Genomic DNA, 72,089 nt, shown 5'->3' with positions numbered 1-72,089 from the left:
GATACCTAAGTCGGCCGCTTGTTCTCCGGCACTCGTTACGGTCAATCCATGTGCTGCCGCAGCTGCTATGATATCGGGGGCATCCGGACCGGCGGCTTGCACTATGAGCGGGGCGATCGATTGTTTACTTTGTTCCCCGAGCTGGGCAACTTCTTTCCCCCTTTCTAATTTTTTCTCGGCCTCCTCCAAGGCTTTCTTCTCCTGCTTCTCCGCCAAATCTTGGTTCCTCTTGAACGCGAGTGCTTGCCTACGAAGTTCACGTGCATAGTCGTCGAGCAGATTCTTTGCGGCTTGGGACGGTGTGTTCAAAAATGACTTAGCCCACTTCTTTTGCTCATCGGAAAATACCGGCTTGGGCTCGCCCTCTATTTTCTTCTTGCAGCTCGCCTTCCATTTCTCTAAATCAGCAGCCGCGCCCGCCTCGACTTCCTCGGCACTACTTTCCCAAGGCCTCGTGGGGAGAGGCTTCGGTGATACCTCCGGTACCTTTGTTTTCTTAGGTACGTAAGGGTCCGGGTTAATAATCCAGGACTGCTGCTTCGCTTCTTCGCCGGAGGTGGATTGGGGGCGGCGTGCGCTTACCCGCCCGGGGCGGACTAGGGGCGGCGGCTGCTTACCCACCGGAGGTGAATTGGGGGCGGCGTCGGCCCTCGTGAAGGAGGTGTAGGTGAAGCACCACCACCACCACCGCCACCGCCGCCACCACCACCACCGTAGGGGGTGGACTTGTTGGCGCCTCGCCCGGAAACTTGATAAACTTCTTCCGCCATAGAATGAGCTGGCGCTTGACATCTCCAAGTCTTGTCGCCCCTTCAGGTGTAGCAGTGTCAATGTCCGGGTCCTCAAACCCTTGGACTATGTCCTCCACCGTGACACGAGCATAGCCATCTTGAATGGGGTTGTTGTGGTGGAGTGCTCCGGTGGTAAAGCACCGCCGATGGCTACCTTCATGGACATGTTCCCGATAGGATAATACGGATGACATGCTTTCATCTCCTTTATATCGTCCACGGGGTAGCGAGGAGGCTCCGGTGCAGTAATTTCGACCACCGAGAGCTCCGGTGTAGTAATTTCGATCGTCGGTGCACCAGCCGATGGGGCCTCCGTGGAAGCCACGCTGCTTCTCCGCGGCTGGCTTCCGAGATCAAATGGATGATCTTCATGCTGCGCCCGAGCTGCATCTCTTTCGGCTACTAGTACACTCACGGTTTTCTTCATGACATCCATTTCCGATGCCAACCGCGCCACAACATCTGCTTCCCGATCCATCTTTCTCTTACGGCTTCGTAACCGTACGGGTCATCGTTCGGGGGAACCCTATTTTCCACGGAATGTGCCCCATGCCTCGTACACGTCCTCCGTGTTCGGGATTCCCGAGGGCTTTTGTCGGGCGTCGTTCTCTCCGTTGAACTTGATCCTCCCCTCTTGAGCATCCCTCATTGCCTCAATAAGCTTTTGGGTGGGTGTAATTATTTTGCCCTGGTAAACACACTCCCCTGTCTCCGGGTTCGGCGATCCCCCATGCCCGTACCACCAGCTTTTGGCCCTTGGGTCCCATCCCTCCGTACTCGGACGGATTCCTCGCGTCCTCAGCTCGTTCTCCATCTTCTCCCACCTAGGCTGCCAAAAGCGATACCCTCCCGGCCCCATTTTATGATTGTACTCCTTCTTGGCCGCATTATCCTTATTTTTTCGATATTTCAAGGAACTGCTCCGATTTCTTTTGCTTCACAAATTCTGGCCAATCATGTTGCAGTTTCTCATATTGTCCTTTGAAATCCGGAGTCTTGCCCGGCTTGACAAAGTCATGGGCTAGATTTTGCTTGTATTTCCGGAATGCGTTGGCCATCCTAGAAAGAGCGAACTGTTTGACTAGCTTGCACCTCTCCTTGTTTTCCGCAATCTTGTTACCCTCCTCATCGTATTTGCGGTATTCCGGAGGTAGAACGAAATGTTCCATAAGCTTTTTGAAGCAATCTTTTTTTGTTCTCTTATCGACAAAAGTGAAACCAACACGTGCCTTCTTTGGCTCATTCCACTCCTGGACGGTGATCGAGACGTTGTCTCTAACAACGGCTCCGCATTGGCTGACAAACTTGGTGGCGTTCTTGCTGGGCTCCGGCGGCCTGCCGGTTGCTTCCTCGACAACATCGATGGTGCATGTTTCTCCCGCTTTCATCGTCTTGGTTGCGCCACGCTTTGACGACGACGTACTCGATTGTTTCGACGATCCGGCCGAGGGCTAAAATAAGAAAGAGAGGCGCGCGCGTTAGTACACACATATTTATTCAAATCAGTGAGTTTGTATCAGCAGAGGCTCAATGTATATATATATACCTCGGCGCCGGAGGTGGTTGCTACTTCCAACTGAAGATCGTCGTTTATCGACGTTTCTTCGGCACCATCTTGCTGACCATGCCCTTCATCTTCACCGTCAAGGTTCGGATAAGAATCGATATCATCTTCTTCTTGTCCGGTCGGCACATATAGAACATCGCCTTTTATGATGCCGAAGATTTGTTCTTCAGCGTCCGGATCATAGTTGTCCATAATTGGGTCAGCTCTATCGTCCGCCATATGTCAGTCCTGAAAACATGTAGTCAAAACAAATTAATTAAGTGAAGAAGGGGGCGGTGGCGGTGGCGAAAGGGCGGTGCCAAAAGGAGGGGGCCGGCGAGCTGGAAGGGGTGGGAGAGGGTGTCGCGGAAGAGCGCGTGTGTGCGCCGGGAGAGATTGGAGGGGCCGGGGCGCCGGCGGGCGCCGCCCTAGCTATTGCATGTGTGCGTGTGTGGCGCGAGCCCCCGGCCGGCCCCCTCCGTATACGCGCCCCCGGCCGGCCCCCTCCGTATACGCGCCCCCGGCCGGCTTAATTTTAGTTAAGTTAATTTTATTAAGTCATAATAATATGTTAAGTTTTAATTTTATTAAGTCAAAATTTTAAGTCATATTAAGTCAAAATTTAAGTCATATTAAGTCAAAATTTTATTAAGTCATAATAATATGTTAAGTTTTAATTTTATTAAGTCAAAATTTTAAGTAATTAAGTTATTTTCGTTTACAATTTAATTAAGTTACAAATTTAATTAAGTTTTTAGTTTTGTTTTTTGAATTTGTAACTAAGTTTGTTTAGTTTCTTCACATATACACGTTTACAATTTAATTAAGTTACAAATTAGTTCTTCACATATATACACGTTTACAATTTATTTAAGTTACAATTTTAATTTAAAAAACTTAGTTACGATTTAAAAAACAAAAAAAACCGGCCAGGGTGCCCCTGGCACTTCTCTCCTCTCCCTCTGCTCATCTCTCTCTCTCTGCGCCGATGGCGCCCACGGCGGCGCGCGCTGGCCGAGCGATCGAGGGCGGCGGGCAAGGCGAGGCGGGTGGCGACGTCACGTCGGGCGGCGAGGGCGGCGGCGGCGGCCAGCCGGCGGCCGGTGAGGGAGGCGGCGCGCGCGCGACAGCACCGGAGAGGCGCGGCGCGTCGACTTACGGCGGTGGAGGACGACAACGCTGGGGGCCGGCGTTGGCGGCGGGCGACGGCGGGCGTTGGCGGCGGGCGACGGTGGCGCGCAGCCTGACGGCGTCTGAGAGCGAGGAGATCGATCGCCGGAGCGCGCCTGTGTGTTCGAGGAAGAAGAGAGAAGTGAACCGCCTCGCGCACGCGCGCGTTTAAATAGGGAACGCCCTTTAGTCGCGGATGGGGACCCCAACCGCGACTAAAGGGGTACCTTTAGTCGCGGTTGGCGACCCCATCCGCGACTAAAGGTCATTTTTCGCCGGGTTTTCGTTTCCCGCGGAAAAATACCCTTTAGTCGCGGTTGGCGAGCCCAACCGCGACTAAAGGGTATTTTTCAAATTACTTTTCTTTTTCAAAATGTTAAAAGTACATATAATATATCAAAAAATTCAGAAAAATAAAACTAATTAATTTCAAAATCTCAAAAATAAAAATAATATATCAAAAAATTCAGAAAAATAAAACTAATTAATTTCAAAATCTCAAAAATACAAATAATATATCAAAAAATTCAGAAAATAGAACTAATTCATTTCAAAATCTTAAAAATACAAATAATGTATCAAAAAATTCAGAAAAATAAAACTAATTAATTTCAAAATCTCAAAAATACAAATAATATATCAAAAAATTCAGAAAAATAAAGCTAATTCAATTCAAATTCTTAAAAATACAAATAATATATCCAAAAAATCAGAAAAATAAAACTAATTCAATTCAAATTCTTAAAAATACAAATAATATATCAAAAAAATCAGAAAAATTCTTCCCGCCACTTTCTTCCCGCCACTTTCTTCCCGCCACTTTCTTCCCCGCCTCTTTCTTCCCGCCACTTTCTTCCCGCCACTTTCTTCCCGCCTCTTTCTTCCCGCCACTTTCTTCCCGCCTCTTTCTTCCCGCCTCCTCGTCTTCCCGCTCCCATTTTTCCCGCCATTTGTCACTACATATAGGTAGCCCGGCTTGGCCAGCATTATCACATCTCTACAATCTCTCATCACTCTCTCATGGCTTCCACCGCACCCACTCTAACCTACCGGCGAGGTGGAGGAGCTTTGCGCCTCGAACTACCCTTGCCCACCGGGCTACCGCGTCCCCGCCGGCCGGAGCCTAAGCGCCGACGGCGTGCCGGTCCCTCCCGTCCCTCGGGTGCACGCGCGCCGGGCGGCCATCACGAACCACTACTACCTCGACCTCACGCCGGAGCAGCCGGATGAATCCCCGCCGGCATCCCGATAACCAGACATACTTGGGACGCCTTCTTCATCAATCGGCGTGAGAGGGCGCTCGCCGGGTATGAGGAGGACGGTCCGCCTCCCGGAAACTTCCACGAGGCCGGCCATCGGCTATGGTGGTACGGCCGGACTGCGCGAGCGTCATGGACTACATCACGGCCGGCGATATCCCCCGCCTGCGCTACCCTCAGTTCGAGCCACGAGCGCCGCCCGACGACAGCGACGACAGCAGCGACGACGACGCCGGCAACTTAGAAGCAGGCGGCGACTACCAGTACAACGGCGGCGACTATGAAGACTACGAGTATGCATATTATACGCCTAGGCAGGAGTATGACTAAATCACTCCAAATTTCATGTATGCAGGAGTATGACTTAGTCACTCCAAATTTCCTGTATGCAGGAGAGTATGACTTAGTCACTCCAAATTTCATGTATGCATGCAGGAGTATGACTTAGTCACTCCAAATTTCCTGTATGCAGGAGTATGACTTAGTCACTCCAAATTTCATGTATCATCAGTGCTATCTCGAGTCAATTGAATCATTCAAAAATGGACACCAACCACATCACGGGTAATATAATTCACATGATCCATTCAACAAAGTTTGGTACAATAAATTATTACACATCATTTCTTTCCTTGTGTCCCTGCTTGCTTACGATTGTGCCGTATCCATGGAGCATCCTCATCATTTAACTTAATGCTTGGGTCGGTGTTCACTTTGAAGGGCGGAATTTCAGCAAACATATTATAATCTTCTCGACATGTCTGTCTTGTCCTCCACTCCCACGATGTTTCTTTTCCCTGAAAGAACAATGTGGCGCTTTGGATCATCTCATGATTTACTGATCGTTTTCTTATCTTTCCGTTTCCTCGGTTTGCTACTCATGTCCTTCACATAGAAAACCTGAGCGACATCTTTCGCTAGGACGAATGGTTCGTCAAGGTAACCAAGATTGTTGAAATCCACCATTGTCATTCCGTATTGCTGGTCCACCTTTACCCCACCTCCTGTTAGCTTGAACCATTTGCACCGGAACAAAGGGACCCTAAAGGAGGGTCCATAGTCAAGTTCCCATATCTCCTCTATGTAACCATAATATGTGACCTTTTGCCCATTCTCGGTTGCTCGCATCAAAGCGGACACCACTGTTTTGGTTGGTGCTCTTTTTATCTTGGGCGATCGTGTAAAATGTATTCCAATTTATCTCGTACCCTTGGAAAGTCGTTATAGTCGAAGATGGTGTCTTGGCCAACATGTACAGCTGATCTACAACATGTTCGTCACTCATTAAATGTTTTCTCAACCAACTGCCGAAAGTCTCCATGTGGGCCTTCCTAATCCAGGATTCGAGGCTTCCCGGGGTTGTCCGAGCGTAAAATATTCTTGTGTTTCTCAAAGTACGGAGCCACCAAGCTGGAATTGGTCGAACCGTGTGGTGTGCTTCGGCCGGAGAATGGCCGTCCATACATATCGTTGATTTCCTTCCGATCGTGCCTTTTCCACTTAGTCTCCCCTCGTGCCGCGATCGAGGAAGACCAATCGGCTTAAGGTCGGGAACAAAGTCAACACAAAACTCAATTACCTCCTCATTTCCATAGCCCTTGGCGATGCTTCCTTCGGCCTAGCACGGTTACGAACATATTTCTTTAATATTCCCATGAACCTCTCGAAGGGGAACATATTGTGTAGAAATACAGGACCGAGAATGGAAATCTCATCGACTAGGTGAACCAGGAGGTGCGTCATAATATCGAAGAAGGATGGCGGGAACACCAACTCGAAACTGACAAGACATTGGATCACATCGTTCTGTAACCGTGGTAGAACTTCTGGATTGATTACCTTCTGAGAGATTGCATTGAGGAATGCACATAGCTTCACAATGGCTACTCGAACATTTTCCGGCAGGAGCCCCCTCAAAGCAATCGGAAGCAATTGCGTCATAATCACGTGGCGGTCGTGAGACTTCAGGTTTTGGAACTTTTTCTCCGCCATGTTTATTATTCCCTTTATATTGGACGAGAATCCAGACGGGACCTTCATACTGCTCGGGCATTCAAAAAAGATGACCTTCTCTTCTTTGGTGAGAGCGTAGGCCGGCACGACCTTGAAACCGTTCCGGATGCTCGGTCATCGTGGTCTTTCAAAATTTGCTTGGTCCTGCCGTGCATCCTTTGTATCATTTGACTTCCCATACACGCCCAAGAAGCTTAGGAGGTTCACGCAAATATTCTTCGTAACGTGCATCACGTCGATTGCGGAGCGGACTTCTAGGACTTTCCAATATTCTAGCTCCCGAATATAGATTTCTTCTTCCACATGGCTGCGTGCCCGTCGGCCTCCCTTCGGAACCGATTGTCCGCCAGGACCCTTTCCAAAGATGACTTTCAAATCCTTGACCATATCAAATACCTCAAGCACCGAGTAGTGTTCCGCGAGGCTTCGGCCGGTGATCTCGCCTTGCCATTGTAATGCTTGCCTTTCTTTCTTATCGGATGACCTTTCGGAAGAAATCGACGATGCCCAAGGTACACGTTCTTCTTACAATTTGGCAAATGTACACTTTCAGTCTCATGTAAGCAGTGCGTGCATGCATTGTATCCCTTATTTGACAAGTCCCGAAAGGTTACTAAGAGCAGGCCAATCGTTGATGGTTACGAAAAGCAACGCTCGTAGGTCAAATTCCTCTTCTTTGTGCTTATCCCACACACGGACACCAGGTCTGCCCCACAGCTGTAAAAGCTCATCAACTAATGTCCTTAGGTACACATCGATGTCGTTGCCGGGTTGCTTCGGACCTTGGATGAGCACTCGGCATCATAATGAACTTCGCTTCATGCACAACCAAGGAGGAAGGTTGTAGATGCATAGAGTCACGGGCCGAGTGCTATGGCTGGAGCTCGCTCGCCAAAAGGATTCATGCCATCCGTACTTAGACCAAATCTTATGTTCCTTGCGTCGACTGCAAAATCTTTGAACTCTCTGTCGATCTTTCTCCATTGCGTTCCATCTGCGGGGTGTCTCAACTCCCCGTCCGACTTACGGTCCTCTTTGTGCCATCGCAACAACTTGGCATGCTCTTTGTTCCCGAACGGACGTTTCAACCGTGGTATTATAGGAGCTTACCACATCACCTTGGCGGGAACCCTCTTCCCGGGTTTCGGCCCTCAACATCGTCACCGTGGTCATCGCCTCGATCTTATAACGCAATGCGAGTGCATACCGGGCATTCATTCAAATTCTCGTATTCACCGCGGTAGAGGATGCGGTCGTTGATGCATGCATGTATCTTCGTAACCTCTAAACCTAGAGGGCGGACAACCTTCTTTGCTTCGTACGTACTGGCGGGCAACTCGTTATTCTTTGGAAACATATTCTTCAACATTTTCAGCAAGTTTTCAAATGCCGAGTCGGCTACACCTGCCCGTGCCTTCCATTTCAAGCAAATCCAGCAGTGCAACCCAGCTTTTTCAGACCATCATCGCATCCGGGGTACAGCGCCTTCCTCGTGATCCTCTAACATGCGATCCAAATTCTCCCTCTCCTTTTCAGCTTCGCAGCGTCTCCGTGCATCAGCAATGGTCCGACCAAGATCATCAACGGGATCATCACGTGCCTCTTCTTCACCTTCCCCTTCACCTTCCCCTTCACCTTCAGCATCCTCCATGAAAGTATCACCGAAATGAGCAAGATAGCTTTCATCGATGAAATCATCCCCTTCTTCATCTTCTTCCATTATAACCCCTCTTTCTCCATGCTTGGTCCAACAATTATAGCTTGGCATGAAACCGTGCCGAGCAGGTGCATGTGAACATCTCTTGAGGAAGAGTAACCCTTCCGATTCTTACAGTTAACACATGGACAGATAACAAAACCCCCCGCTTGTTCGCATTAGCCACTACGAGGAAATCTTTCAAACCCGTACCGAACTCGCCGGAGAGTCGGTTACCGTACAACCATTGCCGATTCATCTGCATTATTATAATATAAAATATATAATTAACCATCATGCATTTGTTAAACTAACTAGCTACAAACAATATAAATTAAACAATGAACTACACACACATGCATATTGTATCAATGACGACACATCAAAGGTTCAAGTTGCTAACCGCGATCGAGGAGGAAAAAATAAATGAGAAAGCTCAAGTGTGGCTCCAACACTTCATATCATGTTTGTTTCATGCTCTTGGGGCATTTCATCAAACACCTTATGTGCATAAGAGGAACCAAAAGCAAACCTAACACTCACTTGTGAAGTTTGTGAAGAGAATGGCTCCAAATGGCTAAGTGTTGGCTCCAAATGGCTGGATGGGTATATATAGGGGAGGGGCTTTAGTCCCGGTTGGCTCGGCCAACCGCGACTAAAGGCCTTCGGGCACCTTTAGTCGCGGTTGGCCTGGCCAACCGCGACTAAAGCCCCCCACGTGCACCAGCTGGCCACCGTGCGCCCTGGGCCCAGGCCTTTGGTCGCGGTTCGCCACACGAACCGCGACTAAAGACCCCATTAGTCGTGGTTCCTTTACCTTCGCGATTTATGGGGCTTCCCGGAAGCCTGTTTTTCTACCAGTGTTTGCCAAAGGGCTCCATCAAATCATGGGAGGATCTAGTTGATGCTTTCGTCAAAAAAATTCAGGCAACGTACAAGAGGCCCGTTGGAATCGAGGAATTGCGTCATTGCCAGCAAAAATCAAAAGAGTCGATGCACACGTACATTGGTCGATTTACCAAACTCTTGAACGTTACCGAACATGTCTCTGTCGATATGGCAAATGACGCCTTCATTGATGGTATTCGACGAGAATCCTATATCGAGGAGCTTGGGTGAAAGAAACCAAAAACTATCACCAAGCTGATGGAAATTGCCAATAGCTGGGCTGATGGCGAAGATAACGTAAGAAAGCCTCGCCCGCGCAGCGATGATGAAGATGATGATCAGCCGAGGCATGACTCGGGTAATCGAAGAGATCTCCGAAAGAAAAGGAAAGAACGCGGATACGATGATACCAACATGGTAGCCGCCGGATATTCTGATGGACGCGACGATCAGTATGATGACAGACGCGATGATCAACATGAAAACAATCGTAGAAATTCAAGGAATTGCGGTAACTACAAAGGACGACCTTTAAGGGTCCTAGAACCGCCTTTTCCCGAGCAGATAAATTCTCCATGTTATTTACATGCCTACATTGACCCCAAGGATGATAAGAAGAATTCGAGTCATCTGCTCAAGGATTGTCGACAGTTCATTTACATGCAGAAGTTTATTCAACAGCAGCAGCAGCAGCCGAATCTTCCCCACCACCACCAGCACCTCAGCACCAAGTTCAGCAAGTGCAAACTCGCAACCCTAACGAGTCCTTCCCTCCACCAAGGGGACAGATGAGCATGATTCATAAAACTGATGTTTCAAGAAGAGAGGTGAAGAAGCTCACCCAAGAAATCAACCTCGCAGAAAGTACCATGGCAAATATCCCAGAATATATCGACTGGTCGTCACAAAGCATCATGTTTAGCAGAGCGGATCACCCGATGACCATCCCAAAGCCAGGTCATGCTGCCTTGGTAGTTGAGGCGCAAATAGGAGGATACAATATGAGAAAATTATTCATGGATGGTGGAAGTGGATTAAATCTGATATTTGCAAGCACAGTCAAAAATATGGGAATTACAATGAGGATTCTAGAAGAATCTGATACATGTTTTCACGGCATCCTCCCCACTCTACCAGCGTACTCTCTTAGCAAGGTTTAGTTGAATGTTGTCTTTGGGAAACCCGAAACTTCAGGAAGGAAAAAATAGAGTTCGAGGTAGTAAATTGAGAATCACAGTACCATGCTATACTCGGAAGACCAGGCTATTCCAAGTTCATGGTTGTGCTGCATTATGCATATCTCAAGCTCAAGATGCCAGGCAACAATGGAACTAACATCACAGTCTATGAAATTTTTTCACGCTCGGATAACTGTGATCGCGAGTTTCAGAGGATTGCTGCTAAGTTTGGAATAAAACAAGAAGTCGTTGACTTCCTTCTAAGAAATTGACACTTCAAGATAACGAAAACGAGAGCATCAAGAAATTGAAAAAGAAACCAGATGACCTTGCATTGGGAGTTTCAGCAGTGGGACCTTCGACAATCGATAATAAAGCCTCTGCCGAAGACAATAATGCTCTGGCACTTGCTGCAAGTACTTCCGAAAAAATAATCGACACCTCCAGACTCATCGGGTCCCTAGACAAGACCCAAGATAAGAAGGACCCTCCTCTCACTTAAAGAAGACGAGCAACGTTATACACCTCTATTTCTTTTTCTCTTAGAAGTTTTCTTTCAATAAGGCTTTTTTAGCCATATCGTTCTTAGTTTACTTTATTAATAAAGACTTAAGTTTCGTTTATCTGACTTATTGAAGTAATTCGGGACACCCGAACAAGTTCATCAAGACCTTTTCGCATACTACCGCGAGCATTGGGTTGTCAAAAATTATACCCGAAATTGCCATCTAAAAGCCTTTGAAAATACGAGTGCTGCAATGGAAGGTAATGTAAACGGGAATTATAACATTATCCTTTGCTAAAAGCCTCAAGACTACGCGAGTGTTGCAGATAACAAGGATAAAAATTATATACTTAAAAACAAGACCCATGCCGGTACTATAAACTGCAGAAGTACTAAAGATCGATGGAGTCATCGGCAGGCTTAGTTCCATCGATTCGCCCGGGGGCTGCCACCAAAACATACATCATCGGTTGAAGTGGAGTTGCAAATTACTACGGGTTCAGCGAACCTGCAACAAGAGCTGATCACTCAAAAATTCGCCTCCGATAACTTACAAACAATAGCATCAACGATGCACAGGGAGCATTAAGAATTTCCCATTGAACAAACAACAATGTGTCAATGGCACCTGGAGAAGAAATCGTGTTTTGCCAAGCATAAAAAAATACGATAAAATTTACATCATACACATACTGCACCCGAACAATCGGATACAGAAAAATATCGAGTGCATAAGTATCATTACTCTAACAAGATTTTGAATGTTCTCAGGATCGTCCTTCTGGGTTTTCTACTTCATCGCCCACCTTTGAACTATCTTCCAACTTTTCAATTGCAATGGTAGCAGGAATTTTCGCCTTGGCAAAGAGATGTCCCACGTTACCATCGGCATTTGCAATAGCCATTAAATTTGCGGAAGGATGTCTCGATAGAACAAGAGCAAAAGCAGTTTCGGCTCCAGCGATAAGTTGTGAACGAATTAGACTCTGGATCTTCTTGACATCGCCGAACTTTGACATCAAAGTCAATAAAGTAGAAGGAATCTCATTCAAGGGAAACATTGTCTTCCATATGACCTCAAACCAGTGTAGCACTTGTCAAAGAATCGGTGCACTTGTTGCACCCGATCTTGGAACTTTGCAACAATGGCAGCTTTTGATTGGTTCCTCCGGAAGATTTCATTAAAGGATGCCAGGTTCGTTAAGGCATTTACACGTTCATGGATGCGTTGGTTCTCTTCCGACGAATTCAAAGCTATGACTACAAGAAGCAATGACGGAGATGACATCAGCACGGTTTCCTTAGTAATGTTTAAAAGCCTTAGGAAAAGGAAAATACTTACAATTCAAACTCTCTGTTGTGTTTTGCAACTCAGTAAGAGTGTATCGTTCCGCGTCAGTGGCTAGCTCGCCTTTCTTCTTTATAACGGCAACAATGGCGTGAATACTGCGCATATCCTTTTCCATCGGGAGAATACGAGATTTCATATGTTGGAGCCGATCATTTTCAGAATAACCTTCCGAAGGACCTTCGGTAAAAGAAGGCACAGGAGCCACCTGCAAAAATCATTAAGTACGTTACGACATATTTGTACCTTCAGTTGGAATTACTCCCATCGGGAGCATGCAATCAAAGCACTAAAGTATTACATCAAAGGGGTATTGGCAACATTGCCAATACAAGATTAATTACAATAAAAAGGTCCTATGAAAAGGAATCGAGGAGCTTAAGTCTGGGTCGATAAGCTTGGACCAGCAGTTGACTTGTCTGCCGAAACTAATTCAAGAAGCTATAGCGCACACTTGCGCGCTAATGATTTGTAGAGACTCAAGTCGATAAGTTTCCCATCTTGCTCTTTCGACAGCTCTTTTGACATCCGTTCCATATCGGCTTTAAAGCCACGACCCATCATAAGTTGGAAAGCAAGAAAAGCACCGTAGGTACGTGAGGTGCGTTTGAATACCTCGATAATTTCCTTGGTATCAACGGCAAAAGCATATGTCGGCTGTTCCAGAGTTTTTTCTTGATCGGCCTTAGGGAAAATCATCGCGTGCATTCTCGACATGAATCCTTTGTTCTTCTGAAGAAGGGCTTGTATAAGCTTGCTGGACTCAAACGTCATTGACAAAGCATCGGCAGGGGAATCATCTGGGAGCTTGTCCAAAGCATCAGCAGGAATATCAGCAGCTTCTGCAGAGGACGAAAAGAAAAAAAAATAGTTACAATAAAACCGAGAAAGGGAAAATCAAAAGATAAGTCAATAAGCATTACTGAGCAGGGCCAACGTGGATTGACGAAGAAGGTTGTCTTTCTCATTCCTCTGAGCTTCGGCTGCGGTCCTGAGAGCTTCCTCATCCTTCAGTTTGTTCTTTAGCCGCTCAAGCTCATCCTTCAGAGAATCTGCGTTCCGGAAGGCTTCAGCAACCATTTTTACTGCATTGTCAAGCTTTGAAGAAGTAGATTCAACTTATTTTTGGAGTCGAATCTTATCAACTTCAAGAGAAGTAAATTGAGAGGAAAAACCCTCCAAAGTAGTGATGACCGTTTGAAAATCCTATAAAAGGAGAAGAAGAAAGAAGCATCTATTAACAACAATAGTATTCTTTTCAAAAGTCTACGTCCAGATGTGATCAGCCAAACATAGGCTCGGGGGCTGTTAGAGGAAGGACGTCGTCAGAAAGCGGAGAAAATTTACAGGTCTTCCAGAAGGAGGAGCAGAAGCTGTGTTGGCAGCTGTCGAAGGAAGCTCCTTCCCTTTAGAAAGGGAAGAAGCTATCGAAAGTTGAGCTGCTGGGGCTGTCGCTGGAGCCGAAGCTTCTGAAGCCGCCGGAATTGGCTTGCTGGAACTTGTTTTAGCCTTCTTCGAGGGAGGCTCTATGAAGCCCTCGTCACTATAAACACACACACCAATCAAGATGATTACTAGAATATGAAGACGCTCCTGGAGCGGCGGAAGAGACTTAGAGGTCAAATAAATCATCCTCGTCTGCGAAGCCGCCAGACGGTTTTTTCGAAGATTGCAAGTTGGCCTTCTCCGTAGCTGCATCAACAAAGGCAACACGATCAGCATCATCGTCATGATTTGACTCTGCCGTATCACTTATATCATCAGCAAAAGATCTAGGGTCTGTAGAAAGAGCTTCGGGAATTGCAGGATCATTGTCTTGGTCTTCGAGTTCTGCATTTTCTTCAGTACGGGACTCTATAGGAATGGAAGAATCTCTCTCTTCAAGGTTGTCATCCGATATATTTGGGAAGCACTCATGAGCTAATGGGACATGTCGAAGGAAATAAAGATCTTAAGAAAAAGAAAAGAGTGTGTCTCGAGTACAATAGTTATTATAAAAAGTTACCTCATTCGGCGGATGGTCGGAATCGAAGGGTGACTGGGGAGATAGAAGTGGGATTGAATCCTCCTGACTGAAGTGAGTCAGACGCCTAACTTCATCTAGTAATTCTTTCTCGGACAATTCAACAATGTATACTCTAGTTTTACGAAGAAGATCTTTTTCCATAAATCGAAGTGAGCCTCAATGCCCCGAAAGGCCTCACATAGAGTAATGAAAATAGCAAGGTGAAGGATCGAATTGGGAGTCAATTGCCATAACTGAATCTCGTACACGTGAAGAAGACGCCGGAGAAACTCGTGGGCAGGAAGAGAAAGCCCACGGTATAGAAAAGGACATGAACATCACACTTAAACTGGTAGGAGGATTGGGGCGTGAAGGCAAACCTGGAAGGATGACGTTCCCTTCGTCGGCCGAAATTATGCCAAGGCTAGGAGCTTTTTTCTCGTTGCGCTTGATCGTTGTGGAAGCAGGCCAGTCACTGGGCGTAGGCCCCGCAATGGAAGCTTTCGGAACGGGCGGCGCAGACGCTGGAGCAGAAACTTCTGATGTGCTCTTTTTGGCGCGCCGGATGCGGCTTTTGCAGTAGTGCCACTGGTCGCGGCGCCGGCGGCGGTCGTGAGGTTCCTCTTCTTCACCATCGTCAGAAGAATAGGAGGAAGTTCCAAGAACGGCGGTGGCGGCGCAACAGCTTTGAGGAAGAAGGGCGAGCGAGGAAGAAGGGATGTAGAAAGGGAGAATGGAAAGAATTAATTTCGCCCTTCACGGTTATGGAGTAAAAGTTATCAAAGGGGATCTGGAATAAGGTCACCACGTGTCGTAGCATCTATTTTACCGAGGGACATTTCCACTACGCGCGGAAATCAAGGAGGCGTCTTGGTCAATGCGCAAAGACTAGTCATTTCTTAACTGACCGCGCAGAAGTAGGGTGGGCCCGTCAGGTCATGTCCTGTCAATCGAACCACCGCAGCAGCGACGTCACTGATGATGTCATGGGAAGTATCAACGTTTGAACAAAGTATCAGAAGAGAGCATTCGAAGGAAATTGAAACAATAGAGTTTCTTGACTTGAGTCTATACACGGTTGCGAGCATCCATGCCTAGACTCGGGGGCTACTCCCATCAAGAGCGTTGAACGCGCACCCGATGAAAACTGTGTACTCGAAGACTTCGCACCCTCCAGGATCATGCCCATGGACTTGATTCTGAGTAGGGTAACATTGTTTTGCCATCGGCAGTTAACCAGTATCGATTTATCGAGTAAAGCTGGGCACGTTACTCAGCATCCTTTACATACTACCAACAAGCATAACCTTACTCGAAGGTACTGAAGACTCGATATAAAAAGATATCGTGTGACCACGACAATTTGCAGAAAACATCGGCAGAAGAAAAACATTCGAGTAGTACAACTTGAGTCTACACACGGTTGCAAGCATCCGTGCCTAGACTTGGGGGCTACTCCCATCGGGAGCGCTGAACGTGCACCCGGTACAAAAGGTGTTATTATCTCGAAGGAGTTGAGATCTTCCAGCAATTATGAACGTTCGATAGAAGGCAATTTTAGTCCCTGCCCGAAGCTTCTTCGGCCAGTCACTCGGGGGCTACTGATGTGGGCATTACCCTTCGGGTAACTAGAATTGCACTACCTCTTACGGCCCAACCGGGGGCCCATGAAAATGATCTACCGACCAAGGTGGGATGCTATGTCGGTTCCAACGAAGGATTCTTGAAGGACAAGGCAAGAAGACGAAGGAAACAAGGAAAGTTTAGATGTAAAACTCTTTGTAATCTAGTCGAACCGGGATAGAACTCTTGAGACTTGGCCCCCAATATAAGGGCCAGGAGAGGGTCTGCCGAGGGACACACAATCAATCTAGCCATAACCACCATAAGTCGAGAGTTATGTCATACACAACCCTAGCTTTCTGTCGAGTCCTTAGTCGAAGCCTTCGGCTACCCCATTGTAACCCGATATTCTCGATAATCAGAGATTAGACAAGCAGGAAGTAAGGGTTTTACCTCATCGAGGGCCCCGAACCTGGGTAAATCTCTCTCCCCGTTTGTTTGGTATCCGATGTCCCGTGTCAGGCTGCAGGATTCCATCAACCCTAAACCCCTCAAGGTGGGCATTGCCGAGGAGCACCCTCGATAGCCGCCGGCACAACACGTCCCACTCATCCACCGGCAGAGCCTCGAGTCCTCCCGCCTGGCCCATGGGGTTTCGCTCCCATCATCCCGGCCTCTGGCCATCGGGGCAACTAAACCTTCCTCCAAGACGTCGACGCCCTGGGCGTCTGGTCACGGTGCTCCTCGGCCTCGCCGCCAGCACCACGGGGCCCATCACCGCCGACGCCTCTACCTACCGTGTCGTGCTGGAGTACCTGAGAAGTCTATGGATCTGAGAAGCTGAGAGGGACAGAGTGGGGACTGGGGGAGAGGGGGAGGGAGCGAGTGGGGACAGGGGAGCAGGGAAGGGACTGAGTGGGGGCTAACAGTTGCAAAGTACTGCTTACCGGCGGGGAGCCGGGACGCTCCACTCTCCTGCGCTGCCGGCTATTAGGGGCCGCGAGTGGGGGCGTGGGGAGGACGGGTGGTTTGCCTTTGCGTTTTTTCTCCTTTTTTTATTTTCAGTTTCGGAAGGAGCGAGGCGGTGGCACATCAGTAGGCCATGCGCCATAAATTATTTGGGCCCACAAATACCAGTGATGCACCACAAATATGTGTGCTACTGTTACCTTAAATAGCAGTGGTGCGCCACTGATATGCCTGGGGTGGGGTTAATTTGGCACAACAGTAGCAATGACGTATCCTATATATAGTGCACCACTGGTAACGGGATAGCAGTGGCTTAGTGGTGCTCCACTCTACTAATATTGGAGCTAGTTGTTTTTGTCGTAGTGTTCGGATCGATTCCCATCTTAGCGAATGTTGGCGCCACCATCAAGACCTGTTTCGATCTTCTCGATGTCCAGTCTTCACTTTCCAAGATGAGAGTAAATTGAGGGTATATACTTCAAGGTGTCGATTCCCTCATTTTAAGTCTCGCATGCTTCTCTGACCTGGGATCGGAGTTGACTCCGGCCCAGGCTCACCACAATTTTTTTGTGGAACTCCAAGGCTATGGCCTAGGAGGAGAGAAAGGAGAAACCCTAATGTTCTTGGGGGTAAAGACGTTCTTGTAGCTACTTATAGTATATGCTCAACATACAATAAGCACATCACCATAATACTGTCACGTCCATCAACAATAATGCATGAATTTGAATATATGACGAAGTGAATGTATCGGTCCAACTGCTGGTGTTCAACGCGTTAACTACGTGAGGCCATGAATGTATCACTAGAAATAAAACACTGCGGTCAACAAAGTACTCAACAAATATAGGACGTTCGTACATATTTTAGTAGGAGTACATTTTTTCTAGAGGTAAACTCAAACTTTATATCAGAACAAAGAAATACTCCCTCCGATCCTAAATATAAGCCATATAGTTTTTGGCACGGAAATTAAGAAACACACATTTAGAAAAAATTACACCATGTTTAGTTGTGATTAACCCTAGGCAATTAATATGAGCTACTAGAGGACTTTGCATAAGCTAAGAAAACATAACCGAATCACTAAAAATATTGTCCATATAAGTGGAGCAACGTCGTAAACCTTATATTATGGAATTTTTCTCAAAATACTATATGGCTTATATTTAGGACTGGAGGGAGTAGTAAACACGCATAATCGGTTTGTTTTGAGTTATGGAAGGATTGTACGGAATAACCGTACGTTTCCAATCCAAGCAAGAACGTGTCATCACCTGGAAACGCACGGAATTAGTCTGTTTTGTCGGACCTTCCTTGCTAAAACCAAGGAGACTTGTGATCCTAATAGCATTTTAAGCTGCCTACTTGAATGAGTTTGCTTGCAAAAAAACAATTAAACCCTCTGTTGATGCAACTAATCATGTCGACGAATATATAATATGGTGCGAATTATACTTCAAGCTTGCTAGGTACGTCTTTTAGTTGTGCTGTCAATGTCAAATCCCTCCCCCTTTTGGTAAAGAGTTTTTTCCGGTCCTGACCTCGTCAGAGTCCCCGCCAAGAAACAAGCACGAGGCTGCAGGCTGACCTTATCATTCGAGCTACAATATTCAGATCATTTGCACATGTACACGCGCGTAAAAGAATGCAGAAGTCTAGTACGCGCAGAGGAAGAAGGCATCACAAACCGAGCTCTATATAAGTCTGCTCCCTTTTCATGCTTCGCACTCATCCACTCCAACCGCGAGATAGCTAATCATCTCACTTCTCCGCCGGGACTGCCTTTTATCCACGCTATACAGCGATCGTTTCTCATAATCTCATCGCCGGCCGATAGCCATGATGGCATCCTCCAGGAGCTCATCATGGGTTGCACTGGCTCTTCTCCTCTTCGTCGCTCTCGCGCACACCGCCAAAGCCGACCATCTCTCTACAGGGTACTACACGAGGACATGCCCCAACGTGGAGCGCGTCGTCTCGTCCGTCATGGCGAAGAGGGTCGGCGGCGGGCGGATGGCACCCGCCGTGCTCCGCCTCTTCTTCCACGACTGCTTCGTCAACGTACGGCACAGTTCAACATATACTCATATACAGACTACTCCTTTTGTTCCATGCTCCATATTAGTTATCGCTGATTTTATACAACATTACACTAAACCAATCATATTTGACAGGGATGTGATGCCTCCGTTCTCCTTGATGCGACGCCCTTCTCGGAGAGCGAGAAGGATGCTGAGCCAAACGCATCCCTCACCGGCTTCACGGTGATCGATGAGATCAAGGCGGAGCTCGAGCGTGAGTGCCCGGCCACCGTCTCCTGCTCCGACGTGCTCGCGCTTGCGTCCCGTGACGCCGTCACTCTCCTCGGAGGTCCCACCTGGAACGTGCCCCTCGGCCCCAAGGACTCGCGTTTCCCCGCCGACAAGGAGTTCACCACGATACACCTCCCTAGCCCAAATGACAACCTCGGCGAGCTCATAAAATGTTCGGGGACCAAGGCCTCGATGCCCGCGACATGACTGTGCTCTCCGGCGCACACACCGTCGGGATGTCGAACTGCAAGCACTACAGAGAACGCGTCTACGGCACCAGCGACACTAAGTACAACATCGACCCCTCCTTCGCGGAGGCAAGGCGGCAAATGTGCCCGCCGCAAGGCTCCTCTGGTGACGCCGGCAAGGCGCCATTCGACGTGCAGACGCCTAGGAAGTTCGACAATGCTTACTACCGTGACCTTATTGCGCATCAAGGTCTCCTAAACTCTGACCAAGCCCTGTACAGCGGTAGCGGTGTGGACAGCCTTGTGGTGAGGTACAGTGCCGACGCTGATGCTTTTGGGAGGGACTTTGCCAAGGCCATGGTGAAGATGGGGAACATAGCTCCACCTAAGGGAATGCCCACGGAGGTGAGGCTCCACTGCTCCAAGGCCAACTAATGACGGCTACAGGCTAAAGAAGATGCTACCAAATATATATTGGATTCATTTATCAAATGTGCAGGTTGTAACGAGTAAATTATACAAATGTTAACTTTTTTGCATCTTAATTTCTTTTTGTCTACAATGCCATCGTGTTGTATTGTTCACATAAATGTTACGACACCTTCTGATAAGGAGAATGTTATAAAAGCGACAAGCAAATAACGAAGAACGAAACAAGAACACACGCAGGGGACACAAGATTTAACGTGGAAAACCCCTTCCAACAAAGAAGGGGAAAAAACCACGGGCGCCAGCCAGCAAAACTTCACTATATCGGGAGGTGTTTACAAACGCCGTGGGTTATCTTATAATCTGATATATCCTAGCCGGCGGCTTACAAGATATATCCTACGCTTCGGCCCAAGCCTCCGGCGACGGGCCTCGCTCCGCTCGTCAGAAGTTAGCCTCCCTTTAGTATATGAATTTGGATCACAATACAACAGAGAATATAATAATACCGCGAAGATATCAATTACGCCCAATATGTGCAACAACACAGTACCCAAGTGCAATACGGATTCACACAGCAAAAAAAGCAAAGAAGAATTACAAAAAGAAAAGTATCGATACAATGATATATTCCTTGTAGCAGCGGACCAAAGACCACCAAGATAGCACCGGATATCCATTTTCTCCAAAAGCGACGCCTCCAAAAAGGAAAAAATACACAAGCGTCATCATCTTCCTGATCATAGATCATAGATTTTCACCTAGAAAAAAGTCTGCCCTCACAAAATAATGCCAGACACAACCAATTTAATCCAGACCTTCGGTTTTCACACCGCGAGTTTAGACCATGAATTTCTCCTACTGTGACACATGTTTCGAATAAATTGCGTTCCTCCAGTTTGTTTTGCTGTGAAGTGCAAACATTTTTTTTACCCTCAAATCACTAAAGAAAAATTAATTTTGCTAAGTTGATGATTGTTTTGTTGTATCAGTATTAGTGTTCTTTATATTCGACCAATGCAAATCATCTAGATGAGACTCGGTATATCCAGGGGCATGTGATATTCAACATATATGGCCTTCTCGAGCTATAGCTGAATATATCCAGTTTCAATTGTATGCTTTGTTACAGCTCACTTGGTGTTCCTCAAAATACATAGCTAACGTTGTAACTACTTAAGAGGTACCATGCATGCTGATTTTTCTTAGAAGAATCCAATGGCAGCCCCTAATGAGTTTCTAAGGGCATGTACTATGGTTGATAAAGAGAGTCTTTTCTTGATCCTGCCACGTCATCTAGAGATGACTAAAAAATATGATGTACAATGAGTTGTTTTTTAGTCTTATCTTTAGTAACGAGACATCCTAAATTTGTGCTGAGAGAGATTGCGCTAAGAGATGATCTCTTAGCTAAGAGAAGGCAAAGTCTTTTTTTTTTTTTTGAAACGGAGGCAAAAGCTTTGCCTCATTCATTAATTAAGAAGGAGGTGCCGAGTTTTTAGGAGAAAACCGGGCGAAAACCATAACAACAGGGCCGAGCCCACATAAACCACACCCACACACAACCAAGCCTAACAAGGACCCAAACAACAGGGCCGCACCCACACTAGCCAACACAAAGAACCACATGGAGACACGAATGAACTCCAACACGACACTTCAACGCCGGCAAAGACATGCCATGACATCGGGGGTACCCATCAATCAACCGCGGATGCAGGAAAGGTAGCAGCCAAGGTGGCGAGAAAATCGCAAACCTCTCTAGCGACGACACCGCCGGACACCGTTGCCTCCAAGCCCGACTTAGCAACCCCAACATCAAAAGGAACCACATGCCTCACTTCCTCGACGGAAGGAGGCATAACCTCACCACCATGCAACTCCAGGAGCTCGAGCACCACAGATGAATCCCCACACAACTCATGAAGCTCAGGCGTGATCTCAACCACCGATGACTTCTGCTCCTCGGAGCTAAGTGGAAGCGAAGCCTTCACGGCGGCGAGCTCCTGCCCACCAGAGGAGCATGTCTCCGTCGGCTCCAAAGAAACAACAGCATGTGCCAACAACATCTTGAGACTTGCAACCTCTTCACGAAGGGGACGAGACGCCTCCTCGACACGGTTAGCAACCAATTGAGCGAGCTCCAAGCGCAACAAAGCAAACTGGCACTGGAGGTGAGAGTCGAAACAACGGTTGCTGTTGAACTCCTTGCAACAACTTGGAGAAGGCCTTGGAGGCGATGTTGTAGGCGACGACGAGTGGCACACGACCTCGGCCCAACTCCTGGATGCCGAGGGACGACGTGGTTGTGCGGGCGGAGAGCGGCTCGGCTCACAAGGAGCACGTGCCTCCGGAGGACGTGCACGAGCGTCCGGGGAGCGAGAACGAGCGGCGGGGAAGCGCGCACGGCAGAATCGCTCCCGATGACCAGGACGACGACAGCGGATGCACCTGAAGGGCGCACGGCAAGAGCTGACTTGGTGGTCACGCTCGAGGCACCGAAAGCATCTTCCCCGAGCCCAACGCTTGAAGGCGAGGCTACGCTCGAGGCCCTCCTTCCGAAGCAAAGATGATGGCTCGCAGCTCGGGCGGCCGCCTCGACCAACCTGCACCCAGTCATCATCGACACCAAGAGCATCAGCAAAAGCGGAGAGGCCACTGCAAGGCTCCGCAGGCACCTCCTCAACATGTACCGAGCCGACCAATGGCGACCGCGGAGCCAACTCTTCATCATCATCGTCCTCGTCAGAGCCCAAAGAAGCAACCCAAAGCAAGCTCGGATTCAGCAGTACATCGGCAAGGGGCACCTCGAGCGGGGCCGCCCGAGCCAATCGGCGACAGAGACAAGGAGCCGAGCCCCTCGACCAACACGGCAGGGTCACTGGCCAGAGAGGAGCTACTGGTAGCTGTCGGCGTCATCAGGGCCAACACCTCCTCGTCGGAGCCGTCATCATCGCTATCTTCATCAGAACTTAGAGAACCATCACAGAGCATTGCATCAGCAGGAAGGAGCACATCGGAGGATATGGAGCCTTCCATGGTAGCCTTTTCAGCGACGCCGACAACAACAGCGTGAGCTGTGCCAAGGGCAGCTGCAGCTGGACAAGGAGTCTGATGCAGAGTGACTGGCGACGGAAGTGCACTTGGACAGGCAGGTTCGCCGTCGGGAGAAGCACCGACCTGCGCGGGCATAGGCGCTGCAGTCTCCAAGGATGATGACGGTGGCAGCAGGCCAGAGGCGACATCTGCAAGCGCAGTGGCAGCGCTGAGCGTCGGGCCTGGAGTGGTTGTCGTCGCAGGCCTGGAGACGGCCTTGCCCGAGACGACCATGCCGGCATTCTCCTTGCGAAACCTGCCTGCAGGAGGAAGCCGCGACGAGCGACGGGGGGACGAGGTCGAGCTCATGGCGGTGGTGCCGGTCGAGGCGGAGCGACGACGCGGCCCGCGACGGGACGCGGAGTCGCCGAAGGTTGCAGGGAAGATTGCCCCGGAGATGGAGCTCGGCAGCCTCCGACGCAGGCTTCCGAGGCTGGACTGGAAGGTGGGAGAGAGAGAGGGCGTGTAGGGGATCCCGGATCTGGCCTCAGCAAGGGTGGAGGAGGCCGGAGAAGGCAGATCAGCGCGGCGGCGGCAGGGCACCTACCTGGGCACGGCCGCGGTCGCGAGACATTTTTCCCCTCAGTTTTACTGGATGTTCTTAGGCAAAGTCTTTTTTTATCTTTCTCTTTCCTCCACATCAACGTTTATCCTACGTGGCACTCCTAAGATATCACCATTGTACAAGCCCTAACGGTGCCATCATATTTCATCATGGAGGTTCTTCGGCCAGCACTTTCGCTCTTCACTCGATGTAGGCGGTGTTGTGCAAATATAGTGGTAATGTCTAGACTCAGTAAGGGGTGCCATGTTGTTCTTAGAAAAATCGAATAACAACCCCCGCCGAGTTTCAAAGAGTACTCTGCTATTTAAACATAATGGTTTCCTTCCACCACATTCACACCTCTCTAGTCAACGGTGCAGGGGGAAAGAGAAGGAAAACCATGTGCAGAAAAAAGAATGCGGAAAATATGTTGGGAAAAAGGAGAGATAATTTTGGAAAGCAAATACTAAAAAATACACATCATGACAGACAGAGAGTTAGGTGATGATAGGCGGTGACTTCGTCAATTTTAAGATCCAATCCGTCGGCTCAGTTTTAAAGATGCTCATACGGGTAGGATGTGCGTGGGTGTGTTCATAGCGGTGAAGATGTGTGTGTGTGTATGTGAGCGTCTGCCATTTATACTATGTTTCTAAAAAAAAAACATGATGATAAGCGGGCACCACTATTTTAAAATGAAAAATAAAAGGAAAGGGGAAGAGTTCGTGTGGATTCAGCTGCTGGGTTGGCTCGCGCGGGCGGCGCAGAAGGAGTTGTCTGACTAGGTTGGTTCGGTTGGCTCAGCTGGCTGGTTTTTAAATTCTCTTTTTCATTTTCTAAGTAATTATTTTAAGCATAAAAATGGCTCAAATATACAGCAAAAAAATTATAAAAAAGTTGTAAAATTCAGAACCGTTTTATTGGATCTAGGGAGTATTTTTTCCGTACAAAATAAGGTATATAATATTTAATGCACTTTGTCCTTATATGGGTACATATGCAATTTTTTTAAATAGTTTTCAGGGCTTTATAGTGCACCAAATTGACTCCAACAATGTCACGCAATGCACATAAATAATATGTTCAATTATAAAACATTTAAGTACCATTTTAATACTCATATCAAAATTAATAAGTCATATTATCTTATGTTTTATGGTTTAATATAAATTTGATAACTATTATTATTGTTCTGAAAACATACAAGGTGTAAATAAGATGCAAATAACACCAATTAGAATATTTTTCCAACACTTTATTTACGATTGGAAATATCCTTACTATTTCATCTCTAATGAATCATGTGTTTCAAAATATTCTGAAAGATCCAAGTTTTCAAATAAAGACTTTAATAAACAAAATAGGGTATATAAAACATTGCTCCATCATAATTTTGGTAGTAATTTTAATGACTGAAGCATGTTGGATAATTATATTAATTGCCACTAAAGAATCCAAATGGTTCAAAGAAAAGAGAAAAAGTTCGATAGTCATGTTAATCCACTAATGAGAAATGTTTTTAAATCAAGTACAAAACCCAAACAAGTTCTGATACATTTTTTTCATTCGGAAATTTTGAACAAGATCAAACCATTCAATCAACTTATTAATTAATGTTCCCATTATTTGGGGCGTTACAATAAGTCTTGTATGACATGATGTTCCCTCGTCGTTGGGTTTGTAGGTCAATAGGCCATACGGACTTCCCATATATCATCAACATTATGAACTCGTGCTAGCGTGATTGAGCGAGCATCAGCCTGCAGTTCCTCCATGTCTTCCTCTAGCACGGTAGCACCACGTCTTCATACTCCTCTGCACGAAGGTCTAGTGATCCGAACAACTCATACATCACCACGTACTATATATGAGTTTCCTCTACTCTCACTTTCGGATCGATCCTCATGCTTAGTGTTATCGGCACCGCCACCTAGACCTATTTTGATCTGGTTCCTATCGAGTCTTCACTTGCATGCCATGACAAATGGAAATGAGGATCTATACTTTGAGGAGTCGATCCCCTCACTTTAAGTCTCGTATGCTTCTCCTACGCGTGATTGGACTTCTACTCGCCGTTTTTCGTGGAACTCCAAGGCTATCACCTAGGAGTAGAGAAACCAAATTGTTTTTTGGACTAAAGACGTTCTCATAGCTAGTTATAATATATGTTCAACAAAGAAAATAATCACATTAATATAAAGGCATGTAAAATGGTAGAAAAGGCACACCTTATCATAGCCCTGCTTATCATCTAGAGAAGACAATAGATATAAGTCATACTCCCAACATCCCAAAATTTAAGGCCTCTAAGGTTACCTAAAAGTCAAAGTCTTCTAACTTTGACCAAGTTTATATAAAAAAATATAGACATCTACAATACTAAACCAATATCAGTAGATTCACTATAAAATATATTTTATCAAAGTATCCATTCAATATTGTGGATATGGATATTTTTTCTTAAATATATGGTCAAAGTTAGTATGATTTAACTTTTGAATAATCTTAGACGCCTTATATTTTAGGATGGAGGGATTATCACTAATTAATATTAGACAACAGCATTGATAAGGGAAGGCATATGATACAATGGAGAAAATAACTTTCTCTTATTTTCTCTTACTTCATTCTCTCTTCTAACTCAGCAAAAATCCAACATGAAACTCTAATGGAAGGCTGCTGTTCTGCCACGTCCGTCAACCACAATACATGAACTTGAATATATTACTAAGTGAATGTATGTGCTCCAACTGCTGGCGTTCAACGTGCTTACGTAGAGACTCATGAATATATCAATAGTAATAAGGCAGCTACGGTCAACTAAGTACTCAACAAATAAGAACTTGAATATATAAGTGTAGGAGATTTAGTAAAAAAGTGTTGAGTAAACTCCAAGTATAATTTTTTCCTAAATTCCAATACTTATTATGGATCGGAATTCTGGATGTAAACTCAAACTTTGCATCATGACAATTGACAATGAAATATTAACATGAATATTCGGTTGCTGCCGCCTCTAGGCGCTCCTTCAACTCGCTTTGCCTCCGAATCTTGAGAGCAATCTGGATGGAGAAAAATGGACGTGTCTTCCAAGGACATGGCTTGTCTCGCGTCGACGCTCAGCGAGGGGTTTGCGGCAAAATTGGGAAGAATGGGCGCAGTGTAGAACTAGAGGTAGTGTTTTCGGGATAGTGAGCACATGTGTGTAGAGGTGGTGTTAGGGTTCTAGAACTTCTCCCTGTGTAACCCTGTCTCTATAAACTATCTCTCCACTTAATACAAAGATTCGCAGATAGTTATCGAAAAAATATTCGATTTCTTTTGAATTTATAAAAGGCCAGTACGGAATAACTTTGTCAACCCTCGTGCATTTCTTTGGTTCCACTCAAAGGAAGAACGAGTTATCACCTGGAAATGCACGCAGCTGGATAGCCCTGATGCTCTATTTTTAGATTCACAGGGAGACATCTCCCCGGCTCCATTTCATATAAAATGAAACCACATTGTCAACACACACCTCGTTCACAGCGTTTTAACACCAAAACCCAGGAATAGGGCTAAACCTACCGCCCCAAAACAACAGCCATAACCAACTCAAAAGCCACCAGATAAAAGCTAAGTTCAGCAACTAACCCACTCCACCAACAAACTATCACAGTAGCAGCTAAGAAACATAACTAGATCTATTACACACCACAAGCTGAAACCTTGTTTGTTCACAGCACGACATGGACTGAAGCGTCTTCCTCCGGGTTCTCCTTCAGGAACTCCAGCGACGCTCGTCCACCATGAGAGGTTTTGGCTGCAGGAGCCCAGGAAGATATCCAATCAAAGGAAGAACACTTCTGGTGGTTCCAGCTCCAATGGTGCTTTGATCTTGTTTGACAAAACCTTCATGAACAAGTCCACTTCCTCCCACATTTGGTCCTTGAAAGGGACTTTCCAATTTCTCAGATAGGAAAGTATGACCCTCCACACCTGCTTCAAATCCAGCCAAGTAAGTCTATTAAAAACTATACTATTTCTAGAATTCCAAATCCCCCACAAAATAGCTGAGGATATGAAATTAAACTGTAAAAATCTTTTATTGCACAACCATCTACCAGCTACATCTATATACTTCTCTACTCTATGCTTACAGATTTCTTTGACTAAGCTCCACATCTGTCTTGCAACAATACACTCAAAAAACAGGTGCTGTACACTTTCAAACTCTCTGCAGAACGAGCATTCCATAGGTTTTGGTATACCCCTTCTCCTCAAATTATCTCTAGTCATGATTTTGTTTTGAGACAACAGCCACAGGAAAATTTGAATTCTAGGAGGGATTTTTAAATCCCAGACAGCAGGTAAATAAATTGGAGTTACTCCTCTAAAATTTACTAAAGCATACATAGATTTTGAAGAGTACACCCCATTTGTCTCATAAGTCCAGATAAGTTGATCCTCCTCAGAATTATAAACTATAGTTTCAGCAATAGCTACTAATTCCTGCCATTGTATCATCATATCATCAGAGAAAATTCTCCTAAAATCACATCTCAAGGTTGTTCCATCCCAAATATCCCTAACAGTTCTAGTCTGTTGATTTGAAACAAAATAAATGTCCCAAAACTGAGTTGCCAAATTAGTGTTGCCAAACCAAACATCCTCCCAAAATCTAACACTTCTACCATTTCCTATTCTCCATCTATACCCAAACCTCACAGCTTCTGCAGCACTCATCACACCTTTCCAAAAGGTAGATGGGTGTGCATCATGGCAACACAGGATATTAGGGTCCTTAGTATTATACTTACAATCTATAACTTTTCTCCACAAAGTCCCTTCACCCTGTATATATCTCTTAACCCAAGATCCTAATAGACATAGATTTAGATCTTGCAGGTTGGGAATCCCCATGCCACCAAACTCTTTTCTCATGCATACAGAAGACCAATTAGCTAAATGTATTTTATTATTTCCTTCTTCATCATTCCAAAGGCAATTAGCTAGTTGTGTATTAATAAGATTCAAAGCCCACTTGGGGAATTTAAAGAAAGATAACAAATACACTGGGATACTAGCTAAGACTGATCTCACTAACTCCCTTTTGGCTGCAGAAGATAGTAACTTCCCTCTCCAGCCAGCTAGCCTACTTAAAAGGGAATCAATCAAAGGTTGTAAATCCTCCCTTTTAAACTTATCATAGTGGAGAGGAATCCCTAAATATTTAATTGGGAAGGAACCAAGTACACAACCAAAGTATCCAGGAAAGTGGTACACTCTCCTAATTCTACATTAATAGGAATTAATTCACTTTTATGGTAATTAATCCTCATGCCAGAGATTTGTTCAAAGCAGGTTAAAATCCATTTCATATGAGTTGCTATCACAATACTTTTCTCAAGGAAAAGCAGTGTATCATCAGCATACTGGAGGCAAATAACACCTCCTGGGACAAAATCTGGGCAGAGGCCCCTGATCAGCCCCACCTCACAACCTTTAAGCAGCATCTTAGAAAAAACATCAACTACAAAATTGAAAAGCCCAGGTGACAAAGGATCCCCCTGTCTTAAACCTTTACCTGTAACAAAGAAATCACTTTCTACTTCATTTATTTTAACACCCACTGAGCCACCAGTGGTCAACTGTTTTATAAGCCTAATCCAGAACGGGCTAAAACCTCTAAGATGCAACACCTCATAGAGATAATCTAGATTAACTCTATCATAAGCCTTTTCATACTCAATTTTAAACACAAAACCCTCCATTTTCCTTCTCTGCACCTCATGAACAATTTCATGTGCAGTAATTACACTCTCCAAAATATATCTACCTTTAATAAAGGCAGATTGATTTGGAGATATCAATCTCCCTATGATTTTGGCCAACCTATTAGTTAGCACTTTGCAGAAAATCTTAAAACTACAATTAAGCAAACTTATAGGTCTAAATTTCTTCATAGTTCTAGCATCATCCTCCTTGGGGATCAGAGTAATCATAGCAAAATTTAACCTAAAAATATCTAACTTATCATCAAACCAAGCTTCAAAGAGATGCAATAAATCTAAAGCAATAATATCCCAATACTTTTGATAAAAGAAAAAAAGACAACCCATCTGGCCCAGGTGCTCCATCAGCATAGGAACCAAACACAGCCTCTTTTATCTCTTCCAACGTAAATCTACCTTCCAACATCACATTCTCTTCTACTGTTACTTTCTCCTCAGGTAGAAAAAAATTATCTAATAACCTAATATCAGATCTATTTTCCTCCCCGAACAGATCTTTATAGAAATTCTTAGCTATCTCTAACATCTTTTTTGTTTCAGTTACAGGCCCATCAGGACCTTCTAACACAGGAATCATTTTCTTTCTTCTTCTCTGATTAGCTAAAGCATGAAAATAAGGAGTATTTCTATCTCCCTCACAGACATCTCTATCTCTAGATCTTTGCTTGGATTTACTTTCCTCAATTATCCAAAAGGAACTTAGCTCAGCAAGAATATGTTTAAATCTACCAGCTTCATCCTCAGAGAGTTCCTGAGTTTCTGCTTTCACATCTAACACATCATATTCCTCCATAAGGGATTTTTTCTTTTTCCTAATCTCAGCATCTATATTAGCACTCCAACCTTTAGCAGAGCTTCTAAAATTCCTCACCCTAGCCTGCCAGATATCTAGAGGATTATTACTATTTACTGGAATAGACCAGGCTTTAGTAACCACATCAACAAAGTCTACCCTAGTGCTCCACCATTTCTCAAATTTAAAACTACTTTTCCTAGGCAAATTCACCTCACCAGAGTCCCAAACTATGGGAGTATGGTCACTCCCCAGCCTAGGTAAAGCTCTAGCACTTCCCAAAGGAAACAGAGCTTCAAAACTAGTGTTGCAAAAAATTCTATCAATCCTACTCATAATCCTATTACTTTGATTATTACTCCAAGTAAAAGACCTTCCTGCCAAACCTATCTCTACCAAAGCCCACATATCAATCCAAGCATTAAACTTGTCAGCCCATTTAAAATCTATGACTCCATTACTTTTATCACTCTGAAACCTAACCAAATTAAAATCTCCTCCAATCATAGCAGGGCCATCCCAATTTAAAAACAGTTCATGTAATTCTGAAATAAAAGCATCCTTACCCTCCTCATAAGGGGAGCCATACACTGTAGTTAACCTAACCACCACACCAGAACTTTTAACCCTAACAATTGTGCTAACAGAGAAAGACTTAATGTCCCAAGACATCACCTCAAAGATATCTTTATTTATGCCAACTAAGATACCTCCTGCAGTCCCAACTGCAGGCATATAATTCCACTCAAAATCTCTATTTCCTAGAATAGATTTTAAAAAAGATTTGGAGAAATTCTCTTTTTTTGTCTCCTGAAAGCCAATATAATCAACTTTTAGAGGGATAACAGTGTCCTCTATGCACTTTTTCCTACCAGGAGCAGTAATCCCTCTAATATTAAAAAAGGACACTAACATTGTATTCTCTTCTTGGGGTGCTTGCCCCGAGATTTCCTAATGACCTCTATCCATTTATCACCTTCATCCTCATAATTCTCATCATTTTTCTTATTGATTTTCCCAGGAGTAACATCTAAATCATCACTACCAGTAATAGAATCTCTCTTTTGAGATTCAAGAGGCAAGCTCCCACTAGGAATCTCAATATCTACTAAATCACTCCTAGGTGATTTGGAACTATGATGATTATACCCTACTCTATCATTAGCACTAATAGCAAAAATATCAACACCAACTTTTCTAGCCAAAGATTCAAGATAATCCACATCAAGAGATTGAAAAACATTAGAGTGCATTATACCTTTCATTTTCTTGTTAGGCTCCTCCAGATTGTTCCTCTTCTTGTACTCAATTGCTTTCTTCATGACATTAATGGAAGTGTCCACCCTTGAGCTCTGCCTAATAGCTTGCACAGGGCCCCAGACCTTCTTCCTCCTTCCTTTGTCCTTGTCCACTTTATCCAGTATCACTTCCTTGTCAGGTTTCTCCAGAGTGGGGAGAAAATCAGCTGGTAGAGCAGCTTCAAGGTCATCCACCTTCATCTCAACTGTCTCCAAGGCCCCTTCATGCTGATCAGCAAAGGTCCCCTGTTCCTCCAGAAGGAAATTCTGAGCTTCTTCTCCCACTTCATCTTGGGAACAGCTACCACCACTTTTCCAGATAAACCTACCATCATCACCAACACATCCATTTTTGATCAGCAGGTCATACACTTCTGCACCACTGACATATTCCTTGACCTCTTCCCCATCAGCAACAAGTCTTCTCACCACTGACCCAGAACTGGAGGCACCAAGAGTCATCACAGTAGAGTTAGTATTAGCATTCCCTGTTGCATTAGACCTATCAGTCTCCATACCATCCTGTCTTTCCTCAGTTTGTCCTTCATTTCCATGTTCATCATTTCCATCTGAAGGTGGAGGAGGTAGATGAGGAGGATCCTCAGCAACCCCAACTGCAGGCTCTCCTTCTACTTCAAACAGCAACTGATGAAACTTCCCTTGAAAATGAAAAAGCCTGCCAGCAGGAATCTTAGTTGCATCCCTGCATTTTATCTTGACCCTAACCACCTCAGCACAATCTCTAAACACACTCATCCAATCTATCTCCTCCAGGATGCCACACACAGAAACAGCTTGAGCAATACAGTTCCATTCACACCAAGGGGGTTGTAACCCATGGATTTTCATCCATGTCTCTTGCATCACAGCCACAGGATCAGGATCATCATCCCAAGCCTCCACTTTCACCCAAACACCAGGTTTTGTCAAGCCAAATCTGGGATATCCAATCACCTGATCCACTGGGAGATGTGGTGGAAACTTGACCAGATATGACCATTGAGTAAGCTCCTTGATCTGCCAAGGCCAATTTGTTCTATAAATCCCAGCAAACTCTTTAGCTAGCTCTGCTTTGGTTATGTTCCCCTCCTCTATCAACACCAAACCACAGTTTTTGGTAGTAGCAACAGGGTTCATCACAACATCAGGGATCTCAATGTGGAAGAATCCCAAGCCATTTGTTGCACTGCCAATATACTTAGCTACCTGAGGAGGCCTCTTGACCACTGGACAACCCTCAACAGCATGATTGGTTGCCTTGCAGATAAAGCAAAAGGCCTTCTTCTCACAAGACTGCTTGAAATGTCCAGGCTCACCACAGCCAAGGCAGATGGTGTCCACATAGGACATTTGATTTGGAATCACTTGAACAGATTCCCCACTCCCTCCACTTTTCTTCTTCTGCATCTGCTTGGGTTCTCCACTTTTTCCCTTAGCAGCAGACACACCCTCTGCATTCTGATTGTTCTGAGAGAAGTCTTCAAGGTTTGGAGCAATCCATTGCTTGGATGGATACCCAAACTGCTGTGGAGGGAATTGAGGGTATGTTCCCTGGAAAGCCCAAGGAGGAGGCATCCCTCCAGGCACAAATCCATATGGTTGAGGAGGGAAAGGGAACCCACCTTGGTTCTGGAAATCCTGGTAAGGTTGCTGCTGTTGCTGTTGGGAATTCTGGTTGAACTGGTTACTCTGCTGCCGATTCCAGTTGTCTCCTCTTCCTCCAACAGGACCTCTCCCCCTGTTTCTCCCACCACGGCCTCGATCAGCCATGGCTAGCTCCTCTACCTCTAGATCTACAACCTCACACTCTTCAGCCCCCAAATAACATAGAGCTGGTCTCTCTGGTGGCAATGGCGGCGGGGAGGGAGAGCTGCGAACCCTAGAGCGGAGAGGAGGATTTATATATGCCTCTCCCCTCTTTTGTGACTTGGCCAGATGCTGTGGCATATTCCAGAGCTGCTCAAAAAGCAGCTCGATCTCTTTATCCTCCATGTCCATGCTTTTTGACCCGGTCCACTGCGCCATGGACAAGCTTCTGGAACCCACCACCATCTCCTCTTTCTCCCCTTTCCCGCCAAAACTCAGAGCAGCAGTCCCTATCAAGCTTCGGACGCCTCGCAATCTTCTACTAGCAGACTCAGCAGCTGCGCATGATGATTGAGGATCAGCAATGCATGCGCCGCCTTCAACTCCGATACTGCCAGCCCCAGCGGCCGAGGCCTCTTGTTCCAGTGCGGAGGAAGCTATGATTGAGCTCGCTGGACTGCCAATTCGAAGGGGGGCAGTTGCTTCGCCGGCAAAATCCTCTCCTCCGGGCGCCGCTTGTTCCCCGGCAAGCTCTGTGCCGTGTCCATGAACTCCAGATCCCTCTGCACCGCTTCCTGCATCACCACGAACCTCGGACCAGGCTTCCGCCCCTGCAACGGCGCCTGCAGCGCCAGAACCACATCCGCGACGTCTGATGCTGCTTGCGCCGCCTGGAGCTTCGAACACCGCCGTTGTCCCGAGGAAGGTGAGGTCGGAATCAACGGCGATTGGCCCAAACGAGCCCACGCAGAAGCTGAAGCCCCCTCGCCGAGGCGATAGAACTCCATCCTCACCTTGCAAACCGCACGGCGACCTCTGCCTCGCCATTGTCGATCTAGCTTCCGCACCCGCAGCGCCCTCGCGAGATCCCACCTCCTCTTCCCTGCTTCCGACACCGCGCTCCCACCACCACGGCTGCTCCCCCGCCTCCTCTCCCTCCTCATCCGCGCAGATCGCCAGCGTCAGCCTCCGATTTGCTCTGGATTTCGGTAGGAATCTAGCTATCGGCGGTGAGCTCGAAGTGGAAGAGACTGGTGATGTTGTGGAGGCAAGTGGCAAGGGCAGATGCTCGCGTGACGCGTGTAGAGGCGCCCTCCCCCACCCTGGCCCGCCATGGACGCGGATCGAGGTGATCCCGCCATGAACAGGACCTTGGGTCGGGTTCGGGACGGAGCCGCCCCTGAGTCGTGAGAGCATTTCCCTTGCGTCAGGGCTGGGGATGTCGCCTCGCGTCGGCGCCCTGATGCTCTATGGAGGCATACAAGGCTGTTTTGTCGAACCTTGCAAAAACCATGTCGACGAATCCTTGGTTGGACGAGTTCGTTTGCATAAACAAACAATTAAGCCCTCTACTGGTGCAAGCAACCATGTCGACGAATCCTTAATTTTGTGCAAATTCAAGCTAGGTACGTGTATTAGGTTGGCTGTCAAAACATCGCCTTTTGTTTTAGAGTTTCTTGCTGTCTTGACCTCGTCAGAGTTCCGGCCAAGAATCATGCACGAAGCTGCAGAGAGACTGGAGACCTTGTCAGTCGAACATGTACAAGTTTGCACATGTACACGCCCGTAAAAGAACGCGCGGACGAAGAAGGCATCACCAACCGAACTCTATATAAGTTTGCTCCCGCTTCATGCTTCCCACTCATCCACTGCAACCGCGAGCATTTCATCCACTTTCTCTAGGCCTGCATTTCGTCCACGCTATACAGCGATCGTTTCTCATAATCTCATCATCAGTCGATAGATATCCATGATGGCGTCCTCCAGGAGCCCATCATGGGTTGCACTGGCTCTTCTTCTCTTCGTCGCTCTGGTGCACACAGCCAACGCCGACCATCTCTCTGCAGGGTACTACGCAAGGACATGCCCCAACGTGGAGCGCGTTGTCTCGTCAGTGATGGCGAAGAGGGTCGGTGGCGGGCGCATGGCACCCGCTGTACTCCGCCTCTTTTTCCATGACTGCTTCGTCAACGTACGGCCACATTTCAACATATACTGATATACATACCACTTTGTTTGTTTCATGTTCCATATTAGTTATAGCTGATTTAGTATAACTTTGTACTAAACCAATTATATTTGACAGGGATGTGATGCCTCCGTTCTCCTGGACGCGACACCGTTCTCTGAGAGTGAGAAGGATGCCGAGCCGAACATGTCCCTCACCGGCTTCACCGTCATCGATGAGATCAAGGCCGCGCTCGAGCATGACTGCCCCGCCACCGTCTCTTGCGCTGATGTGCTCGCGCTCGCGTCCCGCGACGCCGTCACCCTACTCGGAGGCCCCACCTGGAACGTGCCCCTCGGCCGCAAGGACTCTCGCTTCGCCGCTGAGAAAGATTTCACCATGAAAAATCTCCCTAGCCCAAACGACAACCTTGGGGAGCTAATCAAAATGTTCGGGGACCTCGGCCTCGACGCCCGCGACATGACCGCACTCTCTGGCGCGCACACTGTGGGGATGTCCAATTGTGAGCACTACAGAAAACGTATCTACGGGAGCAGCGACACTAAGTACAACATCGACCCCTCCTTCGCGGAGGCAAGGCAGCAGATGTGCCCACCTCAAGGATCGTCTGGTGACGCCGGCAAGGCGCCGTTCGATGTGCAGACACCCAGGAAGTTCGACAATGCTTACTACCGTGACCTTATCGCTCATCAGGGTCTCCTCAACTCCGACCAGGCTCTATACAGCGGTGGAGGCGTGGACAGTCTTGTAGTTAGGTATGGTTCCGACGGTGATGCTTTCGGGAGGGACTTCGCCAAGGCCATGGTGAAGATGGGGAACATACCTCCACCAAATGGAATGCCCACAGAAGTGAGGCTCCACTGCTCCATGGCAAACTATTGATGGCTCCATACCAAGTGCCGTTGGATTCATTTATCAAATGTGCAGATTGTAACAACTAAATTGTACTTGTGTTAGTTTAGTTGCATTTTAATTTGTTTTCCTGCATTGTGTTTGTACAGTAACCGTCATAGTGTAGCTGGAAATAAATGTTCTACTTTGTAATAAACCGTGTTTTCCAGTTTGTTTCGAATAGTGAGTGGTAGATTTTGTTTACGCTTACATATATGTGAATATATGTATTTTTTTTAGAAACACGGTACAACGTAAGCGCTCATATACACATGCATACACTTACCCCTATGAACGCACACATGCACACCCTATCCCTATGAGCACCTTCGAAAGACTGAGCCGGCGTATTGGATCCTAAAATTGATGAACTCACCATAGGCGCCTCGCTGTTGACGGAAACGCCCACTAAATGAATATTCCGTCTTTATGAGACACATATAGATGTCAAACATGTGATTTGAACTCTGGAGGAATGGGGGTACAACCACCCTCCTAACCACCAAACTTCTGGTTGGTTCTATTAGGTATTATATATATACTAGGAAACTATCCGTGCGTTGCTATGGAAATAACGAATTACGATCATATATAGTCTATCTGATTATAATTTAAGTACTAAAAGATGGAACAAGGTTTTGGTATTGACATCAGAATCAACATGCTAACAAAGTTTTTGATGTTTGATATAACGATTAATTATGCATAAATTGTCATTACCAAAGAGTGTACAAATGCTTCATACTTGGCTGACTGATACAAAATATTTATTTCATTTTTTTAAACCAAATCATTATTTACGGTGCAATTAGAACCATAGAAAATTCATATTCCAACAAAAAAATCCGATCATCCAAAATAAACTAACATTCTGACTGGTGCAATTAGGACTGTAGAAATAAAATATTCCAACTTAAAATTTTAACGTGCAAAAAGACATGCTAATAACTTTTTTGTTGAAGGGACACCTCGTCAATCTAAGGTAAACTTTCAGCGCACTTCATCATTTCACTGATCTTAGGCAACACAAATCCTCATATACTTTATTCTGTTCACTATACAAGCAATTAGTGGCAAAACTGATTATTGGTCATATAAAACTTATCTTCCCCGGCGAAGCAATCAGCAGCAATAATTCATAGCAAAATATATATCCTCTCTGGAATTTTGTGACAACCGAAGCAATCAGCAGGAACCAACCAGCAAACACCGACCTAAATTCAGTTAACAGTGGCAGTTTCACATCCGAAGCAACAACGGGAACGAACCAGCAACATACAGAGCAAATCAAGACCTATATTCAGTTAACAAGGAGCGGCTAAATTCAAAATAGTGTGGGAGTACATACAATGCATGAATGCATCTTGAGGCAGGATGAGGGCATCCAGAGAGCAGCCTCCAATTCTTATAGCAGGTTAAGGCAAATGGTGGAAGGATTGAAGCAACATAGATCGGACGGACATGAGCTAGTTCATTTGATCATTCAGTTTTGTCAGAAATTGCAATGGTACGCAATTGCGATGGTACGCAATTGCAATGGTACACACGCACCAACCTACATTTTTTTTAAAAGGATGCTTTATCTATACCTACTAATAAAGGAAGTAGGATTTCTCACCAAAATTTTCATCCGTTTTACAATTGCCCTTGCTTTTCAGCAGAATTTACAGGCAATGACACCGCTTATGTTACGAACGGTTGGCTTCGTCGTCGCATAAAACGAGCTCGCTCGCGCCGGGCCCTGCCACGGCCAAGTCAACCGGTACATCGCGTCACCAACCGCGCAGACCACGCGCCTTGCTAGCTCAGGGACTACCCGAGCTCAATATCCTCTGCCCTCCAGCGAACTTCCGCATGGTCCGTCTATCCTCCGACCCGGCCCACCTCGCCATGCTCTGCAGAAAAATCACTAGCGCACCCCACCTCCATGGCCGACCGGCTCCGCCTCGAGATCCCTGACACGCCCCGCTTAACCGGCCAAGCTCGCTCGCCAGGCTCGTCCGCAACAAGGTGACTTGCGGAGTCTTCGCGGGCGCCACCGTCGAGCTCGCGCGGGAGGGAGAGGTGGAGGAAGACAGGGAGCGGCGACGGGGAACATAGGAGCCGGCGGTGGTCGGTGTCTGCAGGCATGGCAGCAGCGCCGCGGGTGGCGGAACATGACGGCAAAGTTCATGCGCGGCTTTGGGTAGAGCAGGTGCGGCGTGGCTCCAGAGGAAGCTGGGACATCGACAGGCAGCGGAGCTTCGGCTACATGTGAAGCTAGCGGCGGCGGAGGCAGTGAAACATGCGTCTGTTGTGAGAGAGTGGAGATGATAGGCTTGGGTGCCATGTGGCTAGCATGGGCATTGGGCTGGTTTGGCTGGACCTAGCTTAGTTGCTGGGCAAAAGAGGTAAGGGTACCTCCTCTGATGGGCTAGGACAAATTACAGCCTCAGGTGTGTGAAATAGGACCTCGTTCGACACTAGCAACAGCCTGTGTGATTTTGCAAGTTTGCAAGACAAGCTTAGTTAAAAATTCCTATCCTCTTATTTCTTTTCATCTAAACACGTTTCGCCAAGGTAAACTCAAGCCTTTCTTTTCATCTAAACACATTTTGCCCAGGTAAACTCAAGCCACTATGCTAACTAATTATGTGAACTCCTTATTTAAAACAGGATGACTCATCAATTCTTTATTCTAGAGTGGGTACTGCTTCCGTAGCGAAGCACGGATTTTGTCCTAGTTACTTTAAAAGGAAATTACATCCAGCCTCTGCATAACCAGGATGCACATAGCCGTTTTGTTGTCTCAAGTCAAAAAAGATAAAAAAAAACTAGGCGAGATACATATCGGAACGATGAATCATATGATGTCTAAGGTGTAGGTGGGGCTTCTATCCGTAGACTATGCTGCCACCCATGTGGGGAAAAAGTATCCCTCGCTGTAGCCTCCAACCGTGTACAGACCTCCGTAAATAGGTCTCGGTTCTCCACTCGCTGACGAGGTAACCACGAACGGAGAATACCTGTACATCTGTAGATGACCTGCAATAAAGAGCAATTTTTATCATTAAAAATCTTGTCATTTCTACATAGCCAAAGCGCCCAGATAACTGCTAGCGCCCCACCCTAAGAAGCAACTTAAACCTTGAATCGATACCATGAAGCCAATTGCCAAAGATATTGGCGACACTAGTCGGAGGATACAGAGTAGACGCTACTTGGATGACTGACCATATAGATCTCGCAAACTGGCACTGGAAGAATAGGTGTTTAATGGTTTCATCCTGATGACAAAAAACACACCGTGTACTTTCGTGCCAATTTTGCTTAACAAGATTGTCTTTGGTGAGAATAACCCCACGACGAAGATACCATCTAAAAAAATTAATTTTTAATGGTATGTTCATCTTCCAAATCTTCTTATTGTTATCAACTGGTAAATCAGAAAGAAGGATCGCATTGTATAATGATTTTACAGAAAAAGTATCATCTACATGAATATTCCATCTAAATTCGTCTGGTTCATGCGATAGTTGAATATCTCCGAACGTCACATTCAAAGGTGAGGTAGCCATTACTGTGGCAATGGTATCATCTTGGCGACGAACAATCATATTCAAAGCTTGATACTGTTCAGTTAAGGGTGCATTGTCTAGCCAAGCATCTTTCTAGAATCGTATATGTGCTCCATTCTTGATCGAGAAAGTACCACAGCAAAAAAAGACATTTTTCGTCGCCATAAGACCAGCCCAGAAGTGTGATTCCCCAGGTTTCCAAACCACTTGGGATAAACACCAACCTACATTGCCGCGCCTCTCTGCCGCCTTCACGCGAGTGTGTGCGCCGCCGGCAGTACGCCGCCACTACCCAATTGACTCTACCCAGCCCGACCTCCGCCGTCCGTGTCAGCCACGCCCACCTCCGCCCGCCGCTCCCACCTCCCTCTTTGTCCCGACATAGCCCAGTCGCCCCGCTCGTCTGTTCCCGCGCGCCCTCCTCACCTCGTGTCGCGGGGCGGCCAAACAGGCCGTGCGTGACCGGCCCATTCCTCTACCTGCAGCTCGAGGTAGTGGTCGATCCCAACCCCTAGGCGTAGCGACCCATCCCGGGAGGAGCATGGGTGAGGCGACCTCGATCTGGCGCCGCCGCCACGAGGGGGTAGAGATGGGGAGGGAGCGATTTCTCGAGAAGGAGTAGCGGAGAGGCGCGAGCTGGGGCTGGGGGCGGGGCCTGACTTACGGAGGGATCGCAGTCTGATTTATTTATTTCTAAGGGGGCAAAATGCAAAACGATCACGAGGGACGTATGTACGGCCGATTGCCGTTTAATTCTAAAGATACCCTCACATCAGAGGCAGATCTAGGGGGCGAGCGGTGGAAATTCCTATACATGTGTTCTGCGCTTTTATGGTTTTATGACCTTCCTTAAACATTTCGGTTTAGATTTTTATTCGGTTTTCATTGGTTCTATCGGTTTTTTTCTGCCTTTTCTGATTTTTTGTTTTCTTTTTTGATTTCAAATTCGAGCAAATTTTGCTCAGACTCGAAATTTGTTCAAAATTATATTTTACCAAAATTCGAATTTTGTTCAAAATAAAATTTTGCTCAGATTCGAATTTGTTAAAATTATTTTTTTACGCAAATTTGGAATTTTGCTCAGATTCGAAATTTGTTCTAATTTAATTTTTGCTCAGGTTTAAAAAATTTGATTTTTTTTGCTCAAATTTGAAATTCGTTCAAAAAAAATTCTCATATGCAAAATTTAAAATTTTGCTCAGATTCGAAATTTGTTCTAATTTAATTTTTGCTTAGGTTTGAAAAAATTGAAATTTTTTGCTCAAATTTGAAATTCGTTCAAAATAAAAAAATTCTCAAATTCAAAATTTCAAATTTTGCTCAGGTTCGGAAAATTTGAAAAAAATATTGTGCAATGCTGGGATTCAACCTTGGGTCTCCATCGAAGTAGTTTAGGGTTGAAACCAGTAGACTACAACTCAGACCATGTGTAGTACAACAATATATACTATTTCCACCACTGGTAGAAAAAAGGGCTTCGGTCGCGGTTCGCAACTGCCATTGGTCGCGGTTGCGCAACCGCGACCAATTAAGCACGACTAAAGGCCACCCCCCTTTAGTCGCGGTTCCTTACGAACTGCGACTAAAGGCCCGTCCACGTGGGCGGCAGGCGAGCGCCAGGGTGGAGGACCTTTAGTCGCGGTTCTGCTGGCCAACCGCGACTAAAGGCCTCCGCGAGGTTTATGGTTTAGCCCCCCTCCCCCTAAATCTGGTTTCTTTTTAATTTGTATTGTTTTATTTCTTTTGGGTTTTAATTTTGAAGGAGTTTCACATATTCTACGGTACTACATACATGCATATGAATGTACAATTTCAAACAAATTTGAAATTAGAACCAAAAAAAATTCAAGAGGAATATACAATATATATTCAATATCGGATGACCATATACAATTTTGAACAAGTTTCCATACATAATTTAGTGCATATGAAGTTCTACGTCCTCTACATAGTGTTCTCCTCTAGGATCGATGACTTCCCTCGCGAACCATCCAGGCTAGTTCCTCTTGAAGTGGTCGGAAGCGAGCTTCGGACTAAGCGTCTTCCGGAGGTTATTCCTCTTGATGTTGTTCTCGTACGGCTGCCGCTCGGTGGTGTATCTCCGGATCCTCTCACAAACATAGTATCCACATAGATTGGTCCCCGGTGGCTGAATATCCCCGGCCGCAGTACATCGCCCTTTTAAATTGTAGCTCTTTTTTGAATTCACCGACTTTTCATCTACGAACCGTCTCCAAACCCTACGAGGCAAAGAAAATTAAATGACCAAGAGAGTTATTAATTAGTTATTACTTGATATTAGGAAATGAACGAAATAGGCCGATCGATATAGAGCGCAAATGAATGAAAATAATTACTTTTGCATCATTTTTCTCATGTCGGCCCAAAGCGCCGGATCCATATTCAGAGAGTCGTGGACGAGAACCGTGGAGGTGTGAAATTGAATTACTAGCGGAATCCGATGGAACCTCGCGGACACGATACATGCACAGATCATGCATAACTCATCGATTAGCCACATACCATGCATGGAGTAAACAAAAGAGAATGTGCTCAAGACAGAAACACTCACCCAAAATGGTAAGGAAATAGAATATCACTTTTGAGTTCCTGTTTTCTAAGAAACCGCCACAGGTCTTCCTCCACGTCGGCGGGGTGGTGTTCTAACACATATGAATTAACGATGTGTGGGTCAATGAACCCAACATCATGGATGCTCCTTATTCTCATTTCCCGCTTCTTCATTCTGCATAATAGCGTACACAACAAGATAGTTAGGACAATATATATATATATATATATATATATATATATATATATATATATATATAGGACATATTCATACTACACCCGGGTGTAGTTACACCCACGTGTATTTCTCATAATCTAGCAAGTATCTATCATACCGAAGAGTATGTACATGTAGTATGAAGTATATAAAGCTATTTTGGTAGTATATATACTACTTTTTAGGAAGTATGTAGATTTTTTTACGTACACTCATTTTTTACGTATACATATGCATGTATTTCGAATATATAGTGCAAACTATGAGTTCATTTGCATTTTTTTTACCAAACTTGGTTTGGAGTATCTTAGATATATTGTAGAAACATACTCAAAATGATAAAGTATCCGATATACTTCCGTATGGTAGTATATTAAGTATGGGTGTAACTACACCCGGGAGTAGGAAGTATTTATCCTATATATATATATATATATATATATATATAGGATAAATACTTCCTACTCCTAGGTGTAACTACACCCATATCTAATATACTACCATACGGAAGTATGTACGATACTTTATCAGTTTGAGTATGTTCATATACTATATCTAAGATACTCCAAATCAAGTTTGGTGAAAAAATGCAAGTGAACCCATAATTTGCACTATATATCCGAAATACATGCATATGTATATGTAAAAAATGAGTCTACGTAAAAAAATGTACATACTGCCTACAAAGTATTATATATACTTCCAAAATAGTTTTATATACTTCATACTACATGTACATACTATCCGTTATGATAGATACTGTCTAGATTATGAGAAACACGCGTGGGTGTAACTACACCTGGTGTAGTATGAATATGTCCTATATATATATATATATATATATATATATATATATATATATATATATATATATATATATATATATATATATATATATATATATATATATATATATAGGACGTGGTTTTGGTACGTAACCTTACCATGGCGCATGCTATCATCATCGTCCATGTGCTTTAGGATTGGTGCTTCTTTTCTCCTATTAGTGTCTAGTGTGACTCATAGAAAAGGAGTGAGAAAGGATTTCTCTCTCCACGTGGGCCCGTGTTGTGCAGGAATTTTTGAATCTATTGCTGTTTTGGGGTGCATTGTGACATGAGGATTCGACTTGAATTCAAACTAGACCTATTTGTACATGGTGTGCAGAGTGTTGGGCCACGCACGGTACAGTGATTTCAAATTAAAGCCTCACTGGTCAGGGTCGGATATCTGCACCAGCAGACCCATGTGTCGTTTTCCATTCCGAAAATTTGTCATTCAAATCGGTCTGGGCGTTCAGTTGTTGTTGACACGATCGACTTGGTTCGGGCCGGTACTGTAGTGGACATCCAACTCGCCTGTCGCGGTCCGGTACCGGAAGTCCAGTACCTGACTTTGACCTAAACATACTCACTCTGTGGCCGCATCCTCGTCCTCCCTCTCTTTTGACTCAGAATTCGGCCTCCACCAGCCCATTTCCCAGCGCTATTAGTGAAGAAGAAGGCGCTCCGCGATCTCCCCCATTGCCGGTGGCCACGGTGGCCGGCGGTGAGAGGGAGGGAGTTCTTGACTTGTATAGATCGTCTTCCGAGGTTTCTCTCCCCCCCTTAGCGTTCCTCTCGGTCCTTATCCTCGTCATGCGCATGTTCAATCTCGAGCCCACATCCCGGCTGAGAGAGGTCTCAACCGGCAGATCCAACGCCATGGAGATGGCTTCCTGCTGGGTCGCAGCGATGGTGAGATGGAGAATAACTAGCCTGTTATCTGTTGAGTTGACGCTCTGAATTTTGCAGTTTTTTAAGTGGTTCCGTGGTAGCTAGTTTTGTTTGCCGGCGGCGGAAATTTGGGAGTCTGGTTTACACCAGCGTTGTGTTAGTGCCTCCTTGAGGGATTATTGGGCAGTGTCGATAGGACAACATCAAAATCTCGTGCTGGTAGAGTTATTTTGGAAAAGGGGATAGCCCCGTCCTCTGCAGGTTGTTCTGAACATCATGTTCTTGTTCATTAGGTTTGCTGTATTCTGCTCCTTGAAGAAATAAATTTTGTCGTATTTTGTGTTGGTTGGTTTAGTGTGTGTATTAGCTCACAATTAGAGGTCCAAGATCATCCCTGTAGTTTTACGTGTACACACAAAAATAGCTCCATACTACAGGAGTGGGTAAATTTTATACACATACACCAGTGGTCCAGCTTCAGTAACTTCCTTAAACTATGAAAATTAAGAAAAATGGTTGTGCAAGGTACAATCAAGAATACAAGACTGCTAGATTTTTTACCTTGTCAATCCTACTATTTCTCCATATACAGGCATTCTCTTATATCTAACTCATTGTAATTCAGTTTAACTTAGGTAATAGAAAAACAAAACTATGAGCTCAGGTAGTGGTGCAGACAATGGCCATGCGAAAGAATCAGCATATATGAGCAATAACTGTCCAAGGTGATCCTACATCATCTGATTTTAGTATTTTGCTTAGATCCAATTCAGTATTTTTTGTCAGGCTTTTGGGGAGATAATTGTTCCATTAACCCTATTTTGCGCGCAACTAGTTTGCTGTTTTATCATATTTATGTTCTTTCCATTTAGATTGGTGAAGTTAGAGCTACCGTAGGAAAATTATCAGAAAAATCTGCACTGTGTTGCTCACATGGTTCAGTTGCAAGGTATGTAATAGCAAGGAATTGGGACGTCACGGGCCGTGGCGAGAAGGTGAGATTTGTGGCAAAACTCGAGGGACCTGGGGCCCTAAAGAACCTCCGGCGAGAGATCCAGTACGTGAAGATATGAGCATGACAGATATGAGCATTGAAGCACCCTTGTAAAGATACATCCCGTACGAAAAAATTCTAGATAACCCCCTTAAGTATCAGGTTTGGGCCACTAACCCCCCCTATGTTTAAATCGGGGCACTTAACCCCCCTATGTTTGTAAAACCGGACAGAGAGCCCCTTCAGCTGTTTTGCTAGCTGTTTGGCACAGCTGGACAAGTGGTTTTAGCCACGGTGGAGAGCTATTCTAGCTTGGAGGATTGGTTTCATGGAGCATTGGCGATTGGACGTGAAACTTACCTGGTGTGCGCTCCTGGCAGCTGCAAGGGCGGGACGGTGATCCGTGGAGCTACGGGGCCGTGAGGGCATGACGTTGCTGTCCCCATTCGGCTCTTCGAGCGGCTGCACTATATGGCTCGGCTGCGACGCCAACGGCACCATCGCTCAGTGCGTGTGAGCTCAGCCCGCTCATGCGCACCCTCATCCTCGACCCGGCTCCAACTCCTCGCCTCCATCGCATCGCTCTTCTCAGACAACTCCCTTTGTCGGACTCCAGGAGTAGTCGGTGACGCAGAGCGTGCGCAAGCATGGCGCGCTCACCACCAGGCACCACAGGTCTCGCGCTCACGGTTGTCAGCTCCTTGAACTCGTCGAAGCAGATGTTCAGCTCCGCGACGCTCACCAGGTACTGGAGCCGAAGCCTCTTCATGCAAATGAAGAACGGGGACGGGGAGCATGAGGGTTGGCACTGCCCTGGGTCAGCGCCATGGTCACCATCACCGCTACGGCCGTGGCTGGTAGGTCAAGAGCCATGCCCTCGTTCTTCCGCTTCAGGTATACTGGAGGCACCTCGAGCATTTTGCGGCGGGGACATGCCGTAGCGCAGCCACGCGCGGACGTGGTCACCATCTTCGTTCGGCTCATTCTTGCTTATCCTTGATGAGCGCAGCGTGGTCAACAGATCATGTATATGATCGTCCGCCGTCCAGAAGGAATCGTCGCGCGGTTGCGGTGGAGAGCAGGGACGGCGAGCCCACCCGTGGACAAAGCTGGTTTGCCGCACTCCAATCACCAGATCATGCCGCTGGATCGTCCCATGTCGCCGTCTTCCACGAGTAACCGTCGCCGTCATCGAGGAGTTCGGACGCGCAGCAGCTGCGGTTGAGAGAAGAATGGGTGAGGACGCGGTAGAATGTGGAGAGGGTGGATGGATCGTTCAATCGGGAAGAGGACAGCTTACCTCGTCGCCGGCGACGGGAGAGAAGACGATAGCGGCCGACGACGCGGGGCGTTCCTTCTGGACGGGCAAGCCAAGACGCGGGCGCTGCATCTGCACCAGGTGCGTGTCGCCCAACTGGTGTCCACCAGGTGCGGCTCAACCCATCGATCCTCCACCCTGGACTAAACCAGTGTCCACCGTGGCCAAAACCGGAGCCAAAACAGCCCATGGATACTTAGGGGGGTAATTTGCCCGATTTTGGATACTTAGGGGGGTAATTTGCTCTAGTTTATAGTTAGGGGGGGTTACAGACCCAAACCTCATAGTTAGGGGGTTATTTGGACTTCTTTCCATCCCGTACCCAGTTAAAATTGTTAAGTACCTAAAAAAGGCTTAAAAATAATATAATGTAAGTATGAGCATGACAGATGACTACAAGTGATCCTATATGCCAACCAAATTATTCAGCACTACATTTTTAATTTTCAAGCACCTTTGTAGAGATATATTTGGCACCCTTGTTAAATTATTAATTCGCTAAAAATAGCTATAAAGAATAATCGGAAATCAGCATGTTGGGAGACTATAGGTCATCTTACAGGTGAAGCAAATTTATTCAGCACTACAATTCAATTTTTGACGCACCCTTGTAAAGATTCATCCGGCACCCAGTTAAAATTGTTAAGTACTTAAAAATAATCTAACACGGGTATGAGCATGAAAGATGACTACAAGTGATCATATAGGCCAAGCAAATTATTCGGCACCACAGTTTCAATTTTCAAGCACCTTTGTAGATATATATTTGGCACTCGTGTTAAATTATCAATTGGCTAAAAATAGCCGTCAAGAATAGTCGGAACATGACTATGGGCATGATAGATGAATACCATTGATCTAATAGGTGAAGAAAGATCGATACGTTTCATGTCCGTTGTAAAGATACATCCGGTACCCAGTTAAAATTGTATCAAAAAGTAATCTCAATAGATCGATATGTCTCATGTCGCTAGTCATTTTATAGGTCAAGAAAAAAATATCCAGCACCACAAAATAACTAATCAAGCACCCTCCTAATATTCATCCAGCACATGGTTGGAAATTTTAAGTACCTATTCGTCTAAAAAAACTAGGCTTGCATATCGATTGGTCCGATCTCGCTAGTCATTTTTATAGGCCGGGAAAAATTACTCCGCACCACACCTTAACTATTCAAGCACCCTCCAAAAAAATTATCCGGTACCTGATCACACATGGCGATGAAGAGAATCGGTAGCTAGACAATTTACAGTACCTTGAATCTAATTATGTAGTTCTTCTATTAACATACATTCGATACCCATCAATCTAATTATCTCGGACCTCAAATAATATACAATCGGTACTCGACGATGAAGATAATCGGTACCTAGATAATTTACGGTACCTTGAATCTAACTAAGTCGTACTTCTTATAAATACATCTGGCACCTCGGTTAAATTTTCAAGTACCTCTTATAGAATCAATTTTGCGAATCGGGACTTGCATAATGTCAGGCACCGCAACTTAGTTTTTCAAGCACCCTCTTATAGATACATCCGGCGCCTCGGTTAAAATTGTCAAGTACCTAGAAAAAGATAAAAAGAGAAAAAAGACCAAACATGCATATCGGCAATCTGATGTCGCAATTCATAGGTCTTGAAAAAATTAGGGCACGATATGTCAACTTTTCAAGCACCATCTTATAAAAACATCTTGCACCTTGGTTGAATTTTATAAGAACCTAGAAATATACTAAACAATTATACATGTAAATCGGCGGGCCGACGTCTCAAGTCATAGGTCTAGCAAAAATAACGGCACCGTAACTGAACTTTTCAAACACCCTCTTATAAGTACATATGGCACCTCGGTTAAATTTTCAAGTACCTACGAGCACCTACATCGATAGAGATTTACCGATCATCCATACTTAGAAATTTGTGGTTTGAGTTGGGCATATACAAGCACCCATGTTAGAGCGAGCATCTATGTTACAGCATTTCAAAAAAGGCAAAACTTGTATAAACACCACCTGTATAATTATATCGTACCTATTCTTGATCGCAGTAGGCACTTGTTTATTTCCCACTTTTGAATAAATAATTGCATAAATCAAAAATAAAATAGTAGACTAAATAATCCATCGTACAGCACATGAACAAATTGAGCCACTACAACTTAACTTTCCAAACACCCTGAAATAACTAGACTTTTCAAACACCCTCTTGTAGAAAGATCTCGCACCTCGAGTTGATATTATCAAGTACCTATAAAAATAGTAAAAAATCAACCATGCATATGGGCGGTTTGATGTCGCAAGTCATTGGTCTTTCATAAATTCCGGCACCGCATCTTAACTTACCCTCTTCTAGAAAATGTCGAACCCTCCAAAAGAACACCATTTCTTCCTTGCAGCACCTAAAGCCAATTCATATCGCACCCTCCAAAATAGGCAATCAGTACCCAATCGCATCATCGATCTACAACACATGCCATCGAGTAAGTCGTACCTTCATAGAACGGGCTATGGTACCTCAACTATAATGCAATCAGTACTTCAGTACAATCTTTTAAAAAAACACCTAGCTTCAGCATATCTCGCACCTCTCTAATATACATTCGGTACCACAAATTTGACTATCTCGTACCACGGTTAATATACATTCGGTACTCGACGATACAAGAGAATTCACCTAGGAAATTTTGATACCATCAATCTAATTATCTCGTGCCTTGACTAATATACATGCATTAAGTACCCTAACGATGAAAAGAATACATAGACAATTTTCAGTACCCATGGATAAATAGTGGCACCGAGAAAATTCTGGTACCATCAATATAATTATCTCATGCCTCGAATAGTATACAATCGGTACTTGACGATGAAGATAATCGGTACTTAGACAGGTGGAAGTACCTTGAATCTAACTATGTCGTACTAAGCCTATCGGTACCTCGAATATATTTTGATGCTAATCGGCAGGGCTTCCGGTTCTAAGTTCTATTGGTAACACTGAACACTCATGCATCAGCACCTACCTTAAGATTATGTCGTACCCCGCTAACAAATCATTCGGTACTTAGGACTTAGAGTTTTGAAAATGTTGTATAAGCACCTATGTCTCTGTAAGTCGTACCTTTATTATGGGGATATTAGTACCCGTGCAAAAAGCACCTAAGGCCAGTGTGAGTCGTACCTCACTAATATAACATTCGGTACTTAGTAGTTAGGGATTTGGATCGCTCAACAAGGACCTGCTCCGAGGTCAGCCGCACCTTCTTTATAAGGCTATCGGTACCTCAAAAGATAATCCAACCAACTTTTCCGATGTCGCAAGACATTTATAGGTCGCGCCTCGACTAATATATAGTTGGTACTTGGCGATGAAAAGAATCGTTACCTAGAAAATTTACAGTACCATGAATTTATTGTTGCCGTACTTCTACTAATATACGTTCATGATAAGAGAAAGCGTAGCTAGTCAAATTTCGTATCATTAATCTTATTATCTCATGCCTAGTCTTGTATTGATCTTTTAGACGATGGTAAGAGAATAGGTACCTAATAAAATTTCAGTACCATCAATCTTATTATTCCGTGCCTTGTCCATTATTGATTTAGTACCCGATGGTAAAAAAATTGGTACCAACAATCCAATTATCTCGCACCTTGGTTAACTTATATTCCGTACCCGGTGATAAGAGACAAATCACCTAGTTGATTTTTAGTACCATCAATCTTATTATCTTGTGTCTGGAGTAGTATTGATCCGGTACCCGATGGTAAAGAGAATCGGCACCTAGATAATTTTGGCACCGACGATACAATAATCCCGATGGTTAATGCATATCGGCACCTCGTGCTAAGAGAAAGCGTACCTAGTCAAATTTAGGTACTAAATGAATATAATTATACATTCCTAGATTAATATCTATTTAGCATAAATAGAACTGGCACCCAAAAAAATTACTCGGCACCATCACTTAACATTTCAAGCACCCTCCTAAAAATTCATCCAGCAACTGGTTGAAACTTCTAAGTACCTAAAATCCATCTCAAAACATCGGTACTAGAATTTAATTTTTAAGCACCCTCTTATTAATATATGTCGCACCACGATGGACATTGTTAAGTACCTGATGGTAAAGGGAATCGGTACCTAGACAATTTTGGCAACGGCAATACAATTATCCCGATGGTTAATGCATGTACGGTACCTCATGATAGAAGAAATCGTACCTAGTCAAATTGTGGTACCATAAATCTTACTAGATGACCCGTTGCGCTATCGCGCAAAAGGCAAAGTCAAGTCAGAATTAAAATTATACGTTTTAGCTTATTTTAATATTAAGAATTAGTCCGGAAATTAACTGTTTTAGTATATCACATTCACAATTTTGTACGATTTCGTATTATTTTTTCAATGCTTTTGTATAATCTCCTCACAAAATTATTGTTAATGTAGCAGAAGAGGTAGTACAATAAAAAAAGGATAAAAGGATAATTACTAATCCCAAGAAAAATGTATCTACTTCAAGACAAAAGGTTTGGTTCAAGATTTTATATATACATTAGAAAAATACATATATAGAAAGTTCAGTAAACAATATAAGTATATGTATAAATTCACTGGTAAATGCATAGGCTTTACTCTCACGACAACAAATGTCAAAGAGCTTGATTTTCCTTCCGAGTCAATTCATCCCAACAAAAAAATATAATCAAACTTTTTCATCGACTGCCAAGATCTGCTCCTCACAACATAATCTACGATGAGACAAAAGTCAAATAAGTATTTAGTTTTAGCGCCTAACATTGCTCTCTATTGACTTTGTTCTAACACAAAAAATCTAAGGTTAATCACACGATTATTTATGCAATGTCACACTTACCTGATCAATAGATGTAGAATCTATGATTTCTTAAAGCGATCGCTGCAGGGCATATTATGACATATTTTGTTTGAATTGGAAAAGGAACAAGAGAAACAAAATAATTGCTAAACGTAGTAGATGGTTTCGTAATCATATGGACCAGGTTCAGTTCCACAAAATGACTAATTCGCAGAATATGAACGCAAATGGCATGTTTCAGCTTTAACCAACTGCCAGCCAATAAAAATATGAAGACCTTCATGAAATGATCAGAAATCAAATATCAGTTGTACCAGCATCTTTGTGCTTGGTATGAAAATAATATCACTATATCAATAATCTGAAAAAGAAAAGCAATAATAATCAACAAAGCTGAATTCAAAGAAGAAGGGGTACAACTGAGCAGCATACATATCACCGAAAATCCCAGAGACCAAAAGAAGAAATACATGCTGATCGATGTAACAAATCTTAGTTCGGTCGCCTTTATTATTTTATTGCTACTCCTGCTGCCCTAGCGCCACCGGCCTTCCCGCTGCCCTCCCGCTCGAGCTCGTCCCCGGCACCTCGCGCCAGCGGCCTCCTGCTGCCCAAGCTCGCATCCACCTCAAGGAGGCCGGTGCATCTTCTTCTCCATCTCGGGCTGCCGCAACTGCGCCCATGCGTCCACCTGAAGGAGTCGATCGCTGCTGGGCCAGCTTCTCCTCCCGCCCAGGCGGCCACAACTGCAACCTGCTCCCGCTGGGCCAACATTTCAAACTGACCAGCTACCTTGCTAAGGCTCTACGGTCGGGTTGGCTCCACCCCTACAGTGTAGCATTTTACATTGACTGTCAAACTGACCAGCTACAGGTTTAACCACCATAACATAGGATGACGTGAAAGCTAAACGAGGCATCAGAGCTGGGTGCTCACAAACATCTTAAGAAACTGAAGAACAAAAATCTCATCTCAGGAGCTATGCCCAAGAACGAGTAGCTTTGCAATATACCACAATTGATAGAGAATGAAAGAACAGAGAAACAATCAACACCATATCATATTTTTGTAGTGATGTAAGATGCATCTAAGAAAACAAGAGGTTAACATGCTTAATTGTGCTTACTTTCTATGAAACTAAACTCCATCTTCTAACTAAAAGCAGTAGAAAGCACAACAAAATATAATTAGAAAAAATGTGTGCTGATAAAAGCAAAAGAAGCATGCCCAGATCTTGATTTTGAAGAATATATTTAGTTCTTTCATAACCTGACAAGTCTATGCAGTTAAATAAACGAGCACACTCCAAACTACCACAGTTGAAATGCACAACATAAAGATAAAACTTTCATACATGCATAACAACCCAAATGCTCTGAAATCTAAAGCATCTGGGATAGTTGCATTGCAAAATACGAACACTATCCTTACATGGCATGTTTCACCTTAGTTTTCAGACACCTAGACTGCATCCTGGACACAGATAATCAGATACGTAAGAGACGATCTATTTGTATCCCAATGTCTGAATCTTTGTGCAGCAAAAACTTCCCTTTATCTTTCCGGGCTGACAAAATAGGAGGAATAATAGTACAACCACTAAAAATAATACAAAAATGCAGTTCGATATCTATGTTAAGCATTTTAAAATAAAGTGTGTGTGATGGTAGAAGATTGCATATTATCATTACAAATTTAAGTAACAAACTCTAATGTGCGCCATGAGATTGTCAATCAAGGGAACAATAGTCACAACACACGGGAAGGTGTAATCCAGAAACAATAGACACGCCATGAGATTGTCGATCAGGAGTGTTATTACCTTGTTCCCATTCTGAAACGATCATGTCTATGGAGACCTGGTACTATGAACACCTCCTAAACAACATCATCCCATCCTGACTTGAAGCAATAGCGGCGAGCAACCTCTTCATGCTGGCGATGAGTTAAAGGAAGAGGACGGACAATAAATAAATAAAACATTTACACATAGGGTGGATGTACTAAATTGAAAAGAGGAAATCACACATTAACCCTAAAAGAAGCAGTCTAATAACAAAGAGCAAGTTGAACCCAAGCCAAGAATGAAGAACCATCTCTGAACCCTGAACAAAATATTCCTACCAAGTGGAAAGGTTGAAAGGTAAAGTAACCCAGGAAAGCTAATTTCTATTTTGAGATCAGCAGTACTACCTTTATTTTTCTCTTAATGGAGAAAGCACATCACTATGAAGGCCAACTTAAGAAAAATGCAATAACCCTTAGAGGTCGTTTGGTATCCATCATTTGGGCCTGGAATCCTGGAATTCATTTTGGAATTCCATAGGTGGGCTGTTTGGTTGACACAGAATTGTGCTGTCATTTCATTTAGGAATTCTAGCAAAATGACTCCATGGGTAAACATGATTCCAAGCTGAAACCTGTCATTTGCAATTCTCTATGGAAGCCTCTACACATTCAATATTGAATTCTGCTGTCATTTGCAATTCCTGTGGCAACCAAACAAGTGTATATTTCTGAAATTACAATGTAAATGAAATGAATACATGTATTCATTTTCAAATGCTACAAACGAAATGAAAGCCTGGCTTCCAAACGACCTCTTACAGCTAATAGTTAGAAACATTAGGTGATAGGCATCAACAAAGGCGTAGAAAAGGTATGATCGCATTCAAAATCTAAGAACATCCCATTTTGAATCTAAGGCATGTTTCTCACACGGATAAATAATCTAAAACGCCTTCAGCCTTCTTTATTCCATATAAGCATTTTTTTCATTCAAATATTACTCTAATATAAACTACACCCTACTCAAAGGATAATAACGTCAATCAACCCACTGATATTGCTCTCGATTGTGGTTCCTTCTAGCATCACAAATCCCTATACTTACTCATTAGTGTCCTAACAAAAAGGATGTAAACTTTCTTAAAGAGGACAAAGGTTCCTGTAAACAAAACAGAATACCCATTCATCAACCTCTAGCAAATAAGCATTAAAATAACATTACTGCCAAAGAATTAATATATTGGACGGATTATCTAAAATTAGCAACTACAGGATTGATCTTCTCACAAATTTAGAAAAACAGTAATAACTACCCAGCCTATCTATATGATGCAACAATCTTTGCTTAACACACCAATTAAGAATGGAATAAGCAAAGAGAAGTCAAGGCATCCACCAGACTCAAAAAGGCAGCCACTTCCTTTTAATTTATACAACCAACATAAATATGAACTAAACAAATAAGTAAATCTCACCAATTTTCTAACTACAAATAGGGAGAAATGTATGAAACGTATAGAAAAATACAAAGAGGGATAGCAACCATGTGCAGAAGAGAAACCATTTCTGGTACATGTTGGTGTTTCCATAGTATCATATATATGTCAGATTATCATCATCAGGAAGACCAAAGGTCTGATCTTGTAGAAACACATATCTAGCTATTATGCTTTCAGCAGGTCCTACAGATGCTTAGTGTGAATACTACAATTTGTAAAAATAAGAGACAAACAAAAGTAACAGGCCATACAAACCACACAGAAGATTATCTCGCCTCGACGGAGACGTAGATGATGTTCAGATATGCAGCCACCATTATGAAGGGGAAACCGAGGCATCCCTATATGCTAGACATTAATTAAGGAATCTAAAGATCTCAAAAAACTGCTCTAGATATTAATTAAACCGTGTTCTAGAAGTTTGTACCAGAAGTGGTACTGAAAACTGCTCTAGATATTCAGAAAACTGCAATACTGCAATTATTAATATGAATCTGCAATCACATGGGCTGCCAGCTCTCTTCTCTTGTGATCCCAATATTGAATATTGCAACATCTTCTAGTATCTACATTATTGCATAAATGATGTTAAATCTGACAAAATATCCACTCCAAAGGAAATAGGAAAATTCTTTTGTGCCATGTAGGCATATACTGAAAATAGTAATGATGATGAGCAGTAGACAATTAGTAGCAGCATGTATTAGACATTCAAAAGGATACAAAATTGAATGAATAGGAGGAACAATCTAGATGGATTAGTAGAACAAATCTTAGCACCTCAAGAAGAAGAATATTTAATGTTGCTTAATTATACGGACAAGGCAAGTTTTAACTTTTAAAATTCTACATCTGAAACAGATTAAAAGCACAAAAAACAGGGAAATAGGCTAGATCTAATTCGATTCAGAAACCACGATCTAAATAAAATGCAAAAAGATGACCGCTAACTGTTGGCGTCCAAAATCACCATCAGTAAATAGAAATGTTAGGCTAGAAATGAAACAAGTGGCAAAAAAAAAAACTCGTCCATAAATTCACTAACATTTCAAAATACTGACTCCATATGAATCAATTGGCAAATGAGCCAAATAAAATTCCATGCCAATGTACTACACATTTGTAAGAACTCATGCCAATCAAGTGTGGTAAAGTTTAAATCATGAAGATCAGAATGATGATGATGAGCATACTATAAAGTAGGTAGGGTGATATCAAACATCAGTCATGCAGGCACTTGGTCAATGTAACCAACTAAATAAAGCACGAAAATATTCACAATTTCAGATACATTCTATATCTGGTACCTGCAAGGCCCTATGAAGTACATCGTAGATATAAATGTTGCCACAGGCATTGTATTAAAAATTAACTCAAATTCGTACCAGATCAGAACTACAGTATTAGGAGGTGCACAGTAACTCACTCAAAGTCGCATTTGAAAGAAGCCAACTAAATACACATGTAAGCTCTATTTCCAAACCTGTAAAATGGACAATAAAATAAATAAAAGTACTTGATGGGTATTATGTGAGATAGATAGCTTCAGAGGGATTTAAGACAAATTCTTCAGAAAAAATGCAAAATGTCATTCAGTCATGGATAACAAATCATGTATGGAAACTCACATTTAGTGTCAGACATTAACAGAGTTATAAATCGTATCCAACTGTCCGCTTCTAACAAAAGCATATAAGTGTTAAAGCCTGTGTAGAAAGCACTGATATGTCCATACAACAACACATCTAAACTAAGATCCGTACTGCATGTAATAGTTTCATGACTACTTTATATAACCTCCGTGACGGAGTTACAAAGAGCATATGTCAGCTCCAGGATCACACATGACAACCAGTAGGTGTCCACAGTCGTCAACGGCTGTGTGAAGATGGAACTTCGATTTTCATCTTTCAGAACTGAGGATAGTCTTTTTTCAATTGGCATATTCAATGTTGCTACTCTAAAGGATAGCTGCAACAACCGAAATATAGCTTCCTGTAAACAAGTTCAATTGCAAAATTCTGTAACTCACAAAGAAGAGGCACCCTAGGATATTTCCCTGCCTGTGTCCACAAGGAGATAGCAATAGGCACGCAATGGGCCTGAAATGGCAGAGAAAGCTGCGACAAGCGCAAAAAAAACAGCATGAAAACATTTAGCATCCGACAATGCATGGCGAACAAAGATGTATAAATAACAACACCTATCTCGGAGGCATTACCATATCTGGTTTCCAGTCCATCTAGCGGCCTATTGAATTGGTAGTCTGGTCCCAAAAACGAACAGATATGTGAAGATGAATCATCAACATCTGTAGTACGGAAAATGATGAAAATAATACATTATCGATTCTCATTAATAAAGCTAACATAAATGAAGCGAGAATGGAGGCTAGAGTCTGTCTCCTGCAGCGGACAACAACTTGCAATCTTTAGCTAAAGCAAGAATAGCATATGATCAATTGGGGAAAGCCCACCATTTCAGAGAAGGAGACGATTCATGGCCTGAACATGCAGAAATAACCTAGGGTTTGGGGATTTTTGGTACAGAGCCATGGAGGTGAACGAATCCCAGCAGCCACCCCATCTCCCCATCTCTTGAACACCAACACCTTCTTCCCTCCCAAGCAGTTGAGAGAGAGAGATATATAAAGGGGAATGGGATGACCAGGCCATGGACGGACAAAACTGGGAGGAGGGTGGCGGATCTTTCGCGTACCAGAGCAGCTGAAAGAGAGGCGAAGATGGCTCCTCGCGACGATGCGAGGCGGCGAGACGAGCGGCGGCCCTTCCGCTCGTCCGGGGCCATGGACGATTCGGGGCAGCGAGGGGGACCATCTCAAACAACCAATCGCCCACGGGCACAAAATCGGCCACCGCAGCCCCGAAATGGCCTAGCGGTAGAGGCATATCCTGCGGAGGCGCGCTGACGAACGGCAAGAAGGCAGGCCGAGGATGTTGTATCGTCAGCTCCTCCTGTTGCTGCTCGCTCCTGCTGGCAACAAAATTTATATATACCCACTGGAAAATATATTGGTATGCCTCAGAGCAAATCTCCAACCAATGGTTTGCAACCTGTATCATCAACAAACATCTCACTCCTGGTTAGAGTATATCATTTAACAGAAGTCAACCTTGACAAATGAAACATTTAAGATAGCTGTAGGAAAATCCACCGTCACGGTGGTCCAATTATGTCTAGCTTAGAACATTTCTTAGGACAGAGAGCTTAAAACATTTAATTACTCTTTGTTCTACGCGTTGTACGAATCTCATATCCAATTGTATAAAGGTATTTTGAGTGCCTACACACTTAACATCGCATGATATATGTAATATTCCATAAAACATGACGCTATTAGTTTAGGGACCAAACAAACTCATAGGCAGCTTTCACAACAATGGGGATTAACATGATGAGCGGTCCTTCAAAGTCTACATATTTCTCAAATTCTTTGTTTTATGGACCCAAAGCAATCGGACATAGGGCATTCTCTGTATCACATAGTTTCAGCCAACAAATGTTCTTTCAAAGTGGAATTTCAACTGGACACTCGCATGCCTTATGTAAAAAATCTTCAAATCACAAGAAGTTACGACCATGTATGATGAAATGGATCGAGTATTATAGTCCATTACTCAAGCTATCAAATGCTTGGTCAGTAGCACATATTTCATACTATAGATTGTAGGGAGCAAATAGTGCCAATGTACATGAGAAGAAAGAGGGGAAATAGAGATGGGGAGAATGGGTAGACCTGCAACAACAATGGACTCCACGAACACTAATGCTGTGGTGTAAGAAACTCCTGGACATCCAGATCCTGGCTGCAAAATAGAATTAAATTGGTGAGGAAGGAATAAGATGGACAGATGTACTCTAAAACAGGAAATATTTCTAGAGACCCTACCGCGTATGCTTGGGAACTACAGATCTCTTGCCATGTAAACAGGAAGGAAAAACAAGAAACAATAAAAAAAATCTGGATGCAATCACTATCCAACATGATATATGGAAGCAGAACACTAATGATCAATAGAACTACACCTGCTATCCTGGGATGATCACAGTGAAAATCATCCACAACGCACTAAAAACACAAACCTTAAAATTTTCTGTAACTTCAAAAATTAAAGATCTCGTCAAACTGAACACGACCATAGGCATCACATAGCGGCCAACAACAGTCTCTGAAGTATAGAGCGACGGAAGCCCCAAAAAGAACAAGAACATATAGTAACTAATAAAAGTCAATTTAGATTCGTACAACAATGCCCCTGCCCAGATCTAGCTAAAGATCGGTAAATGATCTAAAGAAATCAAATTCCAAAAGAACCTCGTGCTATATGCTGCACAACATGTATATAAACTACAGAAACCACAAGGCACGAATTTAGTCACTCCACAAGGCACTAAAAACACAAACCTTAAAAGTCAACACGAACCTTAACACTAAGTAGGGGATGTAGACTACCAGACCTAATATGAAGGTTATTTCTTGAAGTCTCATATCTTCACAATTAACCTGTTACAATCATATATAGAGCTTTTCTTTTTTAGTAAGCCAAGCAGAAAAAATTATCAGCTACATATCATTGTTGAATCCCCACATTATCAGCTACATATCTTTTTTAGTAATCCAAACTTTTCCACCTAAAAGAAGAGAGAAGAGAAGAGGTAATTAACCTGGGATTCTATCCATGTAAACTTCACGCCCACCCCCCACCAGCTCCTTCTCAGCTGCAAAATCGCACATCCCTGGACCCTGCTTCCTGCAGGCAATTCATCAAGCACTCTGTGAGGAGATCTTTGACAGAGAATCAAGCACTCCATGAGCTGGAAACGGTGTACAACAAAAGAGAGGGAAACAAACCCTAAATTGCTCCTTCTTTTCTGAAGTTTCTTCGTGTGATTAAATGCTTTCATTATGTGATTATTTCACAGTGCAGATCAGGTGCAAAACTGTGTCATTTAGATTTATTTTCAGTGGAGTATCCTGAACCACCAAAGATTTTCTTTTTACGGAGCATGCAAGATTGAGGAATTTGATTGGAGCGCTTCACATAGTGGTCTAAGTCTCTCGGTTCCTCCTATGCCAATGTCCCTTTAGTTCCGATTGTATTCACCAACTTTACACTTTCTTCCTGATTTTGTTTTGTAGTCACAATGCTACATAACTCAAGAAATGCTCCTATTCTACAAGTAACCAAATATGTTAATATTGTAGTTGTTATGCCACCTTCGAGACACATGTTAATAGTTTATTTTATATTTGAAACCTGTCTTTGTTCGTCTTTAGACAAATGAAAAGCTTGAGTGTTGCCGAGTCAAAAGAACATGCTTTTCGAGACAATCATTCCGGTTCTAATGTTTACTAAATTTTGGAAAGCTTTTAATACTACTTGATTTTAACTGTCTGCCTTCAAATAGATTTATTATACAGCAAAGTAATGTTGTGGAGATTTTGCCAATGATATTGATCTAATTGGGAATGAATTTTTTCCTCCTTGTGTACGACACATGCTAGAGAATGTAAGGAACCTTAAAAGTGTTTTCTTCTATTTTGCAGTTGACAGAAATCCATCATCTGAACAATGGGGGCATGGCATACTCTCTGCAGCTCACTACGGTAGGGAAGTACTTCACGTCATGTCCAAAGCCGAGTGTACGTCGACACAGCGGGTGGGGTTCGGTGTCACGTCCACCGACCGAGCGGTTTGTATGGACCTAGATATATAATTTCTATTTTGAGTTATTTGTGATTTTTGCTTGCTGAAACAATCTGATGTTTTTAATAGCTTCCAGATCATAACATGGTGGTAAATGGAAACTTTCAGGCCTTGTTTGGCAGCCCGGTTTCTAAATGGACTCACGTGTATTTTACCAGCCCAGTCCAATACTCGAAAATACACTCTTTAGCCTGTTTGGCAGCCTAGTTTCTGATCGTGTAAGCACGAGTAAACCGATAGAAACACGTCGGGTTAGCTAGATTTTAAGACGCGAGGTCCATGCCGCGTTTCTTACACTCCTGTTTCTTGGACGAGAGAGGGGAATCGGGTGACGCAGGTGTATTCACCCAAAACACGGTAAATTATACACTCCAAAACACATAAATCCTCCCTTTCCAAACGAGGCCTCAAGGGAGTAATCTCCTTGACATAAACCCTAGAAGCAAATATAAACACAATGAGGAGCTTACACAGGTGTGCGTGGGGATGTCTTTCCTGCTGCAACCGCTCCTCCAGACATTCTTCCGCTCCTACCGCTCGCCAAGCCCGCCCACCTGCTGCCGCCATGGGACCCTTGCCGTAGTCCGCGTTTGTCGGCGATTTCCCATGTTCGCGGCCGCCCCCTTTGCGTTGCTGCAGCACCAGGGAGAAAGAGAAGAGCAGGAGAGGAGCGGGGATTGGGGTCGACTACCGCTGCAAACCTGTAAGGACGCGGCAATCGCGAGGTGGGATTGAACCCACCGCTCAAGGTCGCCGTCGCCTGCGCTCGAAATCCGCCGCCCACCACGATCTGGCCGTCCCTGCGCGCCGCCACGCCTCCTCTGGCCCGCCACCGCGACCCTCTGCGCCGCCGCGCCTCCTCCGGCCTGTCACCGCGGCCTCGCCTGGGGGCGCGAGCGGATCCAGTCGCCATCGGCACCGCGACCCTCTGCGCCGCCGCGCCTCCTCCGGCCTGTCACCGCGGCCTCGCCTGGGGGCGCGAGCGGATCCAGTCGCCATCGGTAGCTCCTGGCCCGACAGCCTCCGTCCCCGGCCTCTTCTGCACGGGTTGGAGGGAGAGGAAGCCATTGGGGAGGAGGAAAAGAGGTAGTGCGGCGTCGCCATTGGGGAGGAGGAGAAGAGACGAGGATTGGGGAAATGAGGGTCGGGGATTGGGTAGCGTGGAGGGGGCGATCTAGGGTTTCAACGTTGAGAGGAGAACGAAGGCGACCGAGTGAGCGGGCGTGCCTCCCTCTCATCGTCGGGCCCCGCACGTAGCCGGTCCCACACGTCATGGACTCTTTCAGAAGATGAACGAGTGAGAAATTTTTTACTACATCCAACGGCTGAGGTAGAAAGTGGGAACTGAAATTTACTGTGCATTGCCAAACGAACGAACCAGATGCATTTGCCCCTTTCAGATGGCCTGGTTGGCTGGGTACTCTTTCAACATTTATAAGAGAAATTATCTCATGCCTAGACTGGTATTGATCTGGTAGAAGATGGTAATTGTATCGGTACCTAATCAAATTCCAGTATCATCAATCTTATTATTCCGTGCCTTGACTAGTATTGATTCAGTACCCAATGGTTAAAAGAATTTCCTAGACCTAACACTATCTCTCGTTTCAGTGCTTACAGGCCATGATGGAGTCGCACCTGGAAGAACTTAGGAATACTCGGTTTTAAGCGGTTTGAGCAGACCGTTGGCCACGGTGCTAACTGGGTTGGTTCGGTTTAAACTGCTCACACAAAAGTTAAAAAAACGGTGTGGTGTCGCTTGGTTTCCCGGTTTTGCACGGTTTGGCACAGTCGACATGCAGAAAGTTGATTGAGCAGGCTAGAACTGGCACCGTAGAGATGCACGATGCACACGCTTGATCGTTCACAGCTAGTCGCCGGCTGTTAGGCTGCTGCTAGCGAGCGTGCACTGGAACTTACAATTAGATATTAATAAGGTACGATGCCACGGAAATTCACTAAGAACTTCTAACGAAAATATCACAAGTTCAGACTTACTTCACCAGATAGCATTTCTTCATCCAGCACATTTTTCAACAAGAAGAATATATAATAAATTTTCCTATAGCATCTCCATACATTTATATTCAAATAATTGCACACCAAAAATCTGACAAAGGCAGTGCAAGTATTGTGCAGCGGGCGACGGCAAGAGCGACGATGATTACCGACTGGCAATGCTCCCAGCTTATCTTGTGCACATACTTGTCTTGCTGGCCACCAATCTACCTGAGAACAATTCATAGCAAGTTCATAAGTGTACAAGTTAGCGTGTTGAAACCATACATGAATAGCAATTCCTGCAACATACATGAGGATACTCTAATGCTTTGAAATGAAATGCAGTTTGCAAGTTAGAACCACATGCGCCATACCCAATCTGCTCCCTCCAGAACACCCGCTATCCTCCCTCGCCGGTGGCATGACTACTGCAAGGACGCTGACTTAGTGACCTCCCTGCAAAGTTTGTTCAGTAGCTGTTCTGCATCATACTGCTCAACCTCTCTTCAAAGTTTGAGTATATCTTGCATGATGTTATTCTTATTGTTAGGCCCAGTTACTTCTAATCTGCACCTTTTTTTTGCCAACATACATACATGTGGTTTGGGCAGCTAATTACAAGCAGGAATCTTTGTTGAAAAATTTACAAGCAAGAAGATGGTAGGCTGAAGTAATATGAATCAGGTCGGGAATTACCTCAGGCTGAATAAACACTAATTAATTGCCGACTCACTTGTAAGGTAGAACAGGCATGAATTTTTGGAGCTACTGGCGATAATTCATGGCTGGTAAACTTTTGGGTAAATAACCAATTCTACCATTGGGAAATAGGCTCCTAGCTACCTACTAGATTATGCTAGTCAAATATCTATCAATATCCCAACCAGCACTCTCAGATAAGGCGGTACTGATGCGAGTTTATATGGCTTTGATGCAGGAAGTAGATATCTGGTCATTTGGATGTTTTATATTTGAGATGCTCCCAATTCATAGACCCTACTAGGACTACCAGATTCAGAAATATATGATCACATAAAGGGTAAGACCTCTACATCAGAAGCAGTCCCTTGCTCTTTTAGTTGCTACTGATTTTTAAATAAACACAAACATATAACCATATTCTTATTTCTGTTTTATCAGAGGAAGAAACAGAGGCCAAAGGCTAAAGTTGGGAATCACATCTGATGCTCTAATTGACCTCTTCTACCAGTGCACAAGACGATCTGCATCTAGGCGCCCCAACTTATTTCCAGCACAAGTATGAGGCCAATCACACGGCTGAAGTTGGGGATCACATCTGATGCTCATTCAAAGGAACTACGATTTCTAATTGGCTTCTTCTACCAGTGCACCAGAGGATTTGCATTTAGGCGCCCCAGAGCTGAGGAAATTTAAAACTATGGAAGACTAATCAAGCACAAGAATGAGGTCAAGAACTGCTACCAGAATACAAAGATTTCACCAGATTTCAGCAAGAGGGAAACTACATGTCAAGATGCAGTGGAGACGGATCTAAGGTGTGCGAAATTACCTTCGGAAATCGGGCAGACGGCGAGCAGATGGTGTGGTCGAATTGGCCCTTGCCTCCGCCACTTCGCCCTCGCCGTCGCCGACCGCCGTGCCCTCGCTGTTGGTTCCCCATCCTCCAGAAACCGTGGGGTGGTGGTAAAGGCGACGAACGGTAATCCACCGAGATGACTCATGAATGAGAGGATCACCACTCCCGCCGCAGAGCATAGGATGCTGAACGTTGGAGTCCCGTGCCGCTATCTGACAATGCATCCCGAGTAAGATGAGGATTTCATTTTGTTATCGATTAGAATCACACGAGATTCAGATTTACCTGGGGTGAAGATGGTGGGGATCATGCGCATCGCGGTCAAGCTGAGGAGCTGAATGAGTCGCTGCTCATCTCGGCCTCGAAGAGCCCCATGTTGGAAATAGCTGCGGTGGCCTGGATCCAGACGCGCCGCCAGGGCCTACCGATCCTCTGCCCGGCCTCGGAGAAGAACCCGTCCACTGTGTCGTGGTCGCAAACGGCGGCACGCAGGTGCCGGACAGGAGCGGGATGAGGTCTTGCTTCCGCCGCCGGCAACGCGCTCCAGATCGGGAGTTGGGGGCACGGATTCTCGTTGGCGTGTGCGGAATGTGCCCTCACGACGAAGCCTGCAGACATCCTTTTGCGTCCTCTTCTGGTCCGGCAATGGTCGCTGATCTCCAGCGCAGCGGGCCGTACTTGAACGGCGGGGGCGGGGCAGAGGGGATGTGGTAACGGGAGCGGTGCATCCTCTCCGGTTCGACTCCCTCTGTCCACGAGCGCGGTATACAGGCCACTACAACGGGAAGAGCCAGGGAGGCAACGACAAGCCGAACGGTCTCTCTGTCCTCTCTGGAAACAGACAGCCCAACGGCTCTAAACGATGCAGAGCGTGGGCCGGACGTGGTGCCAGTTGCCTGACACTGGTCTGACTGCATCGGTCCAGTAAACCAATATGGGTGGCATTTGGAAAAAGATTTGACTATTTCTAGCACGGATCTTGACACACGAGTGAATGGCAATGATAGCTAGCACTGCAGTAAGGTTACATACCAAAACTTTTGTCTATATATATATATATATATATATATATATATATATATAGTGCAGGCAATGAACGAGATGGGGTAGAAATTAATAAATCACTTACAGAACGTAGCAACTGATGATAGATTTGTCGAGCTCGCGCAATTGAACAATTGGAACAATTCATTCCGATGAATTGTCATATAGTAATGTTTGAAGTGATGCTCATGTCTAACTTCCGCATAAATATATTCTTTGGCGTTTTTAAGTTTTATGTAACCCTTGTACTAATTTAGCAGACCTTTCATTTGTCGAGGTAGATCATCTTCTCGCGCGAGCTCGACGAGAGGCCCATTCTCCACATATGTAAATACTACGTCCTTCATTGGCTCCTCATCAAGGCCTAACAAGTGCACGAAGAGTGATACCTAAGTTGGCCGCTTGTTCTCTCGGCACTCGTTACGAGTCAATCCATAGTGCTTGCGCATCTGCTATGATATCGGGGGCATCCGGACCGGCGGATTTCACTATGAGCGGGGCGATCGATTGTTTACTTTGTTCCCCGAGTCGGGCAACTTGTTTCCCCCGTTTTACTTTCTAATTCTTTCTCGGCCTCCTCCTCGCTTCTCCGCCAACTCTTGGTTCCTCTTGAACGCGAGTGCTTGCCTACGAAGTTCACGTGCATAGTCGTCGAGCGGATTCTTCGCGGCTTGGGACGGTGTGTTCAAAAATGACTTAGCCCATCGCTTTTGCTTGTCGGAAAATACCGGCTTGGGCTCACCCTCTCTTTTCTTCTTGCAGTCCGCCTTCCATTTCTCATAATCGACAGCCGCGTGTGCGTCGACTTCCTCGGCACTACGTTCCCAAGGCCTTGTGGGGAGAGGCTTCAGTGATGGCTCGGTATCTTTGTGGTTCTAGGTACATAAGGGTCCGGGTTAATAACCCAGGACCGCTCGCTTCTTCGCCGGAGGTGGATTGGGGCGGCGTCCGATCACCCGCCGGACGAGGACCGGGGGTGGCGTCCGCTACCCGCCGGAGGTGAATTGGGGGGCGGCGTCGGCTGACGTGAAGGAGGTGTAGGTGAACCACCACCACCACCGCCGCCACCGCCACCACCACCGGAGGGGGTGGACTTGTTTGCCTTGGCGCCTCGCCTGGAAACTTGATAAACTTCTTTTTCCACAGAATGAATTGGCGCTTGACACCTCCAAGTCTTCTCTCCCCTTCGGGTGTAGCAATGTCAATCTCCAGTTCCTCAAACCCTGGGACTATTTCCTCCACCGTGACACGAGCATAGCCATCTGGAATGGGGTTGTTGTGGTGGAGTGCTCCAGGCTCACATGGTAAAGCACTGCCAATGGCTACCTTTGTGGACATGTTCCCAATTGGATAATGCAGATGACATTCTTTCATCTCCTTTACATCATCCACAGGGTAGCGAGGAGGCTCCGGTGCAGTAATATCGACCGCCGTTGCATTATCAGTAGCCGGCGGGTTCTCCGTGGAAGCCACGCTGCTTCTCCTCCGCTGCTGGCTTCCGAGATCCGCTGGATGATCTTGATGCGCCCCAGCTGCCGATCTTTCTTGTACTAGTATACTCACGGTTTTCTTCATCGTATCGAATTCCGATACCAACCGCGCCATAATATCTGCATCCCGATCCATCTTTCTCTTACGGCTTCTGTAACCGTACGGGTCATCGTTCTGGGAGAACCCTATTTTCCACGGAATGTTCCCCATGCCTCGTACACGTCCTCCGTGTTCAGGTTTCCCGAGGGCTTTTGTCAGCACGTCGTTCTCTCTGTTGAACTTGATCTTCCCCAGTTGAGCATCCCTCATTGCGTCAATAAGGGCTTGGGTGGGTTTAAACGTTTTGTTCTTGTGAACACACGCCCTTGTCTCCGGGTCTAGTGTTCCCCCATGCCCGTACCACCAGCTTTTGGCCCTTGGGTCCCATCCCTCCGTACCTGGACGGATTCCTCGCGTCCTCAGCTCGTTCTCCATCTTCTCCCACCTAGGCTCCCAAAGGCGGTACCCTCCCGGCCCCATAATATGATTGTACTCCTTCTTAGCCGCATTTTCCTTATTTTTTTCGATATTTCAATGAACTGCTCCGATTTCTTCCGCTTCACAAAGTCCGGCCAATCATGTTTCAGTTTCTCATATTGTCCTTTGAAATCCGGAGTCTTGTTCTGGTTGACATAGTCACGGGCTAGATTTTGCTTGAATTTCCGAATGTTTCGGCCATCTTATGAAGAGCGAACTCTTTGACTAGCCTCCTCCTCTTCTTGTTTTCCTCAATCTTGTTACCCTCCTAATCGAACTTGTGGTATTCCGGAGGTAGGATGAAATGTTCCAGAAGCTTTTTCAAGCAATCTTTTTTTGTTCTCTTGTCGACAAAAGTGAAACCAAGACGTGCCTTCTTTGGCTCGTTCCAATCCTGGAGGGTGATCGAGACGTTCTCTCTAACAACGGCTCCGCATTGGTTGATAAACTTGGTGGCGTGCTTGCGGGGCTCCAGCGGCCTGCCGGTTGCACTGTCGACAACCTCGATGGTATATGTTTCTAGTTGTTTCAGCGTCTTGGTTGCGCCACGCTTTGACGACGTACTCGATTGTTTCGACGATCCGGCCGAGGGCTAAAATAAGAAAGAGAGTCGCGCGCGTTAGTACACACATATTTATTCAAATCAGTAAGTTTGTATCACCAGAGGCTCAACGTATATATATACCTCGGCGCCGGAGCTTGTTGCTACTTGCAATTGAAGATCGTCGTTTATCGACGTTTCTTCCCCATCATCTTGCTGACGGCCTTCATCTTGACCGTCAAGATTCAGATAAGAAGAAATATCCTCGAGGTCTTCTTCATCTTGTTCGGTCGGCACATAAATAATATCGCCTTTTATGATGCCAAATAAATGGTCTTCAGCTTCTTGATCATAGTTGTCCATAATCGGGTCAACTCTATCGTCCGCCATATGTCAGTCCTGAAAACATGTAGTAAAAACTAATTAATTGTGTATATGCCAGCATTATCACATCTCTTCTACATATAAAGAGAGAGGGCAACGAGGGAGGCGAGAGGGGGGACGCGTGTTATTTGCGGACGATCGACCTTGCAGTGACCGCGTGACCGAGAGACCGGTGGCGGTGGCGAAGCGGTGGCGAAAGGGCGGTGGCGGTGCCGACGACACATAACCCTCGCCGCCCCCTTTCGATCCCAAAAAAAACACCGCGCGTATACGGAGGGGGCGACGAGCGCGCTGCCGGCCCCCTCCGTATACGCGCGGTGGTTAAGTCAAATTTTATTTAAGTCAAAAAATTTAAAACATAATTTTTAAGTCAAATTTTGAGTTCTTTTAAAAGTGAAAAAATACAAATAATATATATGTTAAGTTATTTTGAGTTCTTTTAAAAGTGAAAAAATACAAAAGTGAAATTTTAGTTCATTTTTTTGAGTTCTTTTAAAAGTGAAAAAATACAAAAGTGAAAAAATACAAAAGTGAAAATTTAGTTCATATTTTTGACAAACTTTTGTTAAGTTATTTTGTTAAGTTATTTTTGTTAAATTTTGTTAAGTTATTTTGTTAAGTTACTGTTTTTGTGAAGTTCAATTTTTTTGTTAAGTTAATTAAAGTTTTTGTGAAGTTAAATTTTGTGTTAATAAAAAAAAAGGGAGATGGAGGGGCCGGGGCCGGGCGCCGCCCTACTGTGTGCGTGGCGCGCGCCCCCGGCCGGCCGCCGGCCTCCCCTCTTCCTCTGTGTGCGGCCCGCGCGCGGCAGCGCCGGCGCCAGCGGGGAAGACGCCGGGGACAAGAGATTCGGCGCGCGGGGGAGCGTCGGCAATGCCGGCCGGCCGCGCATCGACCACGTACGGCGTGGCGCGCGCGCGTGCGTGTGGTGACGGCGTCGAGGGGCGGCGCGCGTGGCGACAGTCGGCGAGGGCGGCGGTCGGCGAGGGGCCCTGGTGGCGGTCGGTGAGGGCGGTGCAGTCGGCGAGGGCGGCGGGCAGCCTGACGGCGTCCAGAGAAGTTCTTCGTGCACGCGGAGACGATCGGAGAAGACGAGATGGGGTCAGCGGCGATTCGGGCGCGGAATTTATAGTGGGCGACCTTTGGTCGCGGTTGGGGTCGCCAACCGCGACTAAGAGTACATTTAGTCGCGGTTGGCGACCCCAACCGCGACCAAAGGTCATTTTTCGCCGGGTTTTCGTTTCCCGCGGCCAACCGCGACTAAAGGGTATTTTTCAAATTACTTTTCTTTTTCAAAATGTTAAAAATACATATAATATATCAATAAATTCAGAAAAATAAAACTAATTCATTTCAAAATCTTAAAAATACAAATAATATATCAAAAAATTCAGAAAAATAAAACTAGTTCATTTAAAAATCTTAAAAATACAAATAATATATGAAAAAATTCAGAAAAATAAAACTAATTCATTTCAAAATCTTAAAAATACAAGTAATATATCAAAAAATTCAGAAAAATAAAACTAATTCATTTAAAAAATTTAAAAATACAAATAATATATCAAAAAAATCAGAAAAATTAAACTAATTCATTTAAAAATCTTACTACATTTCTTACTTTTCTTCCCGCCATTTCTTCCTTGTCTTCCCGCCTCTTTCTTCCCGCCTCTTTCTTCCCGCCACTTTCTTCCCGCCTCCTGTCTTCCCGCTCCCATTTTTCCCGCCATTTCTCACTACATATATTTTTCCCGTGCGACGCGTAGCCACCGCTTCCACGTGCCTCGCCCCGCCGACGCCGGCGTGCGACGTGTGTAGTCGTGGCTTACACGTGCCATGCCCCGCGTGCGCTATATAGAGCGACGAGTGCGGGCGCAACCACACGTCGCCACCGCCTCCGCTCATTCATCTCTGGGATGCCTCCACATCGTCGAGGGGCGTCCGGTTTCCGTGGCGTTCGAGTGCGTCCGAGCGGTAGGTTCACCGCCGAGATACGCGCCGGTGGCTTCCGCCTCACCCTCGGCACGTACAACACGCCGGAGCCGGCAGCGCGCGCTTACGACGCGGCGGCGTGGCGCTTTCGGCGGCCGGGCGCGACATGAACTTCCCGGATGTTGAATCGCTAGAGGAGGCGGAGTTCCTCGCGCCACCGCCGTGCCTCGTCGACGACGAGGACCGTCGCCGGCACCGCCGGCTGCAGCGCAGAGATCGCCATCGCCGAGCGCGACGAGCGGTTGATGCGCCGGTGGAGGGCGCAGTTCCCCAACGATGTCGACAACACCGACGCGTTCTTTGCTAACCTTAGGGCACAACGCAGGTCCAACAGGCGCCACCGTCGGGCCGTCGCCGCCTTCGAGCTCGAGAACCCGAATACAACTTGGACCGAAAACGACCCTCGGTGGGATGACATTTGGACGGAGACAACTGATGACCCACAAGTATAGGGGATCGCAACACTCTTCGCGGGAAGTAAAACCCAATTTATTGATTCGACACAAGGGGAGACAAAGAATACTTGAAAGCCTTAACAGCGGAGTTGTCAATTCAGCTGCACACTGAAACAGACTTGCTCGCAAGAGTTTATCGATAGTAACAGTTTTATAGCAGATAGCGATAGTGAAATAACGAGCAGAGAGTAACAAAGACAGCAGTAGTGATTTTAGTAAACAGCAGGATTAAAATATCGTAGGCACGGGGACGGATGAACGGGCATTGCATGGATGAGAGAAACTCATGTAACAGATCAAGCGAGGGCATTTGCGGATAATAATAAAACGGTATCCAAGTACTAATCAATCTATAGGCATGTGTTCCAATTATAGTCGTACGTGCTCGCAATGAGAAACTTGCACAACATCTTTTGTCCTACCAGACCGGTGGCAGCCGGGCCTCTAGGGAAACTACTCGGATATTAAGGTACTCCTTTTAATAGAGTACCGGAGCAAAGCATTAACACTCCGTGAACACATGTGATCCTCACATCACTACCATCCCCTCCGGTTGTCCCGATTTCGTCACTTCGGGGCCATTGGTTCCGGACAACGACATGTGTATACAACTTGCGGGTAAGATCATAAACAACGAATATCTTCATGAATCAATAACATGTTCAGATCTGAGATCATGGCACTCGGGCCCTAGTGACAAGCATTAAGCATAACAAGTTGCAACAATATCATAAAAGTAACATCTACGGATACTAGGCACTATGCCCTAACAATCTTATGACTATTACATGACCAATCTCATCCAATCCCTACCATCCCCTTCAGCCTACAGCGGGGGAATTACTCACACATGGATGGAGGAAACATGGCTGGTCGATGGAGAGGCGTCGGTGGTGATGGCGGTGATGGTCTCCTCCAATTCCCCGTCCCGGCGGAGTGCCAGAACGGAGACTTCTGGCTCCCGAGACGGAGTTTCGCGATGTGGCGGCGTTCTGGAGGGTTTCTCCCGACTTCGACTTCTCTCCGTGCGTTTTTAGGTCGAGGCCGATAAGTAGTCCGAAGGAGGGCGTCGGAGGCCAGCCGAGGGGGCCACACCATAGGGCCGCGCGGCCCCCCCTAGGCCGCGCCGCCTTATGGTGTGGGGCCCTCGGGCCTCCACTTGATTTGTCATTCTGCTCCGTCGCATTCGGGAAAATAGGGCCTTCTCGTCAAAATCCCGAGGTTTTTCCCGAAAGTTGGATTTCCGCACAAAAACGAGACACCTGAACAGTTACTGCTAAAAACAGCGTTAGTCCGTGTTAGTTGCATCCAAAATACACAAATTAGAGGCAAAACAACAGCAGAAAGTGTTCGGGAAAGTAGATACGTTTTGGACGTATCAACTCCCCCCAAGCTTAGCTTATTGCTTGTCCTCAAGCAATTCAGTTAACAACCGAGCGATAAAAGAACTTTCACGAACACATTTGTTCATATGATGTAAATATTCTCATGCTATGGCTAACACTTAGGCAGTTCATAATAAGGTACATGCAAATAAGATCATCCATAGCTATGTCAATCATGGAAAGGTACCAACAATTAATAATAAGCATCATGAACCATGTATATAAGCAGGATTGCAATGTTCATAAAAGAATATGATAAAGTGGTATCTCGCTTGCCCATATTTGATCAGCAAAACATAAATGCTCAGGCACCTCTGAAGTTCATAGAAAGACTAGAAATAGTGATTGTTAAAGATAAAAGCATCAAAGTTATACCACAATCAATCATATTTTGAGACAAGCATATTACACTAAGAATGACAGTTGTGCTCTCAAGAAAGTGCTCAAAGAAAGGATGGAG

General features: G+C 45.1%; 1 protein-coding gene and 1 pseudogene across 1 annotated transcript; both read left to right on the top strand.

Annotated features, from left to right (window-relative positions):
- The first annotated feature begins 18,776 nt into the window (after positions 1-18,776).
- On the top strand, positions 18,777-19,869 carry LOC124683529 (annotated as a pseudogene).
- A 15,058-nt stretch (positions 19,870-34,927) lies between these two features.
- LOC124683527 (peroxidase P7-like) lies at positions 34,928-36,025 on the top strand. Its single transcript, XM_047218027.1, has 2 exons — positions 34,928-35,146; positions 35,261-36,025. Exons 1-2 carry the CDS (start codon positions 34,928-34,930, stop codon positions 36,023-36,025), a joined length of 984 nt encoding a protein of 327 aa, XP_047073983.1.
- Positions 36,026-72,089: the final 36,064 nt, after the last annotated feature.

The sequence above is a fragment of the Lolium rigidum genome, chromosome 1 (assembly GCF_022539505.1).
Source record: "Lolium rigidum isolate FL_2022 chromosome 1, APGP_CSIRO_Lrig_0.1, whole genome shotgun sequence".
Taxonomy (NCBI): Eukaryota; Viridiplantae; Streptophyta; class Magnoliopsida; order Poales; family Poaceae; genus Lolium; species Lolium rigidum.
This window is presented reverse-complemented; position numbering and strand designations above follow the sequence as displayed.

Excerpts from the sequence above, each read along its gene's own strand:
- LOC124683527 (XM_047218027.1), top strand. The coding sequence starts at position 34,928 with ATGGCGTCCTCCAGGAGCCCATCATGGGTTGCACTGGCTCTTCTTCTC. Across the intron at positions 35,147-35,260 it reads TCCATGACTGCTTCGTCAAC|GGATGTGATGCCTCCGTTCT; the intron begins GTACGGCCACAT and ends TATATTTGACAG.